Source organism: Lathyrus oleraceus, chromosome 3, assembly GCF_024323335.1.
Source record: "Lathyrus oleraceus cultivar Zhongwan6 chromosome 3, CAAS_Psat_ZW6_1.0, whole genome shotgun sequence".
Lineage (NCBI taxonomy): Eukaryota > Viridiplantae > Streptophyta > Magnoliopsida > Fabales > Fabaceae > Lathyrus > Lathyrus oleraceus.
This window is the reverse complement of record NC_066581.1, coordinates 224,205,364-224,277,452: the sequence shown is the minus strand read 5'-3', so window position 1 is coordinate 224,277,452 and position 72,089 is coordinate 224,205,364. Positions and strand designations below refer to the sequence as shown.

Sequence of the window (72,089 nt, the reverse complement as noted above, 5' to 3'; positions counted from 1 at the left end):
GGTGTACAATTTTTCATTTTATCCCTAATTTTTGCCCGAACCTTTTTCTGTTTTTGGTTCGCCGGGATGCCCATTTTTTCCTGGACTATTTTGTTCTTTTCGTCCAGCGGGTCTCTTTTATACGAAGTATTTTTTAACCGCGTCCGCATTCACAGGGGATGAAAAATCCTCACCATCCATGGTCGTCAACAACAAGGCTCCGCCAGAGAAAACCTTCTTGACCACGAATGGACCTTCATAATTCGGCGTCCATTTGCCCCTTCGATCGTTTTGAGGAGGAAGGATCCTTTTCAGCACCATATCACCCACGTGATATACCCGAGGTCGCACCTTCTTGTCAAAAGCACGCTTCATCCGTTGCTGGTATAACTGCCCATGACAGATGGCTGCTAGCCTCTTTTCTTCAATCAAGCTTTCTAAATGAGAAAGGCGTGTGCCCCAGCAGACGTACGTACCGCGGTACAGTACCCATTCAGCCTCTTGCAATTTTACGTCCATCAGGACTCTCAAAGAGGGAATCTGAACCTCGACAGGTAGTACAGCCTCCATCCCATATACCAACGAGAACGGAGTTGCCCCAGTAGATGTGCGTACCGACGTTCGATACCCATGCAATGCGAACGGCAACATCTCATGCCAATCCTTGTAGGTTACCACCATTTTCTGCACAATCTTCTTTATATTCTTGTTGGCTGCCTCAACCGCCCCATTCATCTTCGGACGATAGGGAGAAGAATTGTGATGCTCAATCTTGAATTCCCGACACAGCTCTGCCATCATCTTATTATTCAAGTTAGAACCATTATCAGTAATGATTCTCTCGGGAACTCCATATCGGCAAATGATGTCTCTCTTGAGAAATCTAGCAACAACCTGCTTCGTCACATTCGTATAAGAGGCTGCTTCTACCCACTTGGTGAAGTAATCAATAGCCACTAATATGAATCTGTGCCCATTCGAAGCCGTAGGCTCTATCTTTCCAATCATATCAATGCCCCACATAGCAAACGGCCATGGAGACGACATTAAGCTCAACGGATTTGGAGGCACGTGCACCTTATCAGCATAAATCTGGCATTTATGACACTTCCGCACGAAATTAAAACATTGGGCCTCCATTGTCATCCAATAATAACCTGCTCTCAGCAGCTTCTTCACCATTGCATTCCCACTGGCATGGGTACCGAACGATCCCTCATGAACCTCTTTCATCAATTGGCTTGCTTCTGCATCATCAACACATCTGAGCAAGACCCAATCAAAATTCCGCTTATACAAAACCCCATCCTTATTCAGGTAGAACACCATGGCTAACCTCCGCAGAGTCTTTCTATCTTTCTTCGATGCTCCCTCAGGATACTCTTGAGTCTCTAGATAGCGCTTGATATCATAATACCACGGCTTCTCATCATCAGAGGCCGTATCAACAGCAAACACATAAGCCGGTCTATCCAGACGTCCCACTTCAACATGGGGGAACTGATTCCACCTCTGCACCTTAATCAAGGCGGCCAGAGTAGCCAAAGCATCTGCCAAAGGATTCTCCTCTCTAGGCACATGATGCAACTTCACCTCGGTGAAAAACGTCAACAATCTCCTCGTATAATCTCGATACGGAACCAAATGAGATTGATGCGTATACCATTTCCCGTTAACCTGATTTATCACCAGAGCTGAATCTCCATATATCACAAGGTTCTTGATTCTCAAATCAATAGCCTCCTCAATACCCAATATGCAAGCTTCATATTCAGCTACGTTGTTGGTACACTCAAATGTTAGCCGGGCAGCAAAAGGAATGTGGGATCCTTTCGGCGTAACCAAAACAGCACCAACACCGCTTCCGTTCACGTTAACGGCCCCATCAAACATCAGAATCCATTCGGATTCAGGGTCAGGCCCCTCCTCCGGGATCGGTTCCTCGCAATCTTTCGATTTGAGAAACATGATGTCCTCATCAGGGAATTCAAACTTCATCGGTTGATAATCATCAATGGGTTGCTGGGCGAGGTAATCAGACAATACACTCCCCTTGATCGCTTTCTGAGAGGTGTACTGTATATCATATTCTGTCAAAATCATTTGCCACCTCGCAACCCGTCCGGTCAATGCTGGCTTCTCAAAAATGTACTTGATTGGATCCATCTTGGAAATCAACAAAGTGGTATGAACCAGCATGTACTGCCTTAACAGGGAGTCGGGAACTCGAGCCTGATAGCTGGCAAACAAAACACACGCAAAAAAGAAAAAGGGTGCCCGGAGTGGTCTCGCACGACCACCTGCCTACATACCTCGTCTGGCACGAGGATCAGGGCGATGTAGTTCCCCAGCAGAGTCGCCAGCTGTCGCATCCTGCGAAAAATCAACCGGCGAGCCTAAAAATAAAAACACACAGAGCCGCCACTAAACGTTATTTATCCCAAGATAGGGAAAGGAAACGCTCAGAGAAACCTGGAAAGACATGGTCTCGCGACCAGAGAGAAAAGGTTCGGGAGTCGGTTACGCGAGGGGAAGGTATTAGCACCCCTCACGTCCTAGGTACTCCTAGGGATCCACGTCCTAGAATAAAGAAAAGGTTGCTAAACATCACACACACACACGGGGAACGCAGGTGGGATTAAGAGGAACGGGCTCGATAAGGTATCGCACCTTATGCCTACATATCTTGTCTGGAACAAGAATCAGAGCCACTGTAGTTCGGCTTACGCACGCCAAACAACACAACACATACAAACAAGCAAGGGTGGCAAACATGGAGCCCGACAACCACTGGATGGAATTACGTCAGCATCCGAACCAAAACACGCACAAAACGGCAAACGTGGAGCCCGACTGCCAATCACTGGGCTTACGTCGGCATCCGAGCCAAAACATACAATCAGATAAGTTAACGCACGCAAAAAAGAAAAAGGTTGCCCGGAGTGGTCTCGCACGACCACCTGCCTACATACCTTGTCTGGAACAAGGATCAGGGCGATGTAGTTCCCCTGAAAGGGATGAAACTCTCCTAACCAGAGACAGAGGGGAAAACACGACACTAGGGAGCTGAGACTCGAGCCTAATGTTGTCATGCAAAGTCGCCCTAAGTTCAGGTTTCTATCCTACTTGCATAAGCAAACTAACCTAACCAGGAAAGAAGCTAGCACACAAGCATACAATCATACATCAACATTAAATGAGAACAGGCATCTCAAACAAACATGTCAATCAAATAATCACAAAACACCCACTATAACCAAACAAGAGGCTCAATCAATGGGGTTTGACCGCCGAAGCGAGTCGTCTGTACAGGCTGGTTTTGCTCTTAACCTTGCCATTACGAGGCTAAGGTGAAGCAGATGAAAGGATGAAGTGAGGATGAGACCTCACAGCTCTTATCCCTAACCAGGGAGAGCTGACAAATGAGCATGGGTCCAGAATAGGGGAACCCTTTTATACTCGATGACTCTGACACAACGGATCTTGGGCTTTTGATCTCAATGCTACAACCATGTAATGGGAGCAAGGAGAAGACTCAACTGAATAGTGGGGGACAGGTTGCTTGTCCCTACCTTCCACCAATTGCCTTACTTGAAGGGCTTTTCCTGCTTGGCTTAAAAATAAACAACCACAATCATTGCCTCTTAAGGAGGACTTCAGACATTTATTTGCCCGGCCCGGTAACAGCCGGGTCTCCAGACTACATGAAGTCGAGAGGACTTACCTCAATGCAAGTTGCTTAAGCAACGCAAAGCAAAAGTTCACAAGGAACTGAGCAGCTAAAGTACCTGGAAACAATCAAACTCAGTCAGTATTCAATCAGACAAATTGTACAGCAAACAATCAAACAGTTTAAACAATACAACACAAAGCAAGCTCAAGGCTTAAGCCCAAGCTCCAACACCTACAAAACAATGTTATGTTAGTGTACAAACATCAACAACATCAATCAAAATTGATTTGGACCATTATCCATGTGCATTGCTTTTTGATCCTGAAAAACCAAGCAAACATTAGCAACTAGACCACTAGGCCAAGCCTAGGGTCCAAAAGCAAGAAAAAAATTTAAAACAGCAAGGCATTCACCAACCAATCTCAAATTAAAGTCTAACAAGAGCAAACATCATTGGTCTCATGTTTATATCATCCATCATGCTCAATTCATGCACAAAACAATCCATATTGGTTCAAATGAAGCACCAAATATACAAACAGAAGTATTGCATTCAAAGCCATGCCAAAACACATCAAAAAAATCTCAAATTAAATACACCTAAACAGGGGATAATCAAGGTCTACCATGTCAAATTTGAGCTCAATTGGGCAAATGGAACCATGTCAATGAAAATCAACAAAAACAGACACAATTTCATGCTTCAATTCACACCATCAATGCATACATCCAATTCAAAAATTCATATCTCATTGAAAACAAAAAAGAAATGGATGAGACCAAAACAGGGAGGTCACACAATGTGTCTAGTTCATGCATATCAAATTTCATGGCCATACAATACAATATGAGGATTTCCCAATCAATCTACCAACCTATGTCACATGGACTTGCAAATTTAATCACCAGAAATGAAAAATCAAGATTAAATTGAAAATGCAATGAAAAATTCTACAAAAATTCATACAACATCCTAACATATCAACAATTCACCATGCAAAATTTCAGCCAATTCCAACATGCATAGGTCATCCAATTAAATTCAACAAGTTGACATCAAGAGGTGTGACACAAATTGTCACACCTAAGTTCCAGAATTTGCTGCTCTCTAACCAGGTATCAAAAATTCATGAAATTTACATATAAATAATCCTTAATGAGTCAAGAACCACCACAAAAATTTTCAGCCATTTATTTTATGATATGAGTATTTCATGATCAAATTGCCAAAATGTATCAAAATGTGACATACATTAGAAAAGCCTATGCCAAATAAAATATTTGCCAAGCACAACTTTGACCAATAGGTCAAAAAAATTCTACACAAGTCAACAAAGTCAAAGAAAAAATCTCCATATTTTTGTGATTTTTCTATGATTTTATATGATTTTTCTAATGTCTTTATAATTTTCTATAATTTAAACAAAATTAATTAAACTAACAGTGGCATTTCTGTAATTGAATTTGGCGCTGGCGGGAAACAGTTTATTTGAAAGTTTGAATGGAAATTTGGATCTACAGCCTTGTTTCATCGTCTTCTTCCCACACTTTTTCCAGAAATCACAAAAAAATGAAGAACACGAAATGTTTACAGAAATGGACATGGCTATAGTCGTTGGAAAGGTCTTTCCACACACAATCCAAATATCACACTATTACATCCTAATTGTTCCTAAATCAACCAAATCGAAGCACTTAGGGTTTGCATTCATAACTTTAAATCTAGATTTCGTAACCTACGATCAACCATTCTATAAACCACAAGCACCATTGGATTCTACAAGAAATGCACTACACAAAGCACCTATCAATCGAACAAAACAGGAGATTCGAATTTTCGACATACCGGCAATGGCAGTGTGTAGATCGCGGCTTTAAGCTCCAACTCTTCAAAACAGATGCACAAGAAGTATATAGAAGGTGAATGCTATGCTCCGTTTCAATTACTTTCACTCCTATTGTCCACAATTCAGATTTGCCATGGATGATGAGGTTTTGAACAGTCACGATTTTGTGATCTTTGGATGATGAAGCATGAAAACAGATGGAGTAGAGGTTTAGGTGAGTTCAAATCAAAAGCAATTTCGAAAAAAGGTTGAGAAATGGTGAAGAATTCTTGATTTGAAGATGTTGAGTTCTTGATGAATATGGAGAGAATGAAGAGTTTCTAGATCTAACTTTGGTGAATGTGATTTTCAGTTATGATTAGAAGAAGATTTAGTTTATATATGGTAGCTTAATCCATCACTAATCATCTTAATTAACCACATTAGCATGTTAAGTGAAATTGTCATTTTGTAAACAAGGGCAAATTTGTAATTTCCATGTACAGCTCATCGCCAGCTGTTTTGACAGCTCATGCAAACTCCAAATGACATATGTGATGTGTAGAAACTTGCCTCATGCTCATTGGTTGTGTAAATCTCAAAATCACCATGTGTATGCAAAATATCCAATTTTAGCACTTTCATTTTCCAAGCCAAAATCCAATTCACATGCCTTAGCCATGAAATGAATATTCAAACACACTTAAAATGCCATTCCTGAGGTGTTGGAAAAAGTCTCATTCAAAAATTCCAATTATTTTGACATTTGGACGATTTTGCCCCTGGTCCAATTCAGCTGTCCAGTTGAAAAGTGACTTTTTGCCTTGGCCATCTTTGGACAAATCCAATGATGCACCCTCAAAGTACATGTCAAATGGAGTTTGTGCATATAAAGAACTTGCAATTTGGACAAACCATGTGGTAGTTATGGCCTCCTGATTACGGATCTTTTCTGAAATTCACTGAGCCATATTTTGCGAACCGTACATTGGATTTTCGAGTTCTTGGACTTTTTGGAAAGGTGAGAGCAAGATCTACAACTTTCATGTTGAACAATTTTTCATTTGAAGCTTCCTTGGACTTCTGTTTTTGAGGTCAAAAACTTTCCATTTTTGGAAACTTCAGTTACAAGTCACTTGCTATTTTTGGCAGTTTTTGTCCTGACTTGATTTTCTTCATTCTTAAGCTTTGAGATGTCATTCAACACTTGTTCCAACATGAATGAAATGTCTTCAACTCATTTCCACCTCCAAATCCATCAGATCATGTACAGTTGACCACAGTTGACTTTTCATCTGACAGATGAATTCGGCAATGCATAGATCAATTTGAACCCCAACTTCCAACTGAAATGGCTCAAAGGTGAAACCCCAGCCTCAATAAGCACAACATAATCACAAAATGAACCTCATATCCATCACAAACCCCATCTCCTGCTCCAGCCCTGATTGGCCCAATACAACTGATTAGGGTTGACCAGTGGTCAAAACCCTAATCTCAAGGAATCTTCTTCAACACTTGATTCTTCTGATGATATCCAACCATGATGATGATGATGTATCATTGCAATCAAGATGAAGACCAACATCCATTGAGAATCACAAAACCCTAATTCACAGCCCAATCCTCAGATGGTCCATGATCAGTCAATAAACCCTAGGCTTGCACTTTTGACTTCCTCATCTCCTGATCAAGACTTGGGAAGATGGCTTGCATAATGTAACCACATGATATGCAATATGCAATGCCTAATGACCTAAAATGTATGCAATATGTTAATGCTAGTCCCAAGAGAGAGAGAGGGCAAATTTTGAGGTGTTACAGCGAGCAACTCCTTCGCCTAGCAAACCCTTCGCTACGCCACTCGCCTAGCGAAGCTTGCGAATACCAGAAAATTCTGGGCTTCATTCTGAGCCCATTAGGTCACAACAAACCATTATAAATACCAACATTTCAGTCAGAAAGAGGGGAGAAGGAGACGAACCGGAACCCTAGCAATCAAACCTTGGAGGCTACCCGAGAGAATTCAGAGCAACCCTAAAGGAAACCCTGAAGGCAACTCATCTGCACAAAGGTTACCTCCGCCCAACTCAATCCGATACCAAAGGTGATCTGCCAATTCAACGTTGCAATTCAATTGCAAACAGGGTTCAGAGTTCCGGAAATCGTACTGCTGTCAAACTCAAAACCCGTAGCCGCTCGCTAGCACATCGCTAAGCAAGCATGTAGCGAGCACTCGCTAAGCCTTCGCTAGGCGAGGCAGCAGCGAACATGACAGTCGTTGAATTTTTCTGTTCTGTTTTGTGCCTACCTGATCTGATTCATTATAATCATGCATTATTTCGCCTGACATTACTACTGTTGTGTTTCTTTTGTAGTGCAATTCTCAATTGCACTTTGTCTCGATATTCTAACCCGTTTGCTGAATTTTGTAAGGGCTTACATATTCCCGGAAAAGTAGCTTGCTAGGTATTCCACCTTATTTGTGGGATACCCTTGTGGAGATTCATCCTAATTACTTAATTGATTTTAATGTGGAGATTCATCCTAATTACTTAATTGATTATAATATGGACCTAATTACCTAATTGATTACAACTACCTAATTGATTGTAAAATATTGCCTTTGAATATGTGATCTTGGACCTCTCTTTGTTGCCTTACGATATTACGGTATTATGGTCATGTCCCGCGAAGGTGGGGATACACTTAGCACAGACCCTTCGATTAAATCATCATGTCCCTACAAAATAAGTCCTAGTCCCTCGGACGTTGCCTTCGAATATATGACTTTGTCCCTCGATGACCCTTCGTTGTAGCCTACGGTTAAATGATGATCGTCCCTTCGAATGCTAAGGTATCCTTGCAAATGTTGCCTTTAATGACCAATCGATGACCCTACGATGACCCTTTTACATCCAAGGGATAAAACTACTTACTTCTCAATAGTAAGGACAGTTTTACCCTCATAAGGACAGGAAATGCCCATAAAGACCTCGGGTAGGTATAACTCTTAATTGCGGGCTCACAACCTAAAACATTTTTTTCATATCTCACACTTTGCAAATACTAGAAATTCACCACTTGGTATACATTCGTACTAGAATCATTGCCAAGTTATATTTTTCTAAACCGCTTTCAAAATTAAACGAGATAAATACTCTGTATACATTCGTACAAGAATCATTACAAAGTTAAACTCTCTTTTCAAAATATTTTTTAAGCAATTCACAAACACTTTTTTCAGACAAACATAAGTGATCAAGCAATTAAGAGCCCATGGATAACCATGGATACAAAGGGTGCTAACACCTTCCCTTTGTATAATGTACCTCCCGAACCCAAAATCTAATTAAGGTCTTTCCTGTTCTTTTCCACCTTTCCTTATTGGATAAAAGAAAAGTCGGTGGCGACTCTTGCTATCCGCGACATTTGCTTTCCAAAGCAAAACACACAAAGTCAGTTCACCGTATGACACACACCCTCAATGTAAGCTTGGATTTTTTTTGAGAAAACCTATGCAGGAGATGATAAGGAAAAAGTTGTGAGGTTACAAACTCACAAGAGGTAGTTGGAATTAATTCAGATGGAAGAGAAGGAAACTATTAGAGAGTTTACTACAAGAATCAAATGATTGGTGAATCAAGTGAATGCATGTGGATAGACAATCACTGAGTAATATGTGGGTGTCAAAGACTCGAGATCTTTAACATCAATATTCAATAACGTAGTAGTTGCAGTTGAAGAGTACAAGGATCTTTCAACCACCAACAAAGAAAAATTGCAAAGTTCTCTTAAGGCCCATGAGCAGAGAATGGAAGAGTGGAATGTTGACAAAGCAAAGGATGAAATTGCTTTGCAGGTTCGTTTCATTGGAGAAGACAAGAAGGTGAAAGAAAAGTGGTCCATGAATAGAGGTAGAGGAAACTATCACAACAATGGTGGAAGGGACTCCTAAAATTCCAACAATTCAATATTTCAAAAGGGTGAAAGCAGTTGAAACAGAGGTGAGAGATCAAGAAATTTCAAAGGTTACAACAATAGAGGAAGGGGAGGAAAAAGGAAAGATGATAAGAGAAATGTACGATGTTACAATTGTCAAAAGCTTGGACATTTTACTTATGAATGTAATGCCAACAAAAATGATCGACAAGAAGCTGAAGCAAAGTTTGCAAGGTAAGAAGATAATGCGAGTACACGGTTGATGGTGATTGCTGAAGTAGAAAAAACATAGGAAAAGGTAGTTGTAACCAGTTACAAATAGAGCGTAACTAATTACCATCAGTTGAAAATGTGATAGTGCCTATACGAGAAAATTCATAATGCAATGACCAATGGTACCTTGACTCTGGGTGTTCAAATCAGATGACGAGAATGATAGGTTTGTAAAAGTCAATCAAGCGTTTAAAAACAAGGTGAAATTTATGAATGATAAAAATAAAAGATGAGGTATTGGAAGTGTTCAAGAGGTTCAAATCCATGGTGAAAAGACAAAGTGATCACAAAATCAAAACTCTAAAAACAAATGGTGGAGTTGAATATGTCTCAAATGACTTTGGGAAATTTTGTGATCAAAAGGGCATTGTAAATGAAGTAGTGTCACCGTATATGCCTAAATAAAATGGAGTCATCGAAAGGAAGAATCGATCAATTATGAACATGGTGAGAAACATGTTGAAAATGAAGCTCTGGCTAAAAGAATTATGGGGATAATAGGTATCCAAAATTGTATATTTGTTGAATATGTGTCCAACAGAGAAGCTAAAAAATATTACACCCAAAGAATCTTGGTCCAGATTCAAGCCAAATATGAGTAACTTGAAGGTATTTTGCTCGATTATGTATAAACATGCTCCAGATAAACTTAGAAAGAAGCTAGATGACAAGCGAGAACAAATAATACTTGTTGGGTATCACTCATCGGGTGGCTACAAACTCTATGAAAAAATTAACAAGATAATCGTAATCAATAGAGACACGACATTTGATGAATTGAGAGATTCGCAGCATGCTGTAACAAGTTACAACAATGTTGGAATTGTTCCTGCAATGTTTGAAAGGGAGAAACTGCAACTTGTGAATTCCAAGTTGAAGAAAATGTGAGAAGATCAACAAGGAAAAGAGGCATTCTTGCGAGATTGTAAAATTGTGAGTTGTTTCCGCATAACAAAGTCAACGATAATGGTAATTTTTATCCATTTTACGCTCATGGCTAAATCCAAACCGGTGAAAATGAAGGAGGCCTTGAGTGATCCAAAGTGGATATATGCAATTAAGGAGGAGTTGAAATTGATTGTAAAAAATAATACACGGGAGTTAATTGATCTACCTCAAGGAAAAATGCCAATTGGTGTGATGTGGGTGTACAAAGTGAAGGAAAATTCGAAAGGTTAAATAATCAAGCATAATGCTCGATTGGTGGCAGATGAATTTTTGCCAATATAAGGCATAAACTTTGTAGACATATTTGCGCATGTGGCTAGGATTGAAAAAATTAGGCTAGTTGTTAGTATTGCAAATAACAACATTTGGTACATCTACCAAATGGATATCAAATTTGCATTTTTGAATGGTCCTTTAGAATAGGAAGTGTATGTGGCACAACCACCTGGTTTTATTGTGAAAAATCAGGAATCCAAGTTCTATAGATTGAGGAAGGCATTATATGGGCTGAAGCAAACCCCACAAATTCGAAACAAGAGAATTGATGGGTTTCTAAAGAAGATAGGATTTGATAGATGTGTAACCAAACATGGTGTGTATGTGATGAAGGATACAAGAAAATGAGTGATCATCTTATGTCTCTATGTCGATGGTTTACTGATTATGAGTAGAAATGAATGTTAATTACCAGATCCAAGGGTGATTTAATGAAGGAGTTTGAGATGAACGATCTTGGTCTCATGATATATTTTCTTGGCATTGAATTTCATAAATATGAAAAGAGACTGCTCATCAAAGGAGGTATTCACTTGAGATATTGAACAAGTTTGAAATGGAGCTTTGTAATGTGGTCATTACCCCTGTAGAACCAAGGTTGCATCTGTTAACAAATGAAAATGAACAAGATATTAATCCAACGCAGTACAAGAGGTTGATTAGATCGTTGATGTACTTGAGCAATACGAGATCAGACTTGACATATATAGTGTGGGCGTAGTGATCAAATTTATGGGGAGGCTAAAAGAGTCACACTTGGAATCAGTCAAGAGAATTTTGAGATACGTCAAATGTTTGATTGGCTGCAAAATTCTATTTTCCACAATGGATAAAGATAGAAGTTGCAAATTGCTCAGTTATACTGACTCAAACTGGTGTGGAAATAAAGATGACAGGAAATCCATAGTTGGATACATATTTGTGTATGAAGAAACACCAATCTCTTGGTGTTCTAAGATGGACCAGTTTTGGCGTTCTCTTCTTGCGAGACTGGGTATATTGCAACATTTATGTGTGTGTGTCAAGTTGTATGGTTGATGAACTTAATGAAGGAGTTGTGTAGCAGAAAGTATGAAGTTGTGATTCTAATGATATACATTGTTTTCGCTATACACTTTCAAAGAAACCCATTGCACATGACATAAACAAGTATGTAGAGATGAAATTTCACTACTTGAAAGAGCTTATGAGTGGAGAAAAATTAAAGTTGGGGTATTGCAAAAATGAAGATCAATTGATCAATTTGATAACTAAAAGAGTGACAATTGAAGTGTTCAAGAGGTTGAAGAAACACGTGAGTATGGAAGACTTGGAGGGCTTGAATTAAGATGGTGCGTTGTGAAAAGTAATAATTCAAGTGGTTGTAACCGGTTATAGCAGTGGTGTAATCGGTTACAGTAGAGGTGTAAACAATCACCACTCCTTCCAACAACAAAAATATCAAAGCAATGGGTCTTATAATCAATTACCACCCTCCAGATTTGTTTGAAGTCAATAGCGTTTATAACCAGTTATAGGTTTTATTACATGGTTTAATTTTTTTTCTTTTAGTTAGTTAGTTGTACAATATATATTGTTGTATATATACCCTATGTTGGATTATTAATGAATAACCACACACATAAACACACACATACAACTAGTTAAAAAGTTACTATATTAATCTCATTTGACAAAAAAATCAACTGAAAAAGTTTCACATTAGTGTAGAGTAATGAAAGACTTGGAATTGATTCAATAAATACAATATGTTAGATGAGTTTATTAATACATAAAAAACTCCATTTTCCCATTTGCATTATTTCAAGTAAAACATAACTTCATTTTCATCTCCGTGGTAAAAATCACAGTTTATGATAAAAAAATCTATCTTAACAAAGAAAATTTCACATCCAATAGAAAAAAATGAAAATCAAAATGAAATTGATTATTGAGATATCTTTACTATAATTCAACCGAGTACAAGTTTACTATAGTATTGTCTAAACGACTTGTATTTTAGATTTCTCAATAGAAAGAACGAACTACTACTTAATTTCTTTGTCTTCTAAAAAACATGACTATATTTTAACCCTTTGAAAAATTACAATCAATAATATGATAAGAAGTCCGTCTTTGTAATATATATTTTAACAGAGAGAATGTAAACAAAGTTTAGCTTAATAAAAGTGTTTTTACTTTTAATAGATGTTATGATCGATTAATGTTTTGAATTAGTCTTTCTTTTTTATTTGAGTAGAGTTTGTTATCAAAAATTTGTTAAGTGATACTTTTTTTTAAGAAGTTGTTGTTTAAGAGTTTTGATATATTGTGTTCTCAAATATTAAGTATGTAGAATTGTTTTCATGATTAAGAGAATCCTTGAATATATAGAAACTTTTTTTATTAGAATGCTATATGAGACATTTGTTGAGATTATAATCATTGTGGTCTAATGTATACTATTGCATAGTAATTTCAAAGAATTTGGTACTAACTGCTTGAATTGTCGTGCACTACTTGTATCGAAATGTCACACATTACTTGTACGATTATACCTTGTGTATTATTGTTAATTATATCACAAATTTAAATTTAATACGTTGAGAAGAAAATCCTCAAATTTGTATTTTATTGGATAATCTTCCAATGATAAGTTAATTGATCATCAGAGGATAAAACTCATAGAGGATAACAACTTAATATTCTATTCAAAGGATCAAAATATTGAGTTTGTAGTGTTGAGTTGATTAGAGAAAAGATGACATACTTATGAAGCGCTTGAGTAGAGGCTAATTATGCAAGTATTAGGCAGAGAATAACAAAGCAAAGTTTTTAGACGCGCACCTAACGATGCTTAACCAAACATGTTCCCTTAGTTGCTTAATGATTAGTGTGATAGACACTATGTTGCCAAATACATCTTGTGTCTAGTTGATCGCTTAACAAAAGTAGTTTTACATATTCTTTGTATAGTACAAGTTATTTAAAAAAATTGTTAAGGCTTTTTACACAAGTAACAAATGCTAGATAATATAATTATTATCAAAATTTGAATTAGAGGTTATTGTTTTTCAAACATTGTTCTTCAAATTACTATGGTTCACCAAAACTTTTCTTCAAAACACTTGTCTCCGATAACAAATATTTGAGGATCATGTGAACTCCGTCATTTGACAATCTATAAGGGTTAGCTAACCCGGATCAAGTATACTTCTAAGACGTGTCCATGTCATAGTTAAGAGATCCTAGATTATTATCTTATATTATTGTCTCGTGAAATAGTTGTTAGAGAATCTGAGGAATTGCCATCTGACAAGCTATTGAGGATGGTCGGCTCAAATAAAAAAATGTCTCAAGAAGATGCACACCTTCTTATCCGCTTTGCTTATTAATTCTTAAACACCCTATTTAAACAAGCGAGCATGCAATTGTTTGTAAAATAAATAAATAAAATGTTATACTAATATGTGTTTTTAAGAATAATAATTAGAGACATCAAAATTCAAAATTTTGTTTTAAAAACTTAGTTTTTGTATTTTAAAATTTAAATACATTATTTCCTATTACAAAATTTATATATTTATTTTCTTAACCAATGTTTTAAAAGTATTTATATTTAGCATTTTTCTTAAACAAATAAGAGAGAAGGCAGGAGGATGAAAAATACATCGTGGTAGACGAAGCTTGTGTGTACAGAAGTGTATAAGAAAAATATATTAGGTCCTAATAGTAACCTCAAAATTTTGACATAAAGTGCAATACTGGAAATATTTTCCAAATTAAAACCAATCCATACAGGATTGTTTAACTTTGACACCTCTAATTTAATCTGACACCTCTATTTAAAGCACTTTAATCATTATAATTTTTTTTTTTAAATTATTTATTTTTATCAAAAATTTCAAATTTTCTATATTTTTATCGAAAATTTTAAAATTTTCAATAAAAAAATAAAAAATACCTAAATTTAAAATAAAAATTGTATATTACCGAAAATTTCTATTGAAAAATTTGAAATTTCAAATACAGTATTAGATATTCCGAATTTTCCAATAGTGTTAAAAAAAATTATTGAATATAAACTATTGAAAATTTCATTTTAATTGAAGTTTTCAAATAAAATTGAATATTTAGAATTTTCAATAATATTTTTAAATTCACGTAAATTTTAGAAATTCCAAAAAATTATAAATACACAAAAAAATTAATTTATACCAAAATCTTTAACATTTCTATAAAAATTTCATACGAAAAATTGTTTCAAATTTATTTCAAAAATAATCTTGAAATTATGAAATTATGGAGGTGTGAGATTTAATTGAGGTGGTAGGAGAATTCTCATGCCCCACTATTTATGAATTCTTGCCACATTCCACGGAAGACACAGTTGCCAAAAAAAACCAATAAATTAATTTAAGTATTTTACATAAATTAAAAGATAATTTTGTTTATTTAGATTAAAAATAATTCTATAAAATTATAATTTATTAATAGTGTGTGAAAGAAATTATAAAAATAAAAAATATTGAGAACGACAAAAAGTAAATAGTACCGTTTATAAAAAAATATATTTTAATATTTTATTATATTATAAACGATTAAAATTTGAATAGATTTTTTGCGTGTGCATAAATTTAAAAATCAAGACAATAATATTTATGATATCTATCCTTTTCAAGACCCACATCGAATTAAAAAAGTCAGCCTAGTATTAGCAAAGAAGAAGAATGAGGTCATTGTTAACTTGAGCTTCAAGATTGAAAGTATGATTATGATTCTCTCTTAGTTTGATACATTTCAATTCTGACCATAAATATACAAGGTGGTGAAGGATCACCGTAACCAACTTGGTAAGCTCTATATGATTTTTACTTACACATACAATGTAACCATAGTATAACTAATTGTAACTGAAATATGACTAACTAATTAAAGGATAACTAACTTCTTTATTGTCTAATAGCCTCCCACAAATTAAACTTTAACATATGTATTAAATTTAATTTGGACATAAGGAACGAGAAGGGCTTATGCAAGAGTGATTTGGTGAAGAAATTAACAATTCGGTTATAAGAAGAAACAAAAAGTAACTTTATCATTCTAGTTTGAAATTTCTCTCTAACTAAATGATAATTTATCTTTAGATGTTTGGTCATTTCATGAAAAATGGGATTAGTAGATATATATGCAATGCAATTTTGTTGTTACCATATCAAAGTGGAGGTTTAATGTACTTAACTTGCAAATCACTCAACATGTATAAAATCCATCGAAGTTCGTAGACAACGTCAACTAAAGTTTTGTAGTCAACCTCAGAAGATGATGGAGACACATTGTTATGTTTCTTAGTTCTCCGCAAAATGAGAGATGAACCAATGAAGAAACAAAAGCTTGAAGCTGACCTTCTGCTATCAAACCAACCACCCTAGTCAGGGTCTGAAAATCCAAAAAAAATGGACTGAAAAAATTCTCGGGGAAAATAGAATCCTCGACCAAAACAATGCTTGAGATATCTCAAAACTATGTGAGCAACATTGTAATTCACAATTAAAGCATTGGCAAAAACTCACTTAGTTGTTGAGTAATATATGTTATGTATGGTCTGGTGGTGTTAAGATATAGAAGTATGCCAATGAGCCTTCTGGTATGTATTCATATGGATTACTATTATAATAGAAAAACCTATCTGATGGGTCAGATGGAGTGGTGACAATCTTATAATCAAGTAATCTCGAGCCTGTTAAAAGATCAATGCAATATTTCTTTTGACATAGTCATATGCATTGTTTAGAATTTGTTACCTTTAATCTTAAGAAGTATTTGATAAAAATAACATCCTTGATTTTGAAAGCTTGATGAGAAGTATTAGTCATCTTTCATACATTTAAACTCCAAAAAGAGAAATACACATAATTGTTATATACAAGCAAGATAATGAATTATATATCCTTCCTTTTAACAAATAAGGAATGATGTGAAACAATTTATTTGTAACTATGATGAGTAAAAAGAGAGTTCAACTTCTCATACCATTACATACTAGTTTGTTTAAGACCATATAGAGACTTAGTTAGCTTACATACCCGATTTGGGTTGGAAGGTATGACACTAGGTGGAATTACCATGTACATATCTTCATGCAGTTCACCATGCAAGAATGAATCTTTGACATCAGGTTGACGCAAGTATCATTTATTGATAGATGAAAGAGCCACGACAAGTCTAAATATAGTGAGTTTAGCTACCGGTGAATAAATATGAACACTCCAAACCTTTTATCTGATTGTAACATTTGGCAACTAGACTTACCTTGAATCACTTTATGTTTCCATCTGATTTCTGCATAATCTTATAGAATCATATGCATCCCATTGGTTTAATATTGAGTGGAAGATGAATAAGTTCTCAAGTACCTATTTTTTCAAGAGCATCAAACTCAACTTTCATAGTTTGATTTCGTTAGTTAAACTTGCCAGCCTTATTATATGATACTGGTTTAGTGTGACAGTGATTAGATAAAATGATAATAAGAAGGAGATAATTGTGAATAAGAAAAATAATTGGATATAAAATAAAGAGTACTCGAAGATGATTGATTTGGTGTATGACTGAAGTACATATATAGTCTTTGGTATGTGATGATTGATGCCTTACTCTTGATGATGCATGAGTAATAAGTGGTGGAACAAATGGTTGGGAATTATCAATTATAGGAATATTTTTGTCAATGATATGAGTGGGATGAATATGATCTGAAACTGATGGTTCTGGTACATTACAAATGGGTGAATTAGACTCTGACTTGTTATGTAAGTCACTTAAGTATTCCCGATCATGTGTGGAAAATGGACTCCTAATATGGTAAGGTAGTATATTTTTGTGAAAAGTGACATTTCAAGATATGAAGATTTCTTGTGAATGAAGATCTAATAAGACCAAGTCTTTGAAACCAATAACATAACCTAAAAATAAGGACTTTCTTGCTTTGCAAAAAAGTTTAGTTATATGATTTTGTAAAGTGGAATCATAACAAAGTGATCCAAAAACTTTTATTTAGCTCATATCAGGTAAAAGATTGTAAAGTAGTTGATAAGGTGATTTATTTTCTAGAAAAGAGTATTGAATTTATTGATGATGAAAATGGCACATGAGACTGCATATGATCAGAGCATTTTTAGAAGTTTGGATTGGTATAATAATGCTCTACTTACATTTAGAAGGTGTTTATATTTCATCTCAACATCCCTTTTTTAAGGTGACTCTAGACAAGTTCTTTGATATATAATACATTTAGATGTATAAAATTGAGAAATAAGAAACCCATGATCATTATCAGATCTGTTAAACTTAGGACATGTTTGAAATTGATTTTCAATAAGGGTAATAAAATTTTGAACATGAGTAGATACTTCAACTTTAGACTAAAATAATATATCCCATACATATCTGCTAAAGTCGTCTAGGACAGAGAACATATTTATGGCCTTGAATGAAGCAAGTAGATAAAGGTACAGTTGAGACATGAATGAAGCAAATAGTAATAATTAGATACAATTGATACATTTTGAAAAGTCTATCATGAGGCAAATGACATGACCTAAAATACGATAAGACTTGAGCATGTATTACATTTTCATTATTAACAAAAACAAAAATCAAATTATGCTTTAGAACAAAAAAAAAACTATTAGAACTAGACTAGAAACTGGTGCATCAACTTGAGCATCAAGCATAATCCTATATAGTCCTTCAACTTACTAGCCAAACCAGTCATATTCTATGACTTCGAAAAACTAAAGCATGCAATTAAGGGAGTAACATATATTAGAAAATAACATGAGATTTAGTGAAAAATCATAGGTGTACACTATATTAGACAGGTAAAGTTATACTACTACCATATTTGGCTATGATAGAATAACCATTAGAAAGCACTACAACAAATAATATTTTATAACTAATTTATCACCTCAGTCAATAACCAACCGATCTGTAATCCTTAGGCCCGCCACTTTTTTTTTTATAAAAATTATTATAAAAAAAGACTACAAATTCCTTTGCTTAAGTTAGTAAATGATGGAAAAAATCCCTTTGGAACATATTTCGAATCCCAAAAACATATTTTATTTTGATTTCTTTCTCAATTGGAGCCATTCTTTTTATCTTATTTTTAAATAAAAAATTAAACACTTATTCTCTTAGTTGGACATGCAGTGGAAGGGCAAAGTCTCTCTGTAAAAGGCTTTGTATCCCAGCATGAACAATATTTAATTTTTTTAAATGGATTCATTATTTTATTTTATTTTTTAATTAAAAAGTAAACAATCTATTTTCTCATTTGGACATTCAACCATAGGAAAAAGTCCCTCGGGGACACACTTTTAATCCCAACAGAGAAATTTGTTTGTTTCTTTTTCAACTAAATACATGCTCTTTATTTTATTTTTAGATTTAAAAAATAATATATTTCATTAGTTGGTCATGCCAACTGGTAGGAAAACCTATTTTCTATTTCTTCAGATTGTCTTGCCAACCGATAAGAAACTATAGAGGATGCTTCGATTACGGCTTGAATAAGTTTGGTTTTGGAACTTGCTTTTTTGTTTGTCTATTTAAAATTATGTGTTGCTATTGTTGGATGTTGCTACTATTGGGTGTTGTTGTTGTGTTGTGTATTGTTGTGTTTTTACGATGACCACATTATGTGTATTTGTTATTTTTATGATGTAGAGATTGACATCGATGGGTGTAAACCCCCAAACAAATATTAATAAAGAAGGATGTTCTGAAAAAGTTTTTGTAGGTGACGCAACCGCACAAATGGTTGTGGATCTTAAATATCCCGTAAGTTTAAAATTAGAGCATGACCCAGAGCTTGTACAACTCTTTTATATTGAACTGAAATATATTAGGGATCTTGTGTTGGGTCCTGAGTGGCTTGACACATATGTACTACAAGTTTGTGTTGGTCAAGTGACTTCAAATATAAGAGTGTGAACGTGGATTTTAAAAAACAATTTCCAAATCAAAATATTTAACAAAACAGAGTTTAAAAAGCTTTTTCAAAACAAACAAGATAAAAGTAGGGGAAATAAGAAAATAAGATAGATGCATTACTACAAAAGACACCTTATGTAACAATCTCTTCCTACGGTCACAAAACCAATCGAGGTAATATGATTTGGTTGGGTGTTTTTTTTTAATTTTAAATAAATCTATAACCACAATCACAATTAAAAACTGTTGTGATATGTCTAGAGTGACACGCTTTGAAACCTAACATCTATAATTTTTATATTTTTCCATTAATAAAAGAGTGTGTTTCCTTTAATTTTAATTTAAATATAAATTAAATATTTGTCACTGTAACACCCCATTTTTCTAAAAACTATTTATATGAATTAATTATAATTTTATACGTGTATCTAATTATTATTTGTGTGATAATTGAGATTATGTTAGGGCAACAAGGGTGGGTGATCCTTAGGTAGAGAGTGTGACGAGTAATTAGAGGTTTGTAGATTTATTTAGAATTATTTAATTAATTAAATAATGTTTTAGTGTTATTATTTAAATAAAATAATAAAATAAAAGGAAATAATGAGTTTGGGGTGGAAAATGAGAATTGTGGAGAATTAAAATAAATAATGTAAGTTAGTAATAAGTTGTGCCTTAATGGAATATTAGAAAGATAGAAATTAGATTTTAATTTATGAGGAGAGAAGTGAGGTGAAACTTTTGGAATTTGAGAAAAAGAGAAAAGAGAAGAGAAAAACAAGGAAAACCTAAAGAGAGCTCTAGGGAAGAGAAGTCATAGCCAAAAGCTTGAATTTTTCTAGAATTACAAGGTAAGGGTGTGTTTGATTATATTGGTGGTAGTCCAAAAGGGTGGATTACGTTACGTGTGGTTGCAACTGTGTGATTGATTATGGATCACTAAATATTATGATAATTGTTGTGTTAATTGCATCATTACCATGTCATACATCCATTGTTGATATGTTGGAAGAGATAAGTCATAGGTCCGAAGGGGGACAAAAGACTTATCTGGAACTCAGAAAGGGGAGTTCAGGATTCCAAAGGGGGAATCGGGTTTGTAAGAAGAACCAAATGTTGAATTGGTACCATATGCATATGAGTCGTTGCCATTGTTATTTTCGTGAGTCGCATAACATGAATGAATTATATGCGTGAAATATGACTATGTGGGATGATGGTGTTGTTGTATGCGATGTTGATGATAATTTGAGCGTGAGAATGTGATATGTTATTATGCATGATTGTATAGATATTTTACTCTATTTTATATTCTATGTTGTTATTATTGAAATTAATTCTCATCCCATATGTTTGAATGTTGCCTTTACATGGGTATCGCGCAGTCGCTCAAGAGTAGAGACGCTGATGTGAGTGGAAGTTAGCTCCTGGAGCTATTATATTAGTTTATTCATGTTAGCTTTGGTTATGCTCTAATATGTAACACCGGGGAGCAAGTTATTTATTTTATGTTGAAATTTCCTGAGAGACAATTCATGCTCTCGTATTTGTTTTATGTTTTGGTGTGATAGCACTTAGAGAAGACTCATGAATCAGTGATTTTAATTTTGTTATGAAAACTATTATGAGATTTTGAATTTGTATGTTTTTTATTATGATTCCACTGCAAATATGTTCAGATGAGTTGGATGTCGTGTAAACATCCTAAGTGCAAATGTATACAGTAAAATGTTTTGTTGTAACCCGTGTTGCGGAGCAGACTATGATTGTTATGAGTGACACCCTACGTGATTGTATTTTGTTAATTTAATAATGTGATCATTACTTACGGGTTTTTAGGGTGTTACATAATGGTATCAGAGCAGGTCGGTCTGTTCGACCAGTTGTTTCATTATGTTTATTCCCTAGTATACGACATGTGTGTGAAAACACTGTTGATGCTTATTTTGTTTTCCATTTACATGTTGGGAATGAAACAAGTGGGGGAGAAGGGTCTGTTTCTCTTTGATTTTCCAACTGTAGAGAGCTTGGACATCATGTTGCTGCATGCGAGAGTGTTGTGTTGTCTAGTTCAACTGTTTTGAGAATGTTGTGATTTTCTTGAACCTGAAGAGAGGCCGAATTCGAGGGTGGTGACGGTTATCAAAATGGTGTGATCTTTAAGGGAAGACGGTCAAGTTTTCTCGTTGTTCGCTTTATTGTGAGGGGGAAGGCGATGTTTTGGCTAGAGATAAGCCAATGATGTGTTGAGTATCCTGGCGTGTTTCTTAAGGATGTGTACAATTTTTCTTTCGTTGGAAATTTTTTGATGTTATTATTGGAATGAATTGGTTTGAGTTAAACCAAGTGTTTACCAATTGTTTTGATAAGTCGATGCAATTTCTTGAATGCAAAGAGGATGTGGATTTGAGATTGTTGTATGCTGGTCCAGTTGTAATGTCTTTGAGGGAGAACGATAAGGTATTATTGAGATATGCTTCTTGGCGAGTGAGGAGAAATGTGATGGCAGTGATATGAAAGTGGTGTGTGATTCTTGATGTTTTCCTGAAGGTATTTGTGACCTGCCTCTAAGAGCGTGAATATGAGTTTGAAGGAGGTGAAAAGTTGATGTTTGTATTTGCTAAGCAAGTGAGAGAGTCTGTGAAGGATGGTCCGCACATGTTTGTGATTTTAGATTTGTTGGAAGCCAATGGCAAGGGATTATTTTTTGATTTTCCTACAATGTATGAATTTCTGGAAGTGTTTCCTAAAGACATCGGTGATTTACCACCAGAGTGAGAGATTGGGTTTACTATTGACTTGGTACCCAATACTAGTCATGTTTCTATGGCTCCGCACGGAATGTCTGCTTCTGATTTGAGCGAGCTAAAGAAACAGTTGGAAGTGTTACTTGAGAAGAGACTTGTTCGACCAAATGTTTCTCCTTGGAATGTGTCGGTATTGTTAGTAAATAAGAAGGATGGTAGCATGAGGTTGTGTGTTGACTATCGACAATTGATCAAGGTGACGGTTAAGAATAAATATCCTCTTCCGATAATCGATGATTTGATGGATCAATTAGTCGGTGCTCGTGTTTTTAGTAAAATTGATTTGCGGGCGGGTTACCATCAAATTTGAGTGAAACTAGAAGATATTATAAAGAACGCATTTAGAATAAGATATGGTCACTATGAGTATTTTGTGATACCGTTTGGTGTAACCAATGCGTCAGGTGTGTTTATGGAGTATATGAATAGGACTTTTCATCAGTATTTTGATAAGTTCGTGGTGGTATTTGTTAATGACATTGTAATTTATTCAAAGACTGATGAAGAGTATGCTGAGCATCTGAGAATTATGATGAGGTTGTTGAAAGAGAAGCAATTATATGCTAAGCTATCAAAGTGTGAGTTTTTGTTAAGAGGAGTGAGTTTTCTTGGCCACATAATATTTAGTGGTGGTGTTGCGGTTGATCCTTCAAAGGTTGATGATGTGTTGCAGTTGGAGACCTTGAAGCCTGTTACGAAGGTTAGAAGTTTCCTTAGGTTAGATGGTTATTATCGCAAATTCATATAAGATTTTTCTAAGTTGGTAATGCCTTTGACTCAGTTGACTCGAAAGGGTCAAACGTGTGTGTGGGATGCTACTTATGAAAAGAGTTTTGTAGAACTCAAGAAAAAGGTGACGACCACTCTAGTTTTTATTCGACCTTGTACACCTGAACCTTTTGTTGTGTATTATGATGCTTCCAAGATGGGCCAACGTGGTGTCTTGATGCATAATGGAAAAGTTGTTATGCATCAAGACAACTTATATTTAATTAGAAGAATTATCCTACGCATGACTTAGAGTTGGCCATCATTGTGTTCACACTTAAAATTTGGATAGATTATCTGTTTGGTTCTAGATTTAATGTGTTCAGTGACCAAAAGAGCTTGAAGTACCTGTTAGGTCTGGTATGTAGTGATTGACTGCATTTTGGAAAAACAAGTATTCTAGTCAAATATTGAACAAGATGTCTTGACATGTTGGTTCAACATTGGAGTATGACCTATTTTAGTATCTTGAAATATTTTTTCCTTTTATGAGATATCTGAAGATACGCTGGAGATTTAGTTCACAAAATATGTGAGTTAAGTAGAGCGTTTTCTAAAAAGCAAAAATATTGTTTTGCCTTGACTTGTTTATGAAGTAAAGATGCCAACATTTTAGGAAACATCTGATCTGATTGAAATTTAATATGCAGAAGATTGTGCAGAGTCTTGGATCTGTTGTGAATCAAGCCTGAAGCCCATGTCGTTCAGATGCTATTTATAGATCATTTTTAAACCTAAGAAGGCATCAAAGCAACGCTGAATATTGTTTGTGTTAGGGTTTAGTGTATTTGAATTGTGTGATCCATTCGAGTATCTCCTTGATACATGAATTGGACCTGGTTTATTGAGTTGTAACTATCAATCTCTCATAAGCTTTTAAGCAAGAGTGGATTGTGTTTTCTGTTATAAGTTGTTGTCTCTGTTGTATGATTGAAGGGAACTGAAAGGTGTCTCATATCTAGGAGATTCTTAGATAGAAACGTCCACGTGTAGAGATTAGGTGAGAAGTTTGTAAGGCTTGAGGTTATTTAGATCTTAGAACTAATTATGTGCTAGTGGATTCCTTTCCTAGCTTGGTAGCCCCCAGATGTAGGTGATGTCGCACTAAACTGGGTTAACAACTATATGTGCTCTTTTCTTTCGTGCGTTTATTTAAATCATATTCTTTTTTTTACTTCTCTTATTTTCTCTGTATTTATAGATCAATTTAGGGTTTTAGTAAATTAATTAGGAAGTTTGTTTTTAGAAAGTTGTAATTTGATTGATAGGATTTGATTCAGTTAAAAATTATGTTTTCTGATTTGATTATGTACTTGGTCCAATTTTCCTTGTAATTTGTATTATGTAATGAATCTATGAATGAGTTTGGAAAGTTTTGATTGAATTTGAAATTGCAGGCTTTTGTTTTGATCAAACTCTGCTTCCAATTGCATGCAAATTAGGGTTTGGGGATGAATCTGGGTAATGAGCTTGACCCGGTTCAGTGATGGACTTGGGTCGTGCTTGACCCAGTTGAATTATGGACTTGGGTTGTGGTTTGACCTAATTGAATTGGGCTTAGACTTGGTTTGGTCCAAGCCCTTGACCAGCCTTAACCAAAATAATCACTATTTTAAATAAATCTGACTAATTAAAATAAATGATCTAATTAACTTAATAATAAAATTAATCTGATTAACTCATTAGTTTAATCTAAATAAATTAATCAAAAATCTAATTAATTTAATTAATAACATAAATTAATAAATATTTTATTAATTTAATTATAAATTAATGAATATCCAATTAAATTTATTAATAATATAAATTAATTAATATCTAATTAATTTAATAATATTATCTTAATTAAATTGATAACTAAATACTTTCTAAAAATCAAAATGTAATGTTAAACTAACCATGGTTTGTCTTAAATAAGCAGTTAGTCAAGATGAGATTTAGAGACTTTAAAAAGTCAAAATAACCTCTTTGATTTTTTTTTAATTATTGGGGTTGATCAGATGACTTATACGAGCTCTAGACATGTTAGTGATCTAAATCTTAGATTAAAAGAAGAGTGATCAAAATTTGGAATTCGACAAGATATTTGATAATAAAGGTGTAATATCCTATTTGAAAAATTTAATTAAATTATTTTATAAATAAAAAAATTGAAGTTTTATAGTTTACATCTCTCTCGTAAGAAACACTCAATTTTATTTATCAAAGATTTCCCGCACTAGAGGACCTTCACTTTAAATTGAAACAAAAAAGGTAGCAATTTTTTTAAACAAAAACAGAACAGTATTTTATTCTAAACGGCAACAAAATAGAATAACATAGAAAAAATAGTCCCATTTTTTATATTTTAAAATATTATTTATTTTGTTTATAATTTTATAATTTTAAAATTAATTAAAAATGAAATCTCTCTCCACAGTTTCTTATCTTTATTAAATTTTAATTTATAATAAAAAATTGTAGATAAAATTTTAATTTTAACTAATTTGTTAATTTTAAAATAATAATAACATATAAATTGTTTTTTCAAAGTCATTTTTACCGCATCATAATATAATATAGGGTCTTCACCTCTGCAAAAATGAAGGAGCGAAAATTATTGAACAAAAGAATCAAAAGGCCAGATTTATTAATGACACAGAAAAAAAAAAAAAAAAAAAAGAGGATTAAAATTATATTTAAATTTAATTAATATTTTAGAATAATATTAGAATCATTTATTAAGAAGGAGTAGTTGAATGATTGAGGATCTTGATATGCCAGGCTCAAGCCAACTTGCGATTGAATCCATTCCGTGGCTTAACTTTGATATTCCCTTTTTCAACATTTTAGTGGTTTTATCGTTTTCATTTTATTTTAAAATAATAAATATTACTAGTAGCAAGTGGAAACATGAGTCTGATGACGTCATATAGAGTTCCACTGCTGGCGTCATCATATCTAACTGGCACCTTAAATATTTGCCACGGCGCATCATCACTAATGCATTTTTTTGCATTTGTTCCAACCTACCCGCGCGTGGATAACACATCAAATCCGTTTGGATTTTGGTGTGTTATTTTACAGCCACATTAATTGTATTTGAATTAGGCGCAGTCATGAGCTTCCAAAGTGGATTTTCGGTAAAATAGAAGAAAAAGACGAGTCACATGTAAGGCGTCATGTATATATAGGTTATATCAGAAAGTCAAACAACGTTCATCCCAGAAATGGCAAATTTTAGATGGAGTCTTGTAGTGAATCAACTAATTGATATGGTTAAGAGAAGTAAGTTAAATTGAAGTTCGAATAGTAATTCAATGCTTTAATTGAATATCGCGGATGTGTAATCGGTTACAGGATGTGTAATCGGTTACAGCAGTGTCTGATATACATTTCAGTAGTAGAAAAATTTGATTTTCGAATGTGTAACCGATTAATCAAAATGGTGTAACTGGTTATCACCAAAGCTGAATAAATTTCTATTTTATTTAGTGTCAGATTTAAATGGTTACATATTTTACTGTAATCGATTACATGTATGATTTTTTGTATTTTCTGCTATTGTACTTGATCATTTGAAGTCTCAATTGTTTTGTATCTCATATATAAGTATTTATGATGCACTCTCACACAAGCTAATGAAATCATAACGTTTTACCCCTCCCCCCCCCCCCCCCTCTCTCTCTCCCCCTCCGCATCCCAAATTTATCAACATTTATTTACATCAATCTTGTGGTTGCTTATTCCAACATTTGGCATCAAGAGCTTGATTCAGATCCACAAACACCTAGTGTGCAACATGAATTATATTTCCAATGAATGAATCCCTGCATATTTATCCATTTTTGATGCAAAGAACTACGACAAATGAAGGTGTTGTTTGACTACCAAGATGTTCTTGAGGTGATCAAGAATGGTGTTACTCATCTCGTTCAGAATGCAACTGAAGTGCAACAAGCAACACATAAAGAATAGAAGAAGAAGAGTTACAAAGTGTTGTTCTTGATTCATCAATGTGTTGATGGAGACAACTTTGAGAAAGTTGTTGATTGCGAATCGTCGAAACAAGCATGGAAGATCTTAGAGAATGCTTATGTAGGGGCTGACAAGGCGAAGGTGCTGAGGTTACAAACCCACAAACGTCAACTCGAATTGATTCAAATAGAGGAAAATGAGACAATCAACAATTTCACAACGAGAATCACTCGCTTGGTGAACCAAGTGAAGGCATGTGGAAAAACCATTATGGAGCAGTATGTTGTCGCTAAAATCTTATGTTCTTTAACACCAAGATTCAACAACATAGTTGTGGCGATTGAGGAGTCGAAGGATCTTGCGAAGATGAGTAAAAAGGAGCTGCAAAGTTCTCTTGAGGCTCATGATCAAAGGATGGAGGAGAGGAATAACGATAAGGCAAAGGGAAATATCGCTTTACAAGCTCGTTTCAATGAGAAGGACAATAGATCGAAAGGAAAATGACTCATGAAGAACAAAGGGAATTTTCAGAATTTTGGTGGAAAAGAGTCTCCAAATTCAAATAATTCGACTTGTCAAAGGGGTGAGAGCATATTCAACAAACATTATGGTCAAGGCAACTTTAGAGGTGAAAGGAAGAGGTTTGACAAGAGCAAGGAGCAGTACTACAAGTGTCAACGGTTCAGTCATTTTGTGAAAGAATGCAATGTGAACAATAAGGAATCTCAAGGGGATGAAGTCAAGGTTGCAAGACAAGAGTTTGATGAAGAGAATACACTTTTGGTCATGATCACAGAGTGAATTATAGCAGCAAACAGTTGCAGGATAGCAGCTGCAGTAACTCAAAGAATGCTGAAAAATTGAGTTGTGGTCGGTGGAATGATACGATTGACCGGTTGCGTGAAAAGGAAGATGCCATGATGATTATGAAAGGAGTCCAATGCAATGAAGAGTGGTATTTGGACTTGGGTTGTTCAACTCATATGACGGGAAGAAAGGATTGGTTTGTCAAAATCAATCGTGCCATGAAGAACAAAGTAAATTTCGTGGATGACACCACTATAATGGCCAATGATATTGGTGATGTTTTGATCATAAGGAAGGATGGTGGAAATTCCTTGACCAAAGATGTCTTGTATATTCTAGGAATCAAATGTAACCTTCTAAGTATTGGCCAATTAATTGAGAAGAGTTATAAGATTCACATGGAAAACAAGGGGATGCGTGTTTTGGATGCAAAGGGAGTTTTGGTTCTTAAATCGCCTATGACTGCCAACAGAACCTTCAAGGTTGAGTTGAAGGTTATGGAACATAGATGTCTTGATACTACAGTAAGTCGTGAAGAGTGGATGTGGCATTATCATCTTGGGCATATCAATTTTAGAGATCTCAAAGATTTGCAAAGGAACGGAATGGTAACGGGGTTGTCATCGATCAACATGCCATCTGAAATTTATGAAGAATGTGTGCAGGCTAAACAACATAAAATGAATTCAACAATGATACAGACCAGACATCCAGGAATCACCTTGAGGTCGTGTATTAAGATGTGTGTGGACCGTTGCAAGTAGATTCCATTGATGGCAATAGATACTTTGTCACGTTTATTGATGATCATAGTAGAAAACCATGGACATACCTAATCAAGAGAAAATATGAGGTATTCGAAGTGTTTAAGAAGTTTAAGTCCATGGTTGAGAGACAAAGTGATTATAAGCTCAAAGTTCTCAAAATGAATAGTGGGGGCGAATATGTCTCAAATGACTTTGGGAGTTTTTGTGACAAGAAGGGATTGTACATGAGGTAGTACCGTCTTATATACCATAACAAACTGGTGTGGCTGAAAGGAATAATTGATCAATCATGAACATGGTGAGAAGCATGTTAAAGGGGAAGAACTTGTCGAACGAGCTATGGGGAGAAGCAATATCCATAATTTCCTATTTGCTGAATATGTACCCTACAAAGAAGCTAAAAAATGTAACACTGGAGGAAGCATGGTCGGGTTTCAAGCCAAATCTGAATCATTTGAGAGTCTTTGGTTCCATCGCATACCGATATGTTCCGGGTCAACTTAGAAAGAAGTTGGATGACAAGGGAGAGGTGGTGATACTTGTTGGATATCACTCTACCGGTGGTTACAAATGGTTTAGTGTTGTAAACATGAGGATCGTGAATAGTCAAGACATAGTAATCGATGAAATGAAGCAGGTGCAGCAGGGCGTAACCGGTTACCAGCAGACTGTAACCGGTCACATGTAGGCTGTAACCGATTACTAGAATGTTATAACCGGTTATAGGTTCAAAATTCCAAATTTTGAGGAAGGACAGAACAACATGTCGACGAAGCCCTAAATGAAGGAAATGTCAGAAGGTCAACAAGGCAAAGGGGTTTTCCTCATAAACTCCAAGATTGTGAGTTATTCTATGACAATGAAGTCAATGATAATGGTAATTTCGTCCATTTTGCACTTATGGCCGAATCTGAACCCATTAATACAAAAGAGGCCTTAAGTGATCCAAAGTGGATTTGTGTTATGAAAGAGGAGCTGGAATCTATTGAGAAGAACAATACTCGGGAGTTAGTTGGTCTACCCAAAGGAAAGAAGTCAATTAGTGTGAAGTGGGTGTTCAAAGTGAAGGCAAATCTCAAGGGTGAGATAATCAAGCAAAAGGCTCGATTGGTGGATAAGGGATTTTTGCAAAGAGAAGATTTTGAGGAGGTATTTGCACCGGTTGCTAGGATTGAAACTATTAGGCTTGTTGTTGGTATTGTAAATAACCACAATTGGTCTTTCTATCAAATGGATGTCAAATCCGCGTTTTTGAATGGACCGCTTGAAAAGGAGGTATATGTAGGACATCCCCCTATTTTTTTTGTGAAAGAACAAGAGTTGCAATTCTACACGTTAAGAAAAGCGCTATATCATTTGAAGCAAGCTCCAAGAGCTTGGAATAAAAGAATTGATGGTTTACTAAAGGATATTGGCTTTAAGAAATATGTATCGGAGCATGGAGTATATATGAAGACAAATGTGAGTGAAAGAGTAGTCATCCTTTGTCTATATATGGATGATTTATTGATCACAGACAGTAATGGTGAGTGCATTTCAAAGTTCAAGAGTGAACTTATGGAAGAATTTGAGATGAAGAACCTTGGTCTCATGACTTGTTTTCTTGGCATTGAGTTCCACGAGTCCAAAATGAGTCTGCTCATGCACCAAAGGAGATATGATCTTGAGATTTTGAAAAAATGTGAAATGGAGCATTGCAATGCTTCCATTTCTCCAGCTGAACCAAGGTTGCAGTTGTCTAAGAATGAAGATGAGCAAGATGTTGATCCAACTCAATATAAGAGGTTGATTGGATCCTTACGTTACTTGTGCAATATATGGCCAGACATGGCATTTAGTGTCGGTATTGTGAGTAGATTCATGGCGAGACCAAAGATGTCTCACTCGGCAGTAGTCAAGAGAATCCTACGATATGTCAAAGGTTCTGTTGGCTGCAGAATTCTCTTTCCCGCAACGGATACGGGCAGAAAATGCAATTTGCTCAATTTTACCGATTCTTGTAACACCCATAATTTATTTAATTATTTTTATTTAATTATAGCATTTTATGAATTATTTGATAATTTATTTATGTGATATTGGTGTATTTTTGGGTGTTTTATGTTGATTTAGAGTATTCGAGGATATTTTAATAATTTAATAATTATTAAAATATTTGGTTGAGAGCGATAGATTTTATTTAATTATTTAAAATAACGATAATAATTATTTGAGGTTTATAAATATTATTATTTAATTATTTAAATATAGTGTGACACCTTATTTTAAAAATATATTTTCTTTTTAAAATCAAATAAATATTTTGTTTAAATATTAAATGTGTGACCCTTAATTGAATAATGATTTAATTTAAGATTTATTTTATTTTATTTATCAATTAAATAAATATTTTGGTTGAGATTAAATATTTGGGAATTAATCTTAACGCTGGATTAAACATAATATATATTATATCGTATGGGAGTTAGAGTAAAAATTAAGGTTTGAGGCGTATCATTAAGCGGTGCATCTGAGTCCGTGGAGACCATTTTGGGAGCGATCCTGAGGCAGCGATTTAGAGAGGGAGGAACATCAAGACCTTGAAAGCTCAATCGATAAGGTAAGGGGGAGATTGATTACTATAGAATGAGTTTTAGGCAGCAGAATGATGATGGTTCCCTTACTCTCTCATCAACGCCATGTTATTGTTATTTTCATCTCTGTGAAATGTATCAAATCAAGTATTTTATCACACTGATTTGCTCTGACCATATGGGGTTTGAATCAACCCCTTTGGTATGTATGATTTTGTATGAATAATATGTTTTATAGTGAAATTTTGGTTTTGGGAGTCGATCGTCGTTACGATCTGTGCCCAAATGGGATAATCCTATTTGGTCACTTTTGGTGATCAATATGATTTTTGGTGATCGATATCATTTTTGGATCGATAAAATTGTTTTTGGTGATTTGCTAATAAAATTGAATTTTGATGTTAAATCACAGTATAATATGAAATTGAAGGTTTGTGATTGTTTTATTAAAAAGTACAAAAATCCCTTTGGTCAATTCTATATGATAATATCTCACAAGTGTTTATAGGAATAATCCAATTTGGTCACTCTTTGTCCTTTATTTTTATGGTTTTCTTTACCATAACCCTTTGGGGGAAAATCTAAAAACTCTAAAATTAATATTTTGGGGAAAATCATAATTTTTGTGAATTTGTCATTGAGAATGGTATGTTGTAAGAATTCGACATTGGGAGGCAGAAACTTGGAAAATATGAGGTATGAGGGTTAGTTAGTTGCACGTATCGAAGGAGAAGTCGCGTTTCAACAGAATTTGGCGCAAGTTTGGCGTCCGATGTCAGAATAAGTCTTAGGGAATCATCCCAAAAATCAAACACACTACTATGCAATGTCTATTCATTTTTTAAGCCATTTTAATGGACCAATGAAAGAAATAATTTGAATTGGTCATCAAATAATTAAATGAGAGTTATTGGTTATTATTAGCATTTGATCCTGTCAAGTAGTTAACAAACAGTAGCTATAGTTTAGGCATCACTCTAGCTAATTCTATTTAATTATCATCATGTATTATAGCTTTATATACTGATGCAAATCTCTGTAAAATATTATTCTCATATAAGTGAAAAATATACTCTTATATGGTATCAGTAGTTTACTAGCTTTACAGCAAAACCGATCCACAATCTCACCATGTCTTCCTCGACAACATCTGAAATTTCTATTACACCAAATACCAATTCTGTTATTGCCCTAAACACTCACTCGTCAGTGAAACTGAGCAACAGCAATTTTCCTGCTTGGCAAGTGCAATTCAATGCACTCCTTGTAGGGTATGATCTCATTGGCTATGTTGATGGCACCACTGCCAGTCCAACCCAAACTGATCCAGCATACAAACGCTGGAAAAGACAGGATCAACTGATCCTGCATGCCATCATATCATCTGTTGATCCAAGCATTATTACCATGTTGGGGAATGTCAAAACCTCAAAACAAGCTTGGGACATTCTCACCAAGATGTTTGCAAGCAAAACTCGTGCAAGAATTATGCACTTAAAAGAGAGACTCTCTCGATTCACAAAAGGATCACAATCTATTTCTGAATACCTTCATGGCATCAAGGCCTTATCTGATGAATTAGCCATCATCAACTCTCCGGTGGACGATGTCGACCTTGTCATCCACACTTTGAATGGTCTTGGAGCTGAATATCGTGAAGTAATAGCTTCTCTAAGAACTAGAGAAAATCCTATCGGATTTGATGATCTTCACGATCTCCTTTCTGATTTTGAAAGTTATTTAAAGAGGGATACACCTGTGCAAGAAACTCCTCTCATTGCCACTGCAAACACTGCACACAAAGGAAAACAATTCTACAACAAAACACCAAACAGTACCACAATAACACAATGTCCAGATCAACATCACCGGGCTTCTCAAGGCGTGTAGTGTGTCAATTTTGTGACAAACCAGGCCATACTGCCAAGGTCTGCTACAAATTGCATGGCTACCCTCCAAAGCATCAACCACCTACTGCTCTTCATACTAGGGCCATGCCTTCTGGTGCAGCAGATTGGATCCTAGACTCAGGGGCTTCTCATCATATAACAAATGAGTTGGATAACCTGCACTTGTCTCAACCTTACACAGGTTCAGATCAGCTTCTGGTTGGTGATGGATCTGGACACACCATCTCTAACATTGGTAAAATTATTTTACAAACTCCTTCTAAATCATTTCATCTTTCCAATGTTTTACATGTGCCTAACATTACTCAAAAACTATTGTCTGTTTCATCTCTATGTCACACTAATCCAATTTCCATTGAATTTTTTTCTGATCATTTCTTGATAAAGGATTTGAAGACAAGAGAACATCTTCTAAAAGGGCAGCATAGCAATGGACTCTACCACATGCCCCATCCATCATCATTACCACAGGCACTTGTCACAACCACACACACTCCTCCACCATGGCATCACATATTGGGGCATCCATCTGATCGCATACTGAGACATCTCCTACCATCTCACAAAATAAAGAGCCACCAACAACCTTGTCTATCATGTAATAGTGTTAAGAGTCACAAATTACCTTTTTCCATTTCCAGTATCAAAACACAAAAACCATTAGAACTTATATATACTGATGTATGGGGTCCATCCCACATCACGTCTTTAGATGGTTTCTCCTATTATTTACTTCTTGTTGATCACTTCACCAAATATGTATGGCTCTATCCATTAAGAAATAAATCTGATGTCTCTAATGTATTTCCCACATTCAAAAATCTTGCTGAAAACTACTTCAAAGAAAAAATCATTTCATTGCACTCTGATAATGGAGGAGAATTCATCAAACTAAAATCATTTCTCCACACACATGGCATATCTCATTTCACCACATCACCACATACACCTGAACTCAATGCTCCAGCTGAAAGGAGACATAGACATGTAGTTGAAACTGGAAGAGCCTTACTACATATGTCAAATCTACCTCCCGAATACTGGTCCTTTGCGTTCAAGACAGCAGTGTACCTAATCAATAGGTTACCAACTCCTATCCTCAACATGAAATCACCATATCAAGTCTTACACAAGAAAAGCCCAACAACATCACATCTTCATTCCTTTGGATGCCTTTGTTTTCCTTGGCTGCGACCTTATGTCTCAAATAAACTTCAACCCCGATCTCAACCTTGCATGTTCTTAGGATATGCAGAATCCCAATACAGTTATTTATGTCTTGACCCAACAAATCACAAAATATACACCTCTAGGCATGTCAAATTTTTTGACCACATTTTTCCATACAACCAACTTGTCAAATCTACACCACCACCATCTCTAAGCATACCCAACATACCACAATCCCCTCATATCATCATACCTATCCTTCAACAACCACCACTTGAGTCACACGCTATGCCCCATGAAGAGGAGGATCTCTTGGTTTCAAATACAATGTCAGGTAATGATACTCATCCACCTACTCTTGTTACTACACCTATTGTCACTCCTAATACCTCTACAGCCCCTACTACTGAAACAAACCAAATCATCACAAGGTCGAAAACTAATATATTCAAGCCAAAAAGGATGTATACTGCATCAAAACACCCTCTACCTGGGAATTTGGAACCTTCAAACATCCGTGAGGTAATGAAACATGCCCATTGGCGTCAGGCAATTGCAGATGAATTTGAAGCCTTAATAAGAAATGGCACATTCTCACTTGTACCACCTAAGGCAGGGCAAAACATTGTTGGATGTAGATGGTTATTTCGTATCAAGAGAAATAGTGATGGTTCCATTACTCGCTACAAGGCACGTCTTGTTGCCAAGGGTTTCACACAATGTCCTGGCATTGACTTCAAGGAGACATTCGCACCAGTTGTTCGCCCACAAACAATTAAGATTATTCTTACCTTAGCAATCTCTCATCAGTGGTCAATGCACCAACTAGATGTGAACAATGCGTTCTTACAAGGAGCTCTTACAGAAGAGGTCTTCATGGACCAACCGCCAGGTATGAAAGATGCAACACATCCCAACTATGTTTGTAAACTTCACAAGGCCATCTATGGCCTACGACAAGCACCAAGAGCATGGCATGATTCTCTGAAGGAATTTATTATTGCATATGGATTTCAAACAAGCAAAAGTGATCCATCCTTGTTCATTTATCACTCGGATGATACCAAGGCTTACTTTTTAGTCTATGTAGATGACTTGCTGCTCACTGGTAACAACTCTACATTCCTTCAAAGCTTCATCAAGGCACTATCTCAACGATTTTCGTTGAAAAATATGGGACAACCTCACTACTTTTTGGGTATTGAAATCATACCAACAAGCTCTGGAATTTTTCTTTCTCAACACCGGTACATTCGTGACCTCTTACAAAAGTTTGACATGGAGGGGGCGAAACCATCTCCCACACCACTTTCCTCCACAGCAGTGCTACAACTTCACGATGGTACATCATCCACCGATGCCACGGAGTTTCGTAGAATTATTGGAGGACTTCAGTATCTTAATCTTACTCGTCCAGACTTATCATACTGCATCAATAAATTGTCCCAATTTATGCATAAACCAACTTCCCTTCACCTACAACACTTAAAACGCATCCTTCGATACATCAAACTAACCATTAATCATGGTCTCATGCTACACAAAACTGCTGCAAACAACTTGTTAGCATACTCTGATGCAGATTGGGGTGGGAACAATGATGATCGCACATCTACCTCAACTTATATCATTTTCTTCGGAGGCAACCCAATTTCGTGGCTCTCAAGAAAACAAAGAACTGTAGCACGGTCATCTACTGAGGCTGAATATCGTGCAGTTGCTACCGCTACCACTGAGATCATGTGGCTCCAAAACTTACTGCATGAACTAAGAATACCCATACATGATCCTCCACGACTATTGTGTGACAATGTGGGTGCCACATACCTTTGTTCCAATCCTGTACTTCACTCAAGAATGAAACATATATCATTAGATTATCATTTTGTCAGAGAACAGGTTCAAACCAACAAGCTCATCGTAACACATGTGTCTACCAAGGATCAGCTGGCAGATTTACTCACTAAACCACTTCCCACAACCAAGTTCACTGAACTCATGTCCAAGATAAAGGTCGTTGATGGAACCTTCATCTTGAGGGGGCGTAATGGACCAATGAAAGAAATAATTTGAATTGGTCATCAAATAATTAAATGAGAGTTATTGGTTATTATTAGCATTTGATCCTGTCAAGTAGTTAACAAACAGTAGCTATAGTTTAGGCATCACTCTAGCTAATTCTATTTAATTATCATCATGTATTATAGCTTTATATACTGATGCAAATCTCTGTAAAATATTATTCTCATATAAGTGAAAAATATACTCTTATACATTTAAGCTCGTTTAAGTTCCAAAAACAACGTTTTACTATTTTCTGAAATTTTAACAATTTATATTTTATTTGTTTTATGTATTTAAAGACATTTGACAATGCCATAAGGATTAACCTTTGATTATAATAAATTTTAAATTTTGTTTAATCTTTCTGGTGAATAATAATATTTTTTTATAAATAAAATTAAAACTAACAAAATATTTGTTCTTAGTTGAAATTATGATAAAATAGTCCTAAAGTAATTAAATATACCTTTTATAAAATATTATAAAAATATTAGTATATTTAATTTACTTTTAGGAATATAATTAACTAAATAATTTTGGGTGTAAGAAAAGTGAATATATTATTTAATAAAAAAATTTGAGGTGATTTGAATTTGGGTGATCCTTATTGGATAATTTTTGGTTCGTGAATGAAACCTATTTTGGTGATATCCTTTGGGATAATTTTGTTGTTTATGAGTATTATTATACATAATTTTGGTGAATTATGATGTTTGTCCATGAAATGCATATTCGTGATTCATATTACCATGCATTCATGTATTTTGGAGTTTAGGTGGGACTTCGGTCCATTTTGATGGCCTCAGATCCATTGGTGGGGATCGTTGGTCTTGGTGGAAAAGACCAGGGGCGAGTCTCAGATCCATTGGTGGGGATCGTTGGTCTAGGTGGGAAGGACCAGGGACTAGTGGAATAAAATCAGTTTCATTCCTCTGATTCTACAATATATTTTTGGTACCACATGCATACAGGTGATGAAGTTGGTGGATCATAACATTGCATTTTGTTGTGATGTGTGTTTGTGATTGGAATTGATATATATATATATATATATATATATATATATATATATATATATATATATATATATATATATATATATATATATATATATATATATATATATATTATGTATGATTATTGTGTTTCTTTAATGTCATTTTGTTGCTGAAATCACACTGTTAATATATGTAAGTATATTCTCACCCCTTTCTTGTTTGATTGGTTTTATGGTGTGCTTTGCACAGGTGATTAGCATGACTGAAGTTCGTTGTTGCAGTGAGATGGCTATTGCCTCTCAACAGACTTCTATCTTCCGTCTATTATAGTTTTCGAATAAGAATGCTCTGATCTATAACACCGGGGATAAGGGCATTCGTTTGTATTACTTTGATTTGTTTGCAATCAACTATTATGAGATTTTGATTATGATATATTGATCCAGTTCTATTCAGACATGTTTTATGGTGTTTCTAAATAAATTTCCGTTGTGCAATATCTGTTGTTTTATGATTTATGAAGTATTTATGATGGAGTAACATCATTTTCCTGTTATTTTTATTTAAAATTTATTATCTGGGGTTGAGGGTGCTACATGGTGGTATCAGAGCATAGTCGATCCAATCGGCCAATATTTCATTAATTATTTACTTTCTTTTATGTGACGAGTTTAGTTAAACTCTATCAACACATTATTTCTTCTAATAATTACTTGCTTGAATAGAGAGCTATGGCTGGAAGAAACGATCGTGCTATCGTTGTTGCATTGGAAGCTTTGGCCCATACGACGAGCAATAGAATCAACAAGCCGATGGAGGTGATCATGGTTTGGATAGGTTTCTGAAAAATAAACCTCCAACTTTCAAGGGAAAGCATGATCTAGAGGGTACTCAAGCATGGTTGTAGGATTTTGCTAATTAATTGGAGGAACTACTGAAGGATGAAGCACAAGTTTTCAGGATGTTTGAATCCCTGAAGGTTGAAAGTAAAGCAAAAATAGATGAATTTCCGGTGGTGTGTCATTTTCCAGAGGTGTTTCCAGACGATATTAATGATCTGCCACCAGAAAGAGAAGTGGAATTTAGCATTAATTTGATACCAGGAACTAGATCGGTATCTATTGCACCATATAGGATGTCTCCAGTAGAGTTAGTTGAATTGAAGAAGCAATTGGAAGATTTACTTGATAAGAAGTTCATCAGGCCGGCTGTATCACCTTGGGGAGCTCCAATTTTGTTAGTGAAGAAGAAAGATGGTAGTATGAGGTTATGTGTGGACTACAAATAGCTTAACAAAGTAACTATCAAGAATAAATATCCATTTTCCATAATTGATGATCTTATGGACCAACTAGTGGGGGCATATGTGTTTAGTAAGATTGACTTGTGGCCGAGGTATCATCAGATAAGAGTGAAATATGAAGACATTTCTAAGACTTTCTTTAGAACTCAGTATGATCACTATGAATATTCGATAATGCCATTCAGAGTTTCTAATGCACCTGGTGTTATTTATGGAGTATATGAACATAACTTTTCACCTGTTCTTAGATAAATTTGTTATAGTATTCATTGATGATATTCTTAGTTACTATAAATCATATGAAGAGCATGCATAACATCTCTGTATTGTACTTCGGGTTTTAAAAGAAAAGAAGTTGTTTGTGAAACTATCTAAATGTGAGTTTTGGTTGCGGGAAGTCAGCTTCTTGGGTCATGTGATTTCCAGTGGTGGATCCTTTGAAAGTTGATGCAGTGTTACAGTGGAAGGCTCCAAACACGATTACTGAGATCATAAATTTTTTTTGGTTTGGCTGGTTATTGTCGGATATTTATTGAGGGTTTCTCAAAGTTGGCCTTACCTTTGACGCAATTGACTCGGAAGGGTCAACCTTTTGTATGGGATCTACCATGTGAAGAAATTTTTTAAGCTTTGAAGAAGAAGTTGACAACTGCACCAATGTTGATTCTACCTAATCCTACATAACTATTTGTTGTTTATTGTGATGCATCTAAGATGGGTTTAGGTGGAGTTCTTATGCATAATAGGCAGGTGGTAGCTTATGCTTCTCGACAAATGAAGATTCGCGAGAGCAATTATCCTAAACATGATTTGGAGTTAGTTGCGGGTTTTTTTGTTCTGAAGATTTGAAGGCAATACTTATATGGTTCCAAATTTGAAGTTTTTAGTGATCACAAGAGTTTGAAGTATCTCGTTGATCAAAAAGAGGTTTACATGAGACTGATGAGATGGTTAGAATTTTTGAAGGACTACGACTTTGGTTTGAATTACCATCCTGGTAAAGCCAATATGGTAGCAGATGCTTTGAGCAGGACATCTTTGCACATGTCGGTGATGATGGTCATAAAGCTAGAAATGATTGAGCAATTTAGAGACTTGAGCTTAGTATGTGAAGTGAATTCGAATAGTGTGAAGTTGGGCATGTTGAATCTAACTAGTGGTTTTCTTGAAGAGATCAAAGAGAAAAAGAGATTGGATTTGGCTTTGGTTGATCAACTAACATTAGTAGGTAAAGGCAACGATGACAACTTCTAAATTGATGAGAATGGAATTATGAAGTTTCAAGGCAAAATTTGTGTATTTGATGTGCCAAAGTTTATGAGGATGATCTTAGAGGAAAGTCATCGAAGCAGTTTGAGTATTCATCTAGGAGCCAATAAGATGTATCAGGATTTAAAGAAAATGTTTTGGTGGTCAGGGATGAAGAGGGACATTGCACGATTTGGTCATTCTTGTTTAAATTGTCAGAAATCTAACGCCGGGTATCAGAGACCATCTGGACTGATGCAGTTGTTGAATATTCAAGAATGAAAGTGGGATAGCATATCTATGGACTTTGTGACTAGGTTGCCGAGTAATCTGAAAGGAAGTGATGTGATTTGGGTGATTATTGATAGGCTGACTAAATTGGCTCACATAATTCTAATTAAGATCAGTTTTCCACTGCAAAGATTGCAAGAGATTTACATTGAGGTGATTGTGAAGCTTCATGATATTCCATCGAGTATCGTCTCCGATAGAGATCTGAGGTTTACATCCAGATTTTGGGGAAGCTTACAGGATGCTTTGGGTACTAAGTTGAGATTGAGTTCGGCGTATCACCCACATATTGACGGACATACGGGGATGACTATCTAGTCTTTTAAGGACTTGTTGAGGGCTTATGTTCTGGAGCATGGAGTTACTTGGGATAGTTACTTGCCTCTGATAGATTTCAAGTACAATAACAACTACCATTCTAGTATTGGGATGGCACCACTCGAGGTGTTGTATGGCAGGAGATGTAGGATTCCTCTATGTTGGTATGATTCTAGAGAGAGCATCGTACTTGGACCAGAAATTATGCAACAGACGACTGAGAAAGTCAAAGTAAGTCAAGAGAAGATGAAGACATCTCAGAGTAAGCGGAAGAGTTACCATAACAAAAAGAGAAAGGATCTTGAATTTCAGGATGGCGATCATGTTTTTCTGAGAGTCACTCCAATGACAGGTGTTGGAAGAACCCTGAAGTCTAAGAATCTCACTCCTTGCTTTAGTGGATTGTATCAGATTACTCCGAGGATTAAAGTGGTTGCTTACCGTGTGACTTACCCTCGTCTCTTTCAAACATGCATGATGTTTTCCATGTGTCGCAACTTCGGAAGTATGTTCATGATCCTTCGCACATAATCTAGATGGACGATATGCAAGTTCGTGATAACCTGACTGTTGAAGAAGCTCCTGTTCGAATCGCGGATCGAGAGGTTAAGTAGCTAAGAGACAAAAAAATTACTCTAGTGAAGGTCATTTGGGGAGAACCTGTTGGAGATAGCATGACTTGGGAGCTGAAGAGCAGGATGAAGGAATCCTACCTAGGATTGTTTTCGCCATTTGATTTTCGAGGGCGAAAATCTTTTAAGTGGTGGAGAGTTGTAACACCCCTAATTTATTTAATTGTTTTTATTTAATTATAACATTTTATGAATTATTTGATAATTTATTTATGCGATATTGGTGTATTTTTTGGGGTGTTTTATGATGTTTTAGAGTATTCGAGGATATCTTAATAATTTAATAATTATTAAAATATTTGGTTGAGAGCGGTAGATTTTATTTAATTATTTAAAATAACGATAAAATTTCTTTGAGGTTTATAAATATTATTATTTAATTATTTAAATATAGTGTGACACCTTATGCTAAAAATATATTTTCTTTTTTAAATCAAATAAATATTTTGTTTAAATATTAAAGGGGTGACGCTTAATTGAATAATTATTAAATTTAAGATTTATTTTATTTTATTTATCAATTAAATAAATATTTTTGTTGGTATTAAATATTTGGGAATTAATCTTAACGTTGGATTAAACATAATATATATATATATATATATATATATATATATATATATATATATATATATATATATATATATATATATATATATATATATATATATATATATATATATAAGGTAAGGGGGAGATTGATTACTATATGGTGAGTTTTATGCAGCAGAATGATGAGGATTCCCTTACCCTCTCATCAGCGCCATGTTATTGTTATTTTCATCTCTGTGAAATGTATCAAATCAAAATACAAGTATTTTATCAAGCTGATTTGCCTTGACCATATGGGGTTTGACCCAACCCCTTTGGTATGTATGATTTTGTATGAATAATATGTTTTATATTGAAATTTTGGTTTTGGGAGTCGATCGTCCTTACGATCTGTGGCCAAATGGGATCTCATTTGGTCACTTTTGGTGATCGATATGATTTTTGATGATCAATATCATTTTTGGATAGATAAAATTGTTTTTGGTGATTTGTTAATAAAATTGATTTTTGATGTTTAATCACAATATAATATGAAATTGAAGGTTTGTGATTGTTTTATTAAAAAGTATCGATCCCTTCATCAAATTGGTTTTTCCCAAAAAAACCTTTGGTCAATTCTATATGATAATATCTCACCAGTGTTTATAGGGATAATCCCATTTGGTCACTCTTTGTTCTTTATTTTTATGGTTCGGTTAACCGTAACCCTTTTGGGGAAAATCTAAAAACTCTAAAATTAAGACGGAAACTTGGAAAATCTGAGGTAGGAGGGTTTGTTGCACGTATCGAAGGAGAAGTCGCGCTTCAACAGAATTTGACGCAAATTTGGCGTCCGATGGCAGAATAAGTCTTATTATATCTTTTCGGAAAGGGAATCGTCCCAGAAATCAAACACACCGCTAAGCAGTTATTATTCGTTTTTAAGTTATTATTCGTTTTTAAGCCGTTTAAGCTCGTTTAAGTTTTGAAAACATCGGTTTACTATTTTCTGAAATTTTAACAATTTATGTTTTATTTGTTTTATGTATTTAAAGACATTTGGCAATGCCATAAAGATTAACTTTTTGATTATAACAAATTTCAAAATTTGTTTAATCTTTCTGGTGAATAATAATATTTTTTTATAAATAAAGTTAAAACTAACAAAATATTTGTTCTTAGTTGAAATTATGATAAAATAGTCCTAAAGTAATTAAATATACCTTTTATAAAATATTATAAAAATATTAGTATATTTAACTCACTTTTAGAAATATAATTAACTAAATAATTTTGGGTGTAAGAAAAGCGAATATATTGTTTAATAAATAAAATTTTAGGTGATTTGAATTTGGGTGATCCTTATTGGATAATTTGTGGTTCGTGAATGAAACATATTTTGGTGATATCCTTTGGGACAATTTTAGTGTTTATGAGTATTATTATACATAATTTTGGTGAATTATGATATTTGTCCATGCAACGCATATTTGTGATTCATATTTACCATGCGTTCATGTATTTTGGAGTTTAGGCGAGACTTTGGTCCATTTTGGTGGCCTCAGATCCATTAGTGGGGATCATTGGTCTTGGTGGAAAATACCAGGGCGAGCCTCAGATCCATTGGTAGGGATCATTGGCCTAGGTGGGAAGGACCACAGACTAGTGGAATAAAATCAGTAACATTCCTTTGATTCCACAATATATTTTTGATACCACATGCATATAGGTGATGGAGTTGGTGGATCATAGCATTGCATTTTGTTGTAATGTGTTTATATATATATATATATATATATATATATATATATATATATATATATATATATATATATATATATCATTTATGTATGACTATTGTGTTTCTTTAATGTCATTCTGTTGCTGAAATCACACTGTTACTATATGTAAGTATATTCTCACCTCTTTCTTGTTTGCTTGGTTTTGTGGTGTGCTTTGCACAGGTGATTAGTATGACAGAGGTTCGTTGTTGCAGTGAGATGGCTATTGCCTCTCAGCAGACTTTTATTTTCCGTATATTCTAGTTTTCGAATAAGAATGCTCTGATCTGTAACACTGAGGATAAAGGCGTTCGTTTGCATTACTTTGATTTGTTTGCAATCAACTATTATGAGATTTTGATTATGATGTATTGATTCAGTTCTATTCAGACATGTTTTATGGTGTTTCTAAATAAATTTCCATTGTGCAATATCTGTTGTTTTATGATTTATGAAGTATTTATGATGGAGTGAGATCCTTTTCCTGTTATTTTTATTTAAAATCTATTATCTGGGATTTAGGGTGTTATAATTCTAACTAGTACGGAGATAAAGATGACCAAAGTTCTACAGTTGGATACATCTTTATGTTCGGTGCGACACCAATCTTATGGTGTTTAAAGAAGGAACTGGTAGTTACACTCTCATCTTGTGAGGCCGAGTACATTGCCGCTTTGTTATTTGTGTGTCGATCTGTATGGCTTATGAATCTATTGAAGGAGTTAGGCAGCAGTGAGGGTGAGGCTGTCACACTCTTAGTTGACAATGTTTTCACGATTAATCTGTCTAAGAATCCAATTGCACATGGGAGGAGCAAACACATTTAGATGCCGTTTCACTATTTGAGGGAACTTGTTGGTGAAGGAAGGTTACGATTGGGATATTGCGGAAGTGAGGACCAAATTGCTAATTTGATGACTAAGGGAGTCATAAATGATGTGTTCAAGAGGTTGAAGATGAGCATGTGCATGGTAGACTTGCAGCACTTGAATTAAGGTGGTGTGTTGAAGTTTGAAGAGTAATTAAAATGTTGTAACCGGTTACCACAGGTGTATAACCGATTACAGGAGCGTTAGATATGCATTCTAGTAGCAGAAAAGTCTGATTTTCAAAGGTGTAACCGGTTACCACTAAAGCTGAATTAATTTATGTTTTATCCAATGTCAGGTGTAACTGGTTACACGTTTTGCTGTAACCGGTTACAGACACGAATTTTTGTATTTTCTACTATTGTACTTGACCATTTTAAGTCTCAATTGTTTTGTATCTCATGTACAAGTGTTTAGGGTGCACTCTCAATCAAGATAATAAAATCATAACTTCTCACCATCAACTCTCTCTCTCTCTCTCTCAATTCTTCTCTTTCACTCTCCACATCCAAAATTTCTCAACTTTTGCTTTCACCAATCTTATGGTTGCTTGTTTCAACATTAGAGTGCATGTTATTGAAGGTGGATTTTAAGAAGGCTTATGACTATGTAGCTTGGGATTTTTTTAGATTCATGTTGAAGAACCTAGGATTTGGTTAGAAATGGTTGTCGTGGATGAAAGCTTGTATTTTTAACACTACTTTCTCTATCTTAGTGAATGTGAGCCCCACAAAAGATTTTAGAGGTTTAAGGGGTTTAAGACAAGGGAATCCATTATCCCCCTTTCTCTTCTCCATTGTCGATGAAGGTTTAGCAAGACTAGTCAAAAGAGCAGTAACTATTGGTAAATTTAGAGGAATTAAAATCAATGAAGGGGTTGAGTACAACATCCTACAATTTGAAGATAATACAATGTTTTTGGGGGAATGTTTGTGGGATAATGTGTGTGGCATGAAGGAAGTCTTAAGAGGTTTTGAATTGGTGTTCGGGCTCAAAGTTAATTTTTTTCAAAAGCAAGATGTATGGTCTGAATGGTAGTGATCATTTTCTTCAAGCAGCATCTTTGTTTTTGTCTTGCAGTATAGATTCAATTCCTTTCAACTTCTTAGAAATTCAGGTTGGCTCTATAAAGGTGTCTTCATGGAAAGGTCTTTTGGATGATTTGAGAGTGAAACTTTCCTCCTGAAAAGGGAAGCTTCTCTCTGTTGGTGGAAGAATAACCCTTATTAATTCAACTCTCAACTCAATTTCTATTTACTTGCTCTCATTCTTAAGGCTCATAAAGTTGTTTTAAAGGAAATTATTAGGACTCAGAGTGATTTTTTATGGTTGGGTTGTGAAGATAAAAAAGGGGTTAGATGGATTAGTTGGAAGATTGTGTGTAGAAGTAAGAGTGAAGGAGGTCTAAGAGTAAGAATTGTCTATGATGCACGGAATTCGACACGGACACCAGGACACGACACGAAACAGACACTTCGATACAGATAATGTTAAAAACATAGGACACCAACATTGTTACATATACGATAGTATTTGAACTTCATTTATTAGAAAAGAGTTAAAAGTATCCTAATCAACATTATTGTCTTTAATTTTATATTGATAACATTACTTCAATACATGATTAACCCTTTTAGATCATTGTAAGAATTTCCTTAAAATATATATAAGGTGTGTTGAAGCAAAGAAAAAAACAAATTCTTTTTTAAACACTTGTCAAAGTTGTCTGAGATGTGTTATATAAGTGTCAAACGAATATCGAATACCGTTTTAAAGACCGTCAAAGCAAATAAAATAATCAGTTGTTTGGGGACACTTGTCTGACTTTTTCAATACTTGTTTGATTTTTCTGACACATGTCATACAAGTGTAATATAAGTGTCGGACACATGTCAGATACCGACACGTGTCGGACACCACGACACACTTATTCTTAGAGGTGTCTGTGATTCTCTATAGTAGAAGTTATCAATAAGGCGCTTTTGTGCAAGTGGAAATGGAGATTGTTAAAAGACCATGAAGCCATTTGGAGGAGCTTGTTGGAGCATAGATAGGAGGTAGTAGATTGTGAGTTTTTACAATATAATTGAGGTAGAAACAAGAAAGTCGAGTCATTGTGGTGGAGAGATTTGATGAGTGTAGGTATCAAAGAGATGGGAGAGACTGGTTGGTTTTCTAATTTGGTGACTTGCGAATTGGGCAGAGGAAATGCAACTTAGTTTTGATGGAATAAGTGGCTAGGAAATCAGCCCCTAAAGGAAGTATTACCGTATGTATTCAATGTATCAGGGAATAAAATGGAAAAGGTGGATGATATGGAGGATTGTATTAATTGTCATTGGTTTTGGTGTTTTAATTTTTGGGGCCTGAACTGCCAGGAGGACTTGGCAGAAGAAGCGAAGAACTTCTGAGTTGTTAACCGAAGTGATTCCATATCGATACAAATAATATATGATTGTTCGGCGTTTCGTTTTTTTGGGTTGTTTCTCTGTCAATTCTTGCTACAGGTGGTTGATGGATCGATAGGAGCCGCATTCCTTGGATGATGATTCTCAAATGTTGTCCTTTGTGTTTCTTTGAGGAAGAGTCGCGAATCATTTGTTAGTGCAGTGCCCGATTTATGTTGCAGTTTGAGATAAGTCTGCAGTTGAATAAATTCTGCTAACATCACCGAAGTGATTTTGTTACGGCGAATGCTGAGAAGTTTTTAGATCAATTGAAAGGGAGAAAGTTCAAGCACATGAGTTTGATGATATGGTTAGCAATTTGTTGGAGCTTATGGATAAAGAGAAATGATGTTTTATTTAATGATGAAATTAGAAATGTGGAAGATACTATTGTTTTGTGTATTAAGATTATTTCTTGGAACTAGTTGATTATAGACGGTAGGAGTAGGAACAATTTTAGTTTCTATGATTGGTGGTAGGGGTGGCAAACGGGCATGCCCGCCCCGTATAGGCCCGCCCCGCAAAAGCCCACAAAAAAACAGGGCGGGGCGGGGCAGTCATAGTTGAGGATGCGGGCCTAAAACTTAGACCCACCCCGCAAAAAAGTGAGGGCGGGGCGGGGAAAGCCCGCGGGCACTGCACTCGTTAAGCCTAAAAATGCAAAAATATATGTAAATACACGTGCCCGCAAAAGCCCGCGAAAAAAACGGGGCGGGCGGGGCGGACACATTTGAGGGTAAGGGCCTAAATCCTTGGCCCGCCCCGAACAAAAGTGCGGGCAAAACGGGCATTCCCCGCGGGCCGAGCCCGTTTTGCCACCCCTAATTGGTGGCAATTCCATGTTGATATCCTCAAGTCTTAAGTAAGGCATGTATATTTGTTCTTTTGGTGTACTTTTTTCCTTAAATTCATATTATAATTCAATTTGAGAATGAAAATCGATACTTACATATATTTATTATTAGGATTCCCTCAAATTTGTGCGTATGTGATCTTTCAATTTGTAAAATTTCTGAGCGTTTCTTAAATCTTTTTTGATGGAGATGAAGAGATCATGATAGACTTAATATTTTTATTGTTCTACAAATGGAAACTATATCCCATATATTTAACTCTATGGTTATTTATTAGTTTTTAATATTACAATTTGTCCATTCATCAAATTAAATGTTGAATTATGATATCTGCACAATAATCTTTTCTTTTATGACATTTATACTCTTAGTCACAAATTTATTGAATATTAATTAAACCTTTTTAAGTCTTCACTAATTATTTATGGTTCTAACACTTTAATTGTTATCTTTGTGATCTAAAATTCTATCATAATAGGTTAGAAAAACTCAATTATGAATTTAATATCTTTTACAGAGTTAAGGATGATTAGAGAGTAAATTTTTTATCGTTGTAATTATTTGAAGTGAAAAATAAAATTATAAATGAGAGTTATTAGTAGACCACTCTATTATTTTGTAAGTCCGATGACAGTAACCACAAAATATACTATTAAAGACGTTTTAAACCATGCACGGCCCAAGGGGCAGGATACCTCCACCTCCACATTGATTCTTAAATTTTATTTAGAGAATTTCTTAAGGCATCATTTCTGAAGATGTATTTCTGGACACATTTCTTTACACTCAAATAAGACCATACTGAGAGGCGCCATATATGTTGGGTAATTTTTATTCCGGAGATGCATCTCCTGAACATTTTAGGAAAATACCTTAATTATTTAATATTTCAGTGGATATTTTGAAGATGCATCTATGAAATTATGAGCGGCATTTTAAAATTTACATCACCTTTGTATGTCAAATATTTCCGGAGATGCACCTTCGGAAATATCTGATAAAAGAATCAGTTACATGATCACATATCTATTGTTGACATAGTTGGTTTTAACCAAATCTTTCATCCTAATAATTGTATGTAATTGTGTTTCAATATAAATAAAGTGTTATATATTCAAATTTTGTTCATATTTTATCTTTATGCATTTTTTATCTTCCCCGTGACAACATTTGTGTTTTTGTCAATGAAAAAACAGGTTATGTTTTAGTGTTATGTTTTGAAACTGCTTCAAGACAAGTTTCGGAGATACGTCTCCGGAACTAGATAATAGGGTGCGATTCCAAAGATATATCTCCGAAATCAATATGTCAGTCATTGAATGATCCATATTGATATATAACTTCTATAAATTAAGGTGTTATTATGTAGATTTCACACAAACTAAAAATATCTCAAATGTCGCCACTAAACATTGACTGATATGTCGGAAATGTCTCCTTCTTCAGCGGAGCTCCCGAGCGCACGTTCAAGCTCAACGACTTCACTTCCCTAAATGATATCAAAGACAAAATCCATTATCTCCTACCTTACGGAGATAATCGAAAGAGTAAAAAGCTCGAGTACCGTTCACCGTCGATTGACAACGGAGGGAAGATTGAGTTTAACAAATTTGAGCTCAACACGCAAGCAGATGCAAGGGCTATGTGAAAAATGTTTTTCCGTTTCGAAACAAAAGTTCCGCTTGAGTTGAAAGCGACGATTTTAAGACCCGTCGAAGATATTCTGAAGATGTTGAAGCGTCCACCTGGATATTGAAGTAATGTTGCATTTTATGTTGAACTCATTTATATAATCCTAATTTTATTTTATGAATCTTAATTTCAATTTGATAAAATCCTTTGTTTTTGGGTTTGGTATTGATGTGTCTGGCTTACGGAAATGTAACTACGGGAAATTCCCAGAGATGCATCTCCGAAATAAAATAAACCAAACAATATAGCGTCACTCTCAATGATTTTATTTGAGTGTGTGTTAGGGTGCTTCCGGACATACATCTCTAAAAACAGAGAGCATTTTTGGAAATTCACATGGTGCGGTAGAAACTTATAGGGTGCTAAAGAAACTCTCTTTTGGCTATCTCTTTTATTATTCTTTTTTACATAAAATTTAGATGAGTAGGATTTCAAAATCTCATTAGAATCATCAAAACACACACACACACACACACACATATATATATATATATATATATATATATATATATATATATATATATATATATATATATATATATATATATATATATATATATATATATATATAGAGAGAGAGAGAGAGAGAGAGAGAGAGAGAGAGAGAGAGAGAAAGAGAGAGAGAGAGTATTCATTAAAAATATCCTCATATCGGCGGCTGAGAAGTCTTTTTTAATTTTCACATTTTGAATTTTTTGGTTTTCAATTCTATAGGAAGATGGTTGTTTTATTATTTGTGTTAGAAAAAAATACCCGTGAAAACAAGCATACACGGTACATAACACGTTTTATCCAATCAACATTGTATAAGGCAAAAGAACATGAAAATATAATCTATTTACTCGTAAGTCATAGGGCCGGTTTGTTTTTGGCTTTTCTTTAAAATGATTTTTATAGTGTAACATATTTTGATGTAAAAATTTTTTACAAAGAAACTTTTAATAAAAGTTTCAAATAAAAATTTGGTTTGAATAGTTATTCTTAAAATGTTATTTTAGGTATTTCATCATTTTATCGATTTTTTTTTGGATATCACAATTTTGAAAAATCACTTAATTTTGAAGTTATTTCAAATAGCTTTTCTTAAAAATCATTTTTGAAATATAACATTTTGAAAAAACTATGATTTTGACTATCCTTTGATCTTCAATAATGTAGGTTTATGTTATAGTATATCAAAGTTAGTCTTTTAATTTATAAAAAATAAATTTAGAAAAACTTGTAATATTTTGAAAAACATTTTTTTTAAATCTATTTTCAAAAATACAAAGAAAAAATCCATTTTTTTAAAGCTAAAACAAACTGGCCCATAATTTCTAGTAAGACATAATTTTTTAAATGGTTATATTTAATCGTGAAATATATGTATACTTTTTTTTTTGGTACAAGTATAGAGACTAATTTTGCCATAGTTTAATCATGAAAAATCTAAGATTTTATGTTGTGTTGTAAATCACCTTGCATGTTGGTGCATAAGAAGAAAAAAGATGAAGATATAAGAGAGAGAATGTAAATCTGGAACTAATTTCTATTACTAAAATTCTAAAATCTATTACAATTGATTCACACACTTTAACTAAACAAAAGTTGAATATTTATACACACTCAGAAGCTGAGTTGTCAAACCAAAAGGCATCTCAAATTAAACTATTAAATGACACTTAAATGAAATGCTAACGAAATTAGGATTACACTTCAATATCATCCTTTAATCCACATTGAAAATTAAAATTAATAACATCAATCGCATCCCTCAATTGGATAAAATGTCGAGTCTTGATAGCTTTGGTCAGCACATCTGCAAGTTGCTTCTAAGTGTTATAGTGAACAACTTCAAGCACTCCTTTCTGAACCTGATTACGCAGAAAATTAAACTTTGTATCAATATGCTTGCTCCTTTCATGCAACATTGGATTCTTGGCAAGGCTTATAGCTGATTTGTTGTCAATCATCAACTTTTTCAGGCTTGCTCACCTTGATCTTCAGATCCTGCAACAAGTTCAAAATCCACACATCTTGACAAGCAGACAAAGCACCTGCAATATACTCAGCATCACATGTTGACAATGCAACCACTGGTTTGGAGCACCAAGAAATGAGATCTCTCAGATACTTGAAAAAATATCCATAAGTACTTCTTATGTCAACTCTGTCTCCACACCAATCAGAGTCTGAATAACATATCAACTCTGACTCAAATTTAACATCAGAGGGAAACAAAACTCCATACTTTAGAGTCCCCTTGATATACCTCAGTATCCTAACAGTAGCTTGGTAATGTGGCCACTTTGGTTTGTTCATAAACCTACTCACCATTCCAACTACATATCAGATGTCAGGTCTGGTGTCATAGAGATATCTCAATGAGCCAACCAATTGTTTAAAAGTTGTAGCATATACATCATCACCCTCAACATCAAAATCTAACTTGTGATTTGTTTCAGCAGGTGTGATTGCAGACTTGCAATTTATAAGCTCAAATCTCTTCACAAGCTCAAGTTCATATTTCATCTGAAGCATAATTATACCTTTCTTAGAGTATAAAATCTCCATCCCTAGAAAATATACCATCTTTCCTAGATCAGTCATATCAAACTCATTCATCAGCACCTTCTTGAACTTAACTATCTCATGTGAACATCCTCATGTTAGCAATATATCGTCAACATAAAGACATACCAAAATCATATCGCTTTTAGAGGTATGCTGAACATAAACACCATAATTCATCTCATATTTTTTGAATCCTTGAAGCTTGAAAAATGAATCAATTTTCAGATTCCAGGCTCTAAGAGCTTGTTTCAGTTTATACAATGCTTTATGCAACTTGTACAACATCCCTTCCTGATTCTTTTTAACAAATCCAGAAGGTTGTAACACATAAACTTTCTCTTGTAAATGACCATCGTAAATGCATATTTCACATCTAAATGTATAAGAGGCCAATTTCTATTAGCAGTTATAGCAATCACCAATTTGGTTGTTTCATGTCTAGCTACAGGTGAAAACACTTCAAGGTAATCTAATCCAGATTTCTGTAGAAATCCTCTGGCTACTTACCTTGCTTTGTGTTTACCAATTGATCCATATGACTTCAGTTTCAACTTGTAAACCCATATTACACTAATGTATTTCTTGTTCTTTGGAAGCTCAGTCAACTTCGAAGTCTTGTTTATTTCTATAGCCTCGAGTTATTCTTTCATGGCCTTCAGCTACACCTTCTTCATGAGAGCCTCTTCAGTACTGACTAGTTAAAGTCTACTAGCATGTCACATTTAATGACTTCCCCTTCATAGTCTATCTCAATATCTTGCAACATGTTAAACTCCGCAAATCTTCTTGATATTTGTTTGATTCTTTGTGGTCTCTTTCAGAATCTTCTTCAGATGTTGGAACAGTATCAGATGCTGGAATACCTTCAGAGTCTGGTCCACCTTCAGAGGCATGATCACCACTATAGTCTGGATCATTATCAGAATTAAATTCACCTTCAGAGTCAGATTCGCCTTCAGACTTTCCTTCAGCATTAGAGTCACCTTTAGACTTTGACTTATCTTCAGATTCAAAATCTCCTTCAGAGGAAGATTCTCTTTCAGAGTCTGAAATATCTTCAGAAGTTAACTCAGGTGTTAACACTGCACCAGAGTTGGATTGAGACTTGTTCCACTCCCACGCTTCTGATTCTTTCATAATGACATCTCTGTTGAATTCAACTTTTTTAGTGACAGGACAATATAGCTTATAAGCACTTGAATTGTGGTACCCTGCATGCAAAATGACTCTACTTCTGTCATCCAACTTCCTTCTCTTAGCATATGGGACATGTTTATAACAAACAAAACCAAACACCTTCAGATGGCTCACACTTTGCTTATCTCCAGCCCACTTCTCAAAAGGAACAATTTCTTTCAGCTTCTTGGTTGGACACCTGTTGAACACATATGTTGTAATGGTAACAACTTCTCCTACAAGGTAGGAGGGAACTTCTTCTCCTTCAGCATGCTCCTTATCATATAAAGCAAAATTTGGTTTCTTCTTTCAGCATGACCATTGTGTTGGGGAGTGAATGGAGGAGTAACCTCATGCTCAATTCCATTCTCCTCACAATATTTCTTGAACTCTGTAGAGTTGTACTCACCTCTACCATCAATTCTGAGAATTTTCAGCTTCTGACCACTCGGTCTTTTAGCCTTCACCTTGAACTTCTGAAACTCATCAAACACCTCATGCTTAAACTTGATGAGTGCTACCCATGTCATTCTTGTGAACTTATCCACAAATGACACAAAGTACTTATTTCCTCCAAGTGAATGTACTTCAAATGCTCCACATACATCATAATTTACTACTCCTAAAGCATGTTTTGCTCTTGGAGCCACTTCTGATGCAAATGGAAATATAGGTTGCTTTCCTTCCATGCACATCTCACATGAATTCTCAAGCTTCACAATATTAGGAATTCCATGTATCATCTTCTTAGAACTCAGAGGCCCTAAGCTTCTAAAGTTCAAATGCCCCAATTTCTTGCACCACAACTCACTGTCACCTTTAGCACCTTCACCACTAAGACATTTAGTTTTAGTTGTTTCCACATTCACCTTGAATATTCTATTGCTTCCTTATTCAGATTGCATAACCAGCTTTTGATCTAGATCATACAACTTCAAGAGATTTCCCTTCATAGTAACTGAGAAACATTTCTCAACTAGCTGATCTACACTTATCAGATTACTTTTCATGCCCGTAACATACTAAACATCCTTGATTAGAACAATTTTTCCATTCTTCACTCTGACCTTCACATTTCCCATTCCTTCAGCATTCAGATACTTATCATCATTACATCTGATTTTTATCCTCTTTCTAGAGTCAAAATTAACCAGCCATTGTTTGTTTCTAGTTAAGTGATTTAAGCAGCCAATGTTCATATACCACCACTTTACCAAATATCCACCATTAGATTTATAATCCATCAACATTACAGGTTCATCATCAGAATCTCCTCTGACTATGTTTGTTTATTTTGATTTCCTTTCCTTATTTGACCAACACTCAGCAGTAGAGTGACCAAACTTCTTCCAATAATAGCATTGAATTTTCTTCTTGTCAAGCTTCTCCTTTCCCTTCTGATGTTTCTTTTCATCAGAATTAGAAACTTCTGACTTCTGATAACCACCACCATGTATCTTCTAGGCCTCTGACCAAAATTGTTTCTGATTCTTCTTGACAGAAGATGCTTTTAGAGCCTACTCTACCTATCTTTCAGAGTTTCTCTCAGTCATACGCAACTCTTATACCTCTAGACTACTTTGCAACTCTTCAAATCTCATGATGCTAAGATCCTTAGAATGTTCAATTGCTACAACAATGTAATCAAACTAAGGAGTAAGTGACCTTAGTACCTTTTCAATGATTACTTGTTCAGAGATAGTCTCTACATAAGATTCCATCTCATTTATGATTAGAATCACTCTAGAGATGTAATCAGGTACATTCTCATTGTTCTTCATGTTGAGATTCTCATACTACTTACGTAGAGACTAAAGTTTCACCTTATTCACTGATGCATCGACGCCATAACAACGCACCAATGTGTCCCACAGAGCCTTCGCTGTTGTTGAATCAGCGGTCTTCTCAAACACGTTTAGATTCACACATTGATAGATATAGAACATAGCCTTTCGATCCTTCTTCCTCATCTCTCTTTGTGTGTTTCTTTGTGCTTCAGTTGCATCTGTTGCAACAACTGCATAACTGTCATTAACGAGATCAAGAACATCTTAAATGTCAAACAACACACACATATGAATCAACCATCGATTCCAATTCTTTTTATTAAAGACTGGAAGCTTCGTGTTCAAGCTACTGTTTCCACCATTCATCTTCGTTCTTGTGCAAGAATTCACTAAGATCTCACCAAACACTCATGTTTTTCAATCCCTCAGAATAAAAAAATATGATTCTGTTACGTTTCTGATCTTCAATTTACTGTGAATTGAATGAACATCAATCAACCACACACGCCTCACGTTCACTCATGTTTCCCTTGGTGTTTTTCGTTGATCCGAACTGGAGCTCTAGATGCCAATTGTTGGTTCACAAAAAGGAAGAAGATGAAGATGGAAGAGAGAGAATATAAATTTGTAACTAACTTCTAACTACTGAAATTCAAAATTGAGTTACAACTGAATAACACACTTTAACTGAACAAAAATTCAGTATTTATACACACTCAGAAGTTGAATTGTCAAACTAAAATGCATCTCAAATTAAACTCTTAAATGACACTTAAGTGAAATGCTAACTAAATTAGAATTACACTTCAATATTAAACGACCCGTCTATTTATTATACAATGATTTTATATCAAAATTATATAAATTTTTATTTGTCTTAAAAATTTTAAAATTTATAAATAAATTTTTATAATAAAAAAACTAAATAAGTTTTATATTTTAAAATATTTATTTTAAAATTCGTCAGCCATGATATACATAAAATTAACTTTAAAAAGGATAAAAATGAATCGGAACAATAAGATTTATGACAAATTTTTATTCAATTAGAGAGATTAATGTTTTTTTTTTTGGAAATAGAGAGATTAATATTTTTAGTTGATTAGAGAAATAGATGAGTTACACAAAATAAATTGTGAAAGAATAAATAAAATAATGAGACTAAAAAGTGCACAGCACGCGCGGCTAGTGTCGGCTGTGATTTGCATTATGCCAATCGCTCTCGCTCTCCATTTAACTTTCCATTAATTTGCTTCCATCACAGTTATTTTCCCCTTTCATTTTCCTCTTCACTTGTTATCTTCAACAAAACAAAACCCAATAGTACTAAGTTCTTGTCTGCAAACAACCATGAACACCACTACCACTAGCAGCACAAATTCAGTGATTAATTCTCTACAACAAAAGACACCAACAAAAATAACCAAATCTATAAAGAAAAACAGCAAACCCATCAAGGTAGTTTATATTTCCAACCCTATGAAGGTTAAGACCAGTGCCTCTGACTTTATGGCACTGGTCCAAGAACTCACGGGTCAATACGCTGAATCACCGCCGGATCCTTCGAAATTTCAGGAGTTCGTCAGCGATAACAGCGTCACTGACCCTGAGAATATTAGAATGGGTTGTGATGAAAATGATTTCACGGTTGTGGCTGTGCCTCCTCTTGCGGATTCTGATGAACAAGTGGTGAAACCTGGTGGAGAATGCTCATATGAGGGTTTTGATGAAGATGTACTTTTGACTCCTCAGATGGTGGAGAATATTTGGGATCTGCTTCCAACAACTGCATTTTATGAACCTTTTCAATTTGATAGCTATTGATTCTGTTGCAGTGTAATTATATATATTATTTGGTAAGGTCAAGATAGCTTATATATATTCTCTTAAAACTTATATATATTTAATAAATTTAGACAAGTGTCATTTTATTGCTTTATGTGACTGAACCTGATGAATGATGCAGTTAACTGTACCTTAAATTTTGATACTTTGTTCAATTTTTAATGAGTTGCATACTCTCCCATGATGCAGCAACTTATATATACAAGACAATAATGACTATAATAATTAGGTTTTTATAGGAATTTAATGTTGCTTAATGCATAGTTTTAATCTGGTGTTGGAGTTGCAATTGCGATTGCTCTGATGTTCATTGCGACTGCATATTATGAAATCATTTTTTAAATTCTCACTACATTGTATATCCATTGTATAAGACTCTCGATTTATTCTGTTAATATTGATTGAGATGAACTTGAAATATACACTTGATAGATTGTTATAGTAAAAAATTTCATTAGTTAGATAGAAAATTGATTTTAGGGTTCTAAAATTTTAATTTTTTAGTGAAAATTTAAATGAACATGATTAAAATATATATCGATGATATTATTTTCGATACTATTAACAAGTCCTTGTATAAAGATTATTTTCGATACGATGCAGATGAATTTGAAATGTCTATAATGGAAGAGTTTCTAAACTTTCTTAGGTTATAAATGCATCGATTAAAGGAAGACACATTCATCAATCAAACTAAATATTATAAAGAGTTACTAACAAGAATTGGTATAGAAAAAACAAAAAAAAACTATTTCAAATCCCATGAGCACTTCATGCAGTATGGATAAGGATTAGGTAGGGCAAGCAGTTGAAGAAAGGAAACGTCAAGGTATGATCAATTCTATTGTTTATCTTACCGCATTTCTTCTTGATATTGTGTTTGTTGTCTGTTTGCGTGCACATTTTCAAACAAACCCTAATAAATCGCACATCATTGCAGTCAAACACACTGTGAAGTACCTCACTACCACACCACCTATGAGCTTATGGTACTCCAAAGGGATTAATTGTTTAGTTGGGTTCTTGGATTCTAATTTTGCTGGTTGTGAATTGGATCGAAAAAGTTCCAACGGTACGTGTCACTTTCTTGGTAACTCGCTTGTCTCTTAGGATGGTAAGAAATAAGCAAGTGTTGCATTATCCAGAACTGGAGCAGAATAGGTCAACACGGGTAATTATTATTGTGCGACTTGTTTTATGTTGAAATGTGCAGTTGCAGGCGAGTTACTTGAGGACAAGCAACAATTAAAGTTTGGGGTTGTAATGACAATCTGTAATTGCATGAATTTAGTCGAAGAATCAGATTAAAACAAGTGAAAGATGAGTCCAAAGGAAGAAGAAAGACCAAAGAATGAGGAAAAAATAACTAAGTGTGAATAAATTGGACTTAGTGAAAAGTTAGGTGAAAAAAGGAGAGAAAGAGTGCAACTTCAGGAAAAATCATGTGCACCATAATGCAACATCCCATGTGCGATAATGATATAAAAGTTGCATCGTGCACGCGATGGCTACTTTTTCTAGGCTTTTTCTGATGCGTCTGATTCATTATGAGCTCTTTTTAAGGCGAATTTATGCACTTTGATAAGGGTTACAAATTTTGGAGAACAAAGGACTATTTTTACAGCATCAAGGATGATTTTGAGGGCAGTGGAAGTCATTGGAGGCCATTACTTCAAGGGAATTCACATGCTATTTTCATCTATCGTTTTTGATATTGTAATTTGAATTATGAGTAACTAAGCTCCTATAGGTTAGGTTGTGTTATGATGAACTTATTTCAATATTATTGGGTAATATATTGATTTGACTTTGTATGAACCTTTTGATAAATAATCCCATTCAACTGCTTATTATTCTTAATGCTTTTTATGTGAGGTACTCTTTTAAATTGATTGTGGGCACATACAAAATACTGACCATTAGTCCATGTGTTGGGCCTAGGGCAATTGTTGTACTTATGTTGGTTGAATAGGAATAGGAGACCCCGGGTAGTGGCATAGGGAATTAAGATTTTATGCATCGCCTAATCTTGCTTATGCTGGTGGACTAGGGATAAGAAGCTCCGAGTAGTGATTAATGAGTTATTTTGCAAGGGATCGATTATATTAGCTTTGTTAGTTCATCGTGGGTTATAATGATAAGATCATTCATATAAGACACTAAACATCAATAATAGAGAACTAAGGGATTATAAACACAACCTGACCGCTTTCGCAATTTTGTTTAAACACTTATTTTCTTTTCGCATTGCAAACTTGAAACCCCCATTTTACTATTTTCTATACATTGCACACATTTTATCTTGTTAAAAAGTCATCCCGGTGGATTCCATCTTTTTATTACTGAGACACTATCGATACACTTGCTGAGAATTCATCATGATGCTTAGATGATGAAGGTATATATTGGGGATGAGGAATTCAGGATCCTCCAAGCTACTGAGGAGGTACATGCCTAGGAACTAGAACAAATAAGGCTTGAGATTGCTAGGGTACATATTGAAGGGGAGACAAAAAAAAAGTTGATTGATATCCAAATGGAAATGTAGAGAAACCCTGAGTGAATAATAGTAAAGTGAGAGATGTAGCTATGAGTGGAGCATAATGGATGGAGTAGGGATCAATGTCTGCATGGGAGTCTGACTAGACTATAACATAGGTATAAACATATGGTACTGAGCCACCTCGTGTGTAATAATCCTCGTGTGATGGTGGGTTTTACCCTTACCCTTATCCCTAGTCAGGGTGGCATTTTTGTTAATTTTGAGAGATAAATACAATAATTAATATACCAACACAAAACAATATTATAAGTATGAAGAGTTAAGTTCATTAATTAGAGAAATATAATACGCAAAACGCACAAAGTAAAAATAGTTAATGTTACAAAAGTAATTTATTCAAACTATATATCCTAATATTTTTCATTGTATTCATCTAATTCGATATTGTCTTCAGACCCATACTCTTCATATTCTTCATCCATAAGATTTATTGACAACGAGATAGTCAAATACACTTGTTGATCGTCAACCTTTATATCACACCGACTTGTAATCTGTTCGATTTCAATCACGTCATTAATGAGTGAATTCCATCATCTTGGCAATTTGCATCTTCTTCTAGATCGTCAGGTTCAATTTGACCTATTGATTTTGACTTGATTAGAACACACGCTACTACAAAATACACATAAGGTAACAAGCTTTTACCTCAGATAATATGCCAACCGAAATAATAACCCTTAATTATGCGTCTGCATTTTTATTTCTTTTATTAATATAAATTTCTAAAATTATGTTCCTCAGGGGACAGATGTTAGATTAGATGTCTGGGACAACTTATCCAACTTATTAAACTAGATTTAATATAACATGACATCAATTATGAATAAGTGTGAAAAAAATAAAGAACACAATAGAATTGGTAACCCACTTTGATGCAAATAACACCTACTTATGGATGGCACTCTACCTAAGAAAGAAAATCCACTCTTTAATAGAATTAGTTCAAAGTGTCTTAAATGAGCAAGCCCTTTATTCAATGTCTCTCTTATTAATTCTATCCTTAGTGTATTTCTACTTAGGACTCCCACTAAATATAAGAACCCCCTACCACTTTCTCTCAATCATTAACCCTAGTGATCAACAATAACAATAACTTAAACAAAATGATCAATGTTGAGTTGCAACTCAACTAAATAAACTAACTACTATGTCATGTGACTGAAGCAATAATGTGGTATACAATTAACAACATACTCATCCTAAAACACAAACTATCACTAAGGCTCATAATTTTCAAGGTGTGTAATGAGTCTCTATATATAGAAATCCAATTTCTGGGCTTTTTCCAATGAGCTTTAGCAGCTCTAATTTCGTCCATATATTGTGGAGATTCGGTTAGGTTTTTTTTCATCAAATCAGCTCCACTTGAAATAAATATTTGATTTGAATTTAAATTTAAATCTCCATGATTTAAATTTAATCTAATTAAATAATCAAACAAATCAGATCGCTAATAGATATCAACAACACTTGTTGCACAAGTAATAGAAAGATGCACTAAAGACAATTGGAAAACACACGCATACAACAACAAGCTTGTCATGCCGACAAGGGACACATGATGGGACATCTGTTCCCACATATGACTTTCTTCACAAAAGAAGTTGGGGCCAAATGTTCCGCACCATCTAGAACATCATGTCCAACATGTGTTCATACCATGTTGTTAACATAAATTAGCTAATCCAGAAAGTAACAATAATCTCCTCTTTGGAAAATTTTGGAAAAACAACATTCTTCAAAAACATCCAAGATGTGAAAAACATTAAGCACCTTACATACAAGCATATAGAGCAAATAACAACAACAACAGAAATATCAGCAGCACACATCAGAGCAAACACACAACAACAACAACAAAAGTCATAAGATATGTGGTTGTTATACATCAGTCAATCAGACACACAATGATGCTTTATGCAATCATTAAGACTAGTTAGTCATGCACACATAATTAGTAGTTAGTGGACGATATTTAGAAGCTACTACTAGCATACATCGATAAACATACCATAATTCAGGGCTAGATACCAGGCGGAAAATTTAGCATGTCTGCACACACAGTCAGATCAGAACAGTTAGTACCAATCACATAGTCAGCAACATATTAGATCAGCACAACCCATACACACACATCAATATATAGTAGTCACACCATTACACCACACACCATTAATCATACCATTACTCTCCCTTTTTTCCATAATTTGACAAAGGTGTTCCTCATAGAAACCAAACAGTCAACACAGAGGTCAGTATGTTAGCACAAACACAATGGATCAGGAGAAGACAAACATCAAACAATATCACAAATGTTGAACAAGATGCTAGATCATCAAGACAATTATTGGTAACAAAACCAAAACACGGATGAGTGCAACTGAAGAAGCATAATATAAGGTTATTACATAACCACAAATATAAGCCTAAAAACATAAAAGGCCAAAAGATTCAACACAACTTCAACTTGTTAACATCAGTATTAAGAGTTGGATTTTGAGTTGTTAGCTTCTGCACTTGAGGATTCTGAGCTGTCAGCTTCTTTACCACTAGCAGAATTTTCTTCCTCTTCTTCTTCATAGTCAGTTATGTCTTCATCCTCAAAATCCTTCTCCTTTATCAACATTTTGATAAATTCATCCACACTCATCTTCTTGATGGTACTTGAGGTAATAGTCTCTTGTAGAGCCTTTGAAACCTCCATCAGCTCAGACAACACATCTTTTCTGGTGGCATTGGATACAAGTGAAGAGCTTCCACCAGCAGTCTGACCATGATGCTTGACCACAATGTCTGGGACACATGTGTCCATATAAACATCTTCTTGTCAAGGGTCAGAGGCCCAATCTTTTTGCATGGAGTTTCTTGAGGGTGCAAAACTTCAGGGTGTTACTTTAAGATAATGTCAGTGATTAAGCATATAAAAGCTATTGGTAGCTTCACTACAAAAGAATCAGCATGTTTCATGATCTAATTAAACACATACTCACCAAAGTTAATCTTAGACTTGGTTCAAATTAGAAAGATCAACTTGGCCAAAGTAGGAGTGATGCTTGAACTGTGATTAGTGGATTCCCAATTTGCTGCCCCTATCCTATTCAAAACAACATACTTAACACTCAATTTACCACAAGAAATTAACACTTTGTTGGCTATTGTTTCACTTGACCAATAATTTTTTCTTTTTCTATCTTGTCTATAGATAGAACTTTTTCAGACTAAGCTGACTTGTTTCTTCCTAGATAAGCATCAATAATTGAGGGTGAGAATTTCACACACTTCCCTCTAACATAGACCTTCCTATACTCATGACTACCTTTAACAGTCAGATGACGGGTTCACAATGAACTAATTGATCAGTATTTCATAGCATGGTCCAATATTTGAAACAGTCTTCATCAATCCTACATCCTACAACATATTTATAACCTTTTTCTACTCAAGGACATTTTTTCTCCGCTCTCTTTCATAAACAACCCTTCTTTGATAACACAATTTCCACCTTCAGACACTTGTTTCAGAATGGAAAGATACATTATCTAGTAGAGTAGTAGCAACATTCAATGTAATCATTTTTCCACCAACCTTCCTTCTGGTGGTGGACATAATTTCTTGCACATTTGCTTTAACATCTGTTCCAGACTCACTCAAATGAACAAGCTTTCTCAATAATTTTCACTTCCACCTTTATCTTCTTACTAACAAGGGAATTTTGAGGAGTTTTCTTCTTCACAATTGTTATGTTCTTCAAATAGGTTTTTGGAGGAACATTTGTTTTTGTCTCTTTCACTCCTTCAGTCATAGACTATTGTACTCTTCATAACTTTAACAACGGGTTGTTCATCTGATTCAGTCTCTTCATCTATACTCGCCATTTCTCTAGCTTTTACTTGAGTGTCTTTTTATTTAGGCTTATACACATTATCATTAAGCTTATGCATGATGTAAGCAATTGTAATCTCATCATAATCATCATTAGCCTCTTTATTCCATTCCTCTTGTCTCATATCTTCTTCATTTTGAGGCTTCTCATTACTCACTTCTTTATTGGACTCATTCTTTCCATCAGAAGTCTTACTTATAACTTCAGCCTCTACATTTTGATGCTTATCATTGAGGATATCATCAACAGAATCTTCATAGGAGACATAGTTATCATTGACAATGTCATCAAAAAACTTATCAAAGACAGGTGTTTCAACCAGATGTCCATCAACCTGGATAGGATTGACACTAGGGTTTGCTTTAACTTGTGTTTCATTAGTGTATGTGTAAGACCCTAATTTTGTCCCTAAGATCCCTCATGGCATCATAACATTGCATTTGTATTTGCCTCAAGGATCATTAGCATCCGAGTTCCCTTTGCCTTTGGGTGGGACCTCTTGTGAGTGGTTTGAGATCACCAAGCATGCTTGAATTATATATTATTGCTTTTCTCATTTTGTTTATTAACCAAAATCACAAAAATATGTCACTAACATCTTTTGTTTGTAGCTTGAGCAATCACAAGGTCCAAAGCATCTAGGAGATCTTTTGTGCAATGATAAGGTCAAGAGGAGATGAAAGCAAGCATGGTAGTGGTTCCCAAAGCTCTCCTCCATTAAATATGCCTCTCTAGTATCTCAATTCATCATTTTGATCAAAGCAAGTCAAAGGGTTTGAGGTTTGTCCCCCAAAGGAACCTTAATTCATTTGTGCACCACAATGCCTTGCTCATGAAGCAACCTCAGCCCATGGTCAAATACAATCAAGGGAAGTTCTTTAATTCATCACTTAATGCATATTTGAACTTATTTGAGTGTCCTCAATCATCAATTCATCAAGATATGAGTTGTGGATTTGAGAAGTTGATCAGTCAATTCATCTAACTATTTTGAAATGCACTGAGACCTAACTTTTTATGTGTTGGTCAAATGGAGATGATTACAAAATAAAACATGTTCTTAAGGACAATATGAACAACTTTCATGTACATCAAAAATTGATTTGAATCTTGGAAGGTCATCTCCCATTCCAACACATTATAGGTCATTTTGACTAAAACCTTAATTTTGGGTCAACTTCCCAAGGACATAACTCATTCATTTTTTATGATTTTGAGATGGGATAAAATGCATTGGAAATCTTAAGATGTATAATTCAAATGTTATGTTGGACAAAAGTTCAAAATCTCAAAGGAAATACATGTGATAGTGCAAGACATTATAGGTCCTTTTGGGCCAAATGCATTAAAAGGCAAAAAAGTCCAACTTCAAGTGCCCATAACTCTTTCACCAAAAATCCAAATGATGCAAAATTTAAGTCCATTTTTATTGTATTAAAAATATCTACAACTTTGATGTTGGAGGTTTTTTCATTTGAGGCTTGCATCATCAAAACAGAAGGGCTTGAACATTGGCCAAATTTAGAAACTTTGCCTTTACATGTTTTGCACCTTACACTTTAAACTCAAATTTCACCAATTTCCACACTTCAAATGGATTTTTGCCCAACATAACAATTGTTCCTTACATCAAAACCTTTCCAGCCATTACTCACATGATCATGTTTGGATTTGGAAAATGGTATTTTCGAAGAGGAGAAGCTTTTGGTTCAATTATGCATAACACCTCAAAATTCCATGCACAAGCAATTACCATTCAGATTACACGTCCATTTCACTTTGGTATGATTTCATATTGCATTTGGCTTTGGTTTTGGGTTTTGTGCATGATCATGCAAGCCCATGCAATGAATGTCCAAATTCATGCACACGGATTGAATCACCCTCTCCTTGCCATTTCCTCTATAAATAGAAGCTCTATTCCATTCAAAATTCATGTTGGAATCAACCTGAATTGCTGTAGAAATCAAAACTCAACCTCTCACCAAAGAAGCTATTTCACTTTTCTTCAAATTTTTCAGATCTAAAATTCAACTACATCTTGTTGAATCTTTGGATCTAAAGCTTCTAAACTTCATCCTTCAGTTCATTGATCTTCTGTTTTGATAAAGGAAGCAAGGAATCAAGCTCAAATCTCCAGAATCCAAAGTTGTTCTTCAACTGGTTTTTTCCTCCAAACTCATCATCTATTGACCTATTTGCTTGGATTTTGTGTTGGCTGAAGTCCTCTCAATGGAGGCATCATTACTGTGCGTTTAATTTTTGAAATCCATCAAGTTCTCATGAACATCACAGAATTTCCATCTCCGGTTTCTCTCAATATAGAGATCTAGAGTGGAATTGAGTGATACAGGGATGATGTACATCATCCCAGCTTTCTAACGGTGTATAGATCGTGTATTTTGGTTAAGTTTTGGTTGCCTGCAATTTTGGCCGGAAAACACAAGCTCACCGGAGAAGAAGGTGGCTCCGGTGGCCGTCCCATTGCCAGTTTGAATCTGGATCGTTGGATTCATTTTCCAGATATAATCGTGGCCTTCCATTGTTATGACTTATTTTAATGTTGGATGTTTCTCATTGACTTGGGCTTACCATGAGTGCGCGCTTCTGAACCTCAGGATTGGCCACGTCAATTAATGAGATCCAATCCAACGCTCCTTGTTTTTCTTATTTTTCTATTTTCTGATTTTTATTTCTTTTATTTCCATTATTTTCAAAAATTCATATCTTCTTCATTTTAAATCCAAAAAATATGGGACCAATTGCATTCTTCTCCAAATAATTTCTAGTTTCTAATTCTGATTTCTAATATTTTTTATTTTATCATTTGATATTTTTTGTGAATTTTCTCTTTTCTGGTTATTTTTAATTCATTTTAAATAGTTTTTGATATTCAAAAAATACAAAAATATTTTCCTAACCTATTTGAATGATGATGGATCTATGAAAAATATTCTCATCAATTTTTTAATTGATTTGAGATTTATTTGAGATTTTAGTTCAATTAGGATATTTTTATTCATTTTTAATTGATTAAAAATAGTTTCTGACTTTTAAAAATGCTGAAATTTTTTGTCAAACTTAGTTTGACCTTGTTGAACTTGGGATAAACAACTTGGACCTCTCAAGGTTGATTTGAAGTGATTTTGAAGTTTGACCTTTCTTTTACTTTTAATTCAAGTTTATTTTAATATAAAAAAATGCCAAAAATATTTTGCTTGTTGTTTGATCTCCAATCTTCATCCCATTTCTGATTTCTTATTTGTTTGACTTTAACTTTCAATGTCATTTGGTCAATACATATGGATTGGTACATCTTATTTCATCTTATGCATTTTTGATCTTTCCATTTTCATTATCCATTCTTCATCTCCTTCTTCTTCTTCTTCTTCTTCTTTCTCTTTGATCAATAAGTTAAAGGTTGATAAGTTAGCATTGATTAGAGAGACTTAATCTTTCTTGATTCAAATCTAATTCATCTTGATCAATTGATTAAGTGAATGGCTTTGCATTAAGGATATGTTATTTTCTAAATCATGCAAAAGGCTTAAACCAATACAAGATCAATTCTCTTTTTTTTCTTTTTGGCATGGCAAGTTGTTAGAACTTGGTTCACTAATCAAGACTTCTAACTTGTGTTGTTGCCTACATTATTATTGACTGACCTCAGATAGTTGTGACTTCTACATAAGTCCAATTACGATTGCTTAACATAGCGTTAAATTTGCCTTATGGCACACTAACTACTAACACTAACCATTAACAATTAACACTTGCTTATTGCACTTTACTTTTATGCAATTTACTATTCTTGCACATATTATCCATTTGCTTTTTCCCTTTGCTCACTTGAGCATATGTTTATGTTAATGCCATTTGCCTTTTGCTCACTTCAGCACATAATTGTGTATATACTATTGTGCTTGTGTCTTGTTTTGATTGTTATAGACCAAATGCAAAAATGGAAAAAATGGACTTAGACTTTAGGACTTTCCCTATGCAAACTTGGAGTCAAAGAGCAACTAGGCATTGGGCCTTTAGAGTGCTATAAAAAGTCAAAGAGCAACTAGGCATTGAGCCTTTAGAATGCTTAAGCTTGAAGATGAACATTGAAAAGACCATATTCTAAACTCACTCTTGTCCATTCTTTGATTGTATTATAGAACCTTTTGATGTGTGTTTTCTTGTGCTAGGAGTTCTAACTTGAACTTATTTGGGGAACCATTACCATGAGCTTCTAAGAGAGAGAGATCCAAGATGCATTGAGGAGTCTTTCCAAGAATCCATTTTGATTGATGATTGCTTGAATTTATGCTTTGTGTGATTGCTTATTCCAAAGGATGGGAGCTACTTGGATCATCAATATGATCTTAAGAGAGGAACTCCATTGTGGTTTTGTTTCTTTATCCCTCACCTATTGCATGCTTAGGACTTTAGCCCTTCTTCTTCTTCTATCCACTCTAACCCAAGTCAAAACGTTTGTGCAAACACTTAACACTTGTTTTCAAACATTAGAAACCTAAGCCTTATGCTTTTGATTTTCAAACTTGTTTTTCATAATACTTATTTTGAATTGAATCTTTAAGTCAACTTTGACCATTTTGTATATACTTCTAATTGGTAAATATAACCCATTCAAATGTCTTTTTGTGGTTTCAATGGCCACTTTCTAATCAAAACTTTTTCATAACCTTTAGGTATTAGGTTTGAGTTATCTTTGTGGTAGATGTAATACTCACCTATATCCTTAGTGATGGACAATGAGTCTTCCATGCTTATTATAGGGTTAACCCCTCACTAGCATGTTGGAGCTATCCTCACATGGTGGATTTGTGGTTTTAGGTTGAGTTTTTTCCCTTGGATAACAAAAGACCTTAAGGCTTTTGAACCAATCAATTCACCAACTCATTTTGAGATTTTTACCCCGAACTACGAGGTTTTGATCCTAATCTTTTAAGATGGTACGTAGGTAATGGGTTTATCCATCCAAACACAAAATGTAAATAAACTTGTATATTCTTTTCTTATCTCTTCAATCATGTTTGCACAAACAAATTTTCACAAAACCACAACCTTACAACAAATGTGAAAAGGGCTCCCTAGGAGTACCTAGGATGTTTTTGGTGCCTAACACCTTCCCATTACATAACCAACCCCCTTACCCAGATCTCTGTTTCTCTTTTACTAGTTTTTTGTTAAAACTTTTAGGTTTTTGTTCGCTTTCTAACCATTCCTTTGGATAAATAGAAGTGCGGTGGCGACTCGACTTGTATGATTTACCTTGGATTTAGTCAATATCTCTAATGGTAACGAATACCCCGCTACAATATGCAATTGTTTCACCAATAGGTACAGATGTGGGTTCAACTTGGGGTTCATCAGATGCTGGTACAAATGCTTCAGCATTCTGTTTAGCATGTGAATCAACATGTGATTCAACATGTAGTTCCACATGTGGTTTCTCGACATTGGTATTAGCATGAACAATGTTTTTCTAAGGGGAATTTGACACATCTTCCTCACTAATAGGCATACATTCAATAGTACTATGAATAGGTACATAAGATTTATTTCCATAAGTACTAACCTTTTCATAAGATTTCTTCTTCTTGTAGGAAGTGCTCTTTGTTCTTCTTGTTAAAATGTCATCTGGAACAACCATGCTCAGAGGTTTTGGGTTTAAATACATGATAGGTTCATCATCCATTTTGCTAGATTCAGGCACCCTAGATTTCTTGGGTGTTTCTTTCTCCCACATTTTAACCCCTAGCATCTTAACCTCATATGCGTTAGTGGTAGGCTTAGGTTTAGAAGTTTTAACATCAGTAGGTGTTTGGTTCATTTTAAAATTGGTTTGATAGAGATGAAGGTGAGAAAATGTACTAGAACGATATATATATATATATATATATATATATATATATATATATATATATATATATATATATATATATATATATATATATATATATATATATATATATATATATATATATATATATATATATATATATATATATATATATATATATATATATATATATATATATATATAGATAGAGAGAGAGAGAGAGAGAGAGAGAGAGAGAGAGAGAGAGAGAGAGAGAGAGAGAGAGAGAGAGAGAGAGAGAGAGAGAGAAATCCTCAGACGTGTAGAAATTGAGAAGTTTTGAAAATGCACTAAAATAGGAATTATGTGCCTTATTTCTTATGCAGTAATGATAGTAGAAGAGAGCAACTTTCCTTTCTCACAGCTCCTTAGTTTTAACTTCTCACCCATGCAAAGTCAATAGTACCCTTTAGCCTTTCAAATTCAATTTCCATACTATCTTCAATTTCAGCTTGATTCCCAAGAAATTTCTTGCAATCTCCATTTAGACTTTTCTCAACCTCATACTGTATACGTTGGACATAAAGTTCCAACATCTTGTCTAGAATTTTTCCAATCAAATAGTCACAGATGAGTTTTGCTTTACCATCTTGTTGTTATCATTTCCACACAGGCCATTTTGCTTATGTGGATTTCATGAGGTTCATAGGAAGTAACTTCAGGCTTTTAGTGGAGGTAGGATGTTGAAGCATCTTGTGGGACATATTGACTATTTGACACACTTGACAGATTTTATCTTCTTCAATCATGAGTTTTGGCACTTCTTTCATAATATTTTCATATATGATCTCCCTCATGGTCTTAATTTTGGATGAGGATTGAGATATCCACATATAACAATTATTTTTGGATCTTGAACCCTTCATTAAAACCGCTTGATCTTTGCTAGAGATAATACATTCAGACTTGTAGTAGCTAACATTCATACCTTGATCATATAGTTGACTTATGTTGATCAAGTTAGAAATTAATCCTTCTACTGATAACACATCATCAAGACAAGGAAAACTTAGACTAACTAGTTTACCTATGACCTTGATTCTTCCTCTAGCTCCATCACCAAATGTGACATAATTGTTAGATTATGGTTTCAACTCTTCAAGATAACTTTTTTCATCAGTCATGCGCATTGATCATCCACTACCAAAATACCAATATTTTCTTGATGAAGCTCTAAGAAAGGTATAAGCAATGAGACAACTTCCATTTTCCTTGGGTTTCCATACTTTCTTAGCTTGATTTGTCTTCCCTTTCATTCTATTGAACTCATGTTGACTATAAGATTGAGGATATTCATATAATTTATAACAAAAAGATCTTATATGGCCATATCTACCACAGTGGTGACACCTCCAAGATGCTTTCTTGTTGTCTTTCTTATGAGGGTACACTTGTTGAGCAAGATGCTGGGACATGTGGTTCTTCATTAGAAACTCAACTTTCTTTTCAGGAGAAACAAACTTCTTAAAGGGAACTTTGAACTTTTTGTTCATGGAACTGTAGTTAAACCATATAGCCTTATTCTCTAATCTACAAGATCTCATTTAACACATCAGAACCATTATTTAACATGCATACAAAGTTTGTCATATTATCTTGTTTGAACTTTAACAGTGTGACCTCTTCTTCTAGATATGCAATGGTCGAGCCAAGCTTTTCCTTTTCCATTAGTAGGCCACTTATGGTTTTCTTTTGTTTCTCTTCTCTCATGCAAGAGTCCTTCCACTCAATGAGAAACTCTCTATAAGCTTCAGTAAGCTCTTATGTATCTTCATCACTAGATTCACTAGAAGAGTCATATTTTCCAGTGAAGCTATCACTTTTTAGCTAATTATCCTTCACTTTCATCATCAGAATCAGACCAAGTGATTGACAATTCCCTTTTTTGTATCTTAAGAAAGGTAGGACATTCGGCTTTTATGTGACCAAACCCTTCACATTCACGACATTAAACTCCTTTTCCTTGGTTAGATTTATCTTTATATTTTCTCTTGCTCTGGGAGCTTATGTCTGAACCATTGTCTTGGAAATTTGTCCTCCATTGTCTGCCCAGCCTTATCAAGGATTTGTTGAACTTTCTTCCAATAAGTGCCATAACATCTGATAGGTTTTCACCTTGATCTTCATCCTCTTCAGTGTTAGACAAAAAATTTATGCTTTTATTTTTCTTTTCATATCTATCATTCAATACTATCTCAAAGGTTTGTAAAGAACCAATGAGTTCATCAACTTTCACGTTGCTAAGGTCTTGGGCTTCTTCAATTGCAGTGACCTTCATATACAACTTCTTGGTAAGAGATCTTAGATTTTTTTGGACAACTTTTCTTCAGACATATTCTCTCCTAAAGCAAAGGAAGTATTGGAAATGTCACGCGGTCTAATGTTGAAGTCAGAAATAGATTCATCTTTATTCATTCTCAGATTCTAAAACTTAGTAGTGAGGAGATGCAGTCTTGACATTCTAACCTTGGATGTACCTTCATGAGCAGTTTTGAGAATCTCCCAAGCATCTTTTATTTCAGTACATGTCTTTATCAATATAAACATGTTTTTATCAACAACATTGAAAATATAATTTAAAGCCTTTGAGTTTCCAAGAGCTTCATTATCTTCTGTATTAGTCCATTAAGCTTCAACTTTTAAGGTTGATGATCCATCTTCAGAAGTAATCACATGGTGTTTTCAACCTTTTACCACAACTTTTCA

The 72,089-nt window shown here is 34.6% G+C and overlaps 2 protein-coding genes across 2 annotated transcripts; one reads left to right on the top strand and one right to left on the bottom strand.

Annotated features, from left to right (window-relative positions):
- Nucleotides 1–51,627: 51,627 nt before the first annotated feature.
- Nucleotides 51,628–51,999, bottom strand: LOC127130528 (secreted RxLR effector protein 161-like). The gene has a single exon (XM_051059520.1). The coding sequence runs from the start codon at nucleotides 51,997–51,999 to the stop codon at nucleotides 51,628–51,630; it is 372 nt and encodes a 123-aa protein (XP_050915477.1).
- A 4,450-nt stretch (nucleotides 52,000–56,449) lies between these two features.
- On the top strand, nucleotides 56,450–57,138 carry LOC127129099 (sigma factor binding protein 1, chloroplastic). The gene has a single exon (XM_051058400.1). It carries the CDS (start codon nucleotides 56,550–56,552, stop codon nucleotides 57,021–57,023), a length of 474 nt encoding a protein of 157 aa, XP_050914357.1. The 5' UTR covers nucleotides 56,450–56,549; the 3' UTR covers nucleotides 57,024–57,138.
- The last annotated feature ends 14,951 nt before the right edge of the window (nucleotides 57,139–72,089 follow it).

Bases quoted from the DNA above. Each gene is read 5' to 3' on its own strand.
- LOC127130528 (XM_051059520.1), bottom strand. From the start codon at position 51,999: ATGGTGAGTAGGTTTATGAACAAACCAAAGTGGCCACATTACCAAGCT.
- LOC127129099 (XM_051058400.1), top strand. From the start codon at position 56,550: ATGAACACCACTACCACTAGCAGCACAAATTCAGTGATTAATTCTCTA.